This window comes from Bidens hawaiensis, unplaced genomic scaffold, assembly GCF_021521415.1.
Source record: "Bidens hawaiensis isolate Kalapana, Puna unplaced genomic scaffold, B.hawaiensis_p1.1 tig00012634_1, whole genome shotgun sequence".
Classification (NCBI taxonomy): domain Eukaryota; kingdom Viridiplantae; phylum Streptophyta; class Magnoliopsida; order Asterales; family Asteraceae; genus Bidens; species Bidens hawaiensis.
Genome location: NW_027492040.1, coordinates 386,563 through 458,651, shown reverse-complemented (window position 1 = coordinate 458,651; position 72,089 = coordinate 386,563). Strand labels below are relative to the sequence as shown.

General features: G+C 36.5%; 1 pseudogene across 1 annotated transcript; it reads right to left on the bottom strand.

Moving 5' to 3' along the window:
- Positions 1 to 43,038: 43,038 nt before the first annotated feature.
- On the bottom strand, positions 43,039 to 63,192 carry LOC143541666 (MAP3K epsilon protein kinase 1-like; annotated as a pseudogene). The gene is made up of 24 exons (XR_013136788.1): positions 62,997 to 63,192; positions 61,365 to 61,499; positions 60,980 to 61,000; positions 60,757 to 60,830; positions 60,587 to 60,677; positions 60,433 to 60,516; positions 59,879 to 59,980; positions 59,629 to 59,760; positions 59,476 to 59,546; positions 59,264 to 59,370; positions 59,039 to 59,129; positions 58,559 to 58,936; positions 58,144 to 58,473; positions 58,019 to 58,063; positions 57,761 to 57,940; positions 57,573 to 57,662; positions 57,379 to 57,470; positions 57,170 to 57,253; positions 44,930 to 45,699; positions 44,447 to 44,838; positions 44,241 to 44,375; positions 43,756 to 44,162; positions 43,558 to 43,672; positions 43,039 to 43,480 (listed from the first exon to the last, which is right to left on the bottom strand). The product of XR_013136788.1 is annotated as an MAP3K epsilon protein kinase 1-like (transcript).
- Positions 63,193 to 72,089: the final 8,897 nt, after the last annotated feature.

Genomic DNA, 72,089 nt, shown 5'->3' with positions numbered 1-72,089 from the left:
ACTGTCAGGTTAAAAATAAAGGTACGAATATTATATATCGAAGATGTATGAACATTACAAATGAATACTTGTCGGGGCGTGAACGATCTTCGGATATTGCACGTATCGACAAGGGGTATGGTTGTTAAATGAATGATGTAAAGAACGCCTAGAGTGTTTTTATGCTATAACGTAATTATTGTATATGTGAAGTATGTGTATACAGGTACACGAATGGTATGTGAGTTCTACGTTCGACATAGTAAGTTAGGATGGCAAATCCCTCTAACTTCTGTTGGACATAGACTTGGCAGGTGATGGCGTAGTTAAGGACTGCGAGCCTTATACGTGATGTAGATGATAGATGTAAACGTAGATATAGACGGTGGGCCTTATACGTGTTATAGGAGATAGACGCCAACGTAGATAAGGACTGCGGACCTTATACGTAACGTAGATAAGGACTGCAGACCTTATACGTAATGTAGATAGGCGTCAGCACAGGAAAAGACTGTGGACCTTATACGTGCTTTAGCATAGGGGAGGACTGCGGACCTCGTACGTGCTATGAATTAGGTTGCGACATAGGGAAGGACCGGGGACCTTTTACGTGTTGTGGATGTATGATGGTATAGGGAAGGACCGCGGACCTTGTACGTACCATGAATGGTGAACATAGGTAAGGACTGCGGACCTTTTACGTGTTCACGATCGTGAGTACAGGTATAGACGGCGGACTATGAACGTACTCTCGGTAGACTGAGGTTAGTGATTGTAGATATGTATGTATGTATGGTAGCAAGTATGTATGTAGAACAGAAGGGTAACTAGTGAAGTATGGATATGTATCTTCGGATATGTATGTATGTGTTGTATTGTATGGCGTAGGATTAACTAGAACTCACTCAGCGTAGCTGACTTTTAGTATGCACGCAGGTGAGTAGGATGAGGCAGCTCGCTTGAGGAGACACGTGGCACTGAATAAGAGGCTGGCATCGAAAGACTCAAGACGTTTAAGTTTAATGTTTCGTTTATTTTGAAAGACAAAATGATGTTTTAAGACAAGACGTGTTTTGTTATGAAATGTTTTATGAAAGTTTTTAAAATCCGCGAATGTTTTAATTAACTCTGATATTTAGAACTGCGTTTATGAGTAAATCCAACACGTAAGTAGGGTTACCGATGTCGGGGCCTTACATTCAACCATACCCATTGGCCTAAGTAACTGAAAACTATTTTTTATAAGTATTATAATTCATGACGTATGTTATGGATCTATACATATTTCTATATTTATTACGGACAATTGTCATTGTGTTTTATTATTAGTATTTAAAAATTGCTTAGAATGTATACGTGTTAAACTTATGATATTCATATTTATAAAATATTAATACGAGTAATAATATGTTATTCAGTAACATCATTAGGTCATTTAGTAATATAGGTGCTTGGTACGGATTGACAACAGAGGTATCACAAATTCTAAAACTATGTGTATCGAAGGTGCTACAAATTAGGGCGAATTGCGACACGTGTCGTCTAGTTAGCAAATGGTAGATTTTTGTTTTTAGGGTGTAATGGCGTTGTAGCCCCTCACTGTCACGTCACCATTTTTTATTATTTTCGTTTTATAACTAAACTAAACAAATAAAAACCCAGTAAATTAAATAATTAAATAAAAATACATTAAAATTAAAAAATAAATACAAAAAAAATACATAACAAAAAGGCTTAACTTGAATGAACTTTTGATGTATCACTTATGTCCAAAGGAGATGAGTTACATTTACCATATCATTCAAGTCTAACTGCAAGTTTTGTTAGTTTTTGCCTAACATGATACAAATGTCTCACTTCAGCCCAAAGGTGATGCGTTGCATTTTTATCTGTAACATCATGAATTTTCTAAAAAGTTTTTAATTCACTATGAAATTAGAACTGTGTTTATGACTAAATTCAACACTAAAGTAGGGCACCGAGAACGGGGCCTTACATTTATCAATGATGATGACAATGATGATGATGGTGGTGGTGGTGGTGGTGGTGGTGATGATGATGGTGGTGGTGGTGGTGACGGTGACGGTGACGATGACGATGACGATGACGATGATGATGACGATGACGATGACGATGACGATGACGATGATGATGATGATGATGATGATGATGATGGCTAGTCCATCAAAGCGATACGTCTTGAAACTTAATTTGTTTTGCTATGCATTTTTCTAATTATTGTAATGTGTAGACTATTAAGTATATATAAAGAATGTATTTAAAAGGCACTAACCAGCGTTCCTAATTAGTAACACGTCTTTATGTACTTTATGTGATAATGTGAATGACATGTTGGTAATTCTAAGAAAACATACTAGAAGCAAATCAATGGAACTTAGTGGAACTGGAGCATAAGTGTGGAATCCAATATTTAAATGAAAAGTGATAAAATGAAAGTAGAATAAAGCGAATTTTTCGCGAAAGGCAATAAAGAATGTGATTTTAAAGACTAGAAACTCTCCATCCAAATCTGTTTTAAGGTAAATAACACTCATCATCTTTTAACACGCAACCACCATCAAATCATTCACTCAGTTTTCCAAGAGAATCATTTTCAATAATATGGTTGTAACATGGAGTGTTTAAAGTCTAATTTCATGCTCAAAACTAAAAAAAATTAGGACTTAATAAACTTATACACAAATATAGAAAAATAAATAAATAAAACAAAATAACTAATTTTTCTTATGATGTTTTATATACTTGTTTTAAAAAACATTTATATGGTTCTTTTTCTATTTTATAAAAAAAAAAAACTGAAAAAGAAGCCTAAGGTAGTCTTCAGGTTTAACTGTTAGCGCGAGCCAAGCTTCAAATACTTTCCTCCAAAATATCGTGAAGGCTTGAGTTAGCTACAAATTAAGTTTTTTGTCAAAATTAAGATACATTTTTAATAAACACTAAATAAAGTTATATAAATAGTTAGTATTAAAAACTTACCAACATCGGGATCCTCCGAAACGAAGATCCAAGCCCTTGCGAGGGCTACTTCCTCCTTCTCGGTCCACTGCTTGTATGGATCACATTGCTCCATTGGATCCTCCGGTTGTTTTTTTTTTTTGTGTTTATGGCCCCAACTTTTGGCTTGAACCGAAGGCCCATGTCATTTGAGTCTCCGCCACCGTAACTGTCTCCGACTCCGGTTGGGTCAACTTTATGGCCCAACTTTTGCTTGGATCCTTTAAAAGAATGTCCTTTGTGTTATAATCATGTCTCATATTTGTCGTGTTGTTTTAATATCTTTAACGTTATTTGATTTGTTTATTTTATGCTTGAAACCAACCCAAACCTAAGTACAAGGACCATTTTTGCCAAAAACACCAAACTTTTTCCCAACCTTTAAATCAGATTTCATTTAATCAATTATATTTTACTTAATTAATTTATTTATTTAATTTATTTTAAAAACCAACCAATCACATTAAATGCAAAAATGGTTGTAAGATGGTTTAATGTCCAACCATCCATGCAAACTTCTCACATACTTCTTGCCTATAAATACCAACACTTCTCAACATTTCCAAGTGCTCTTCTCTTCCTTTCTCTCTAATTTTTGGATTTCTAAAAGCAAATTAAAGTGTTCTTGCCTAAGTTGACTTTGAAAGTCAACACAGAATAATTGTTTGTTTTTCAATCCGATTTGAGTAATGTTTTGGGATGTTTTCAGTTTGTATTAGTCTTATATATATGTTTCATTGTTTCTCTTCTTCAACCTTGGTTGATTAAGGTGTTTATGCCATATGAATGCACGCCTTTGCTTATTAAAAGCTAGTTTGGTTCGTTTTGTGATTTTGACTCGTTTAAAGTTTTGATTTTTATATTGATTTTTGTTGACTCTTGGACCATGAGAATTTGTGTAATAATGCGGTAAACATGCACTAACATCACACAATGAGTGGCATAATTATTTTTCATCAAAACCATTTCAAAACATCAAGAACATAGGTTCTAATGGTGTTTTATTTCTTGACAGAAATTTGGTTATCAAAAATTGGGCCATAACTTAGTCATAAAGAACTATAATGGTGCAATGTCAGATTCTATGATGAACTTCATTGAGTTTTGGTTTCAACGGTTATTTAATTTCATTTTAATTCATTTGTATAGCTTCACAATCACTGTTTTGGTATGTAGATCTGTACCAAATGAGAATAACAGCAGTTTATGCCTATCTTGAGTCATAATTTGGGGAAAGTTGCTAAATGAAAGATGTTCATAACACCCTAATTTAGTAGACTGGAGATTTTTATAGTTTTTAGAAATTTATTTTTATTTATAATTATTATTCTAATCAAGGACAAATTATGTCCAAACTAATTAAAGTCCTTTTGGTTGTTTTCACACCTTAGATGTGATATATTTTTGCTTGATCATTCTTGGCTAATGTTTTGTAGTTATTTTTCATGTTAAATGGAGATTGGTATTGGACGTCGTATCAAACCAAGCCCCGGATTAAATAAACCAAACAACTCACCTTAAACCGAATCACTCACTTAAAAAACACAAGTTGTGTTTCAAGCGGCCAATTCTTGTATTTTCTTTCAATATTCTGTGTTATTTTAGTTATTTGTTAGTTCTCATGTCTTGGATATGTGGCAACCAAACTCGGTCTCATACCGCGCCATGGCCCGAACCAAAACTAAACTTTCACTTAAACTCAAGATTTTAAAAATAAAACCCCAATTTGATTTCAAGTTTAGTTTATTTTACTTTTATTTTATATTTACTCCTAGACACTTCCCCAATCCTAAACTCACTTATTTCTCTGACTCACTTGTTAGAAACTGAACCTTCCGGTTTGCCCTCTTAAGGACCGGCTCGTTTATTCCATCAATCGCTTAATTTCCAAGTGAGTAATCACACTCCCCCTTTTTACGTTTTTATACTTTTTGGGGTGGCATGCATACCATATTCACACTTACATGTTTTAAGACCTCAATACTAAAGCCATAATTCTAAATTATGTGTTTATATGAATATTTGCACGATCAATTATTTATGCCTCATTATTTGTGTGCTTAAGTGTGTAATTATTGTGCATGGTTTGGCCTCATTCTCATCCTCATTAAGTATGATCATTCGGCCCCTAATTATTTTAGCTTTTTGCTAATAGATTAAGGCCTCATTATTTATCTGAGTACTTTGGTTGTTACCAATTAGAAAGGACCTCAGTTTTTTACTTTACATTTAAAATGGTTGTTTATCCATTCCATTTCCATCCATCTCTACACCATAGCCTACACCTTCAAAAACACACACTTCTCCAATTTCCGTATTTTGAGAAAATAGCCCACAAACACACGACGATTCCCAGAGATCTAACCGTCAGATCGGTCTCAAATTTTAACTGAGTGTTCATGGCATATATATGAAGATTTCCAATGATCAGATCTTCTATTAGAGGTCAGGAAGTACGGTTTTTATCATCAAAACCCTAACAGCTAAAAATGGAGTTTTTCCGGCCAATGTTCAGCTCTTCCGGCGACTGTAGCGGTGTTTTCCGACAAAGACGATCTGATTGGTTTGTAGATTGGGGCGAGACGGTTCTGTGGCCACTTGAATCACTCAATTCCGAGTTTATTTGATATGGTTTTGGTCTATTCGAGTGATTTCGATCATAAACCTCAAAGGTACATTTTTGTTAAAAAGGTTTAATTTTCGTTTACAGATTTGCATGAAAATTGGTAGGATGATAGAACGGACCATGATTATCGATAAAGTAATGAATTTGGTAATAAACGGGTTAGTCGGTTTGTTCTGGGTAAAACAAGTAGTGTTCGGTTCGTGAATAGGACGGGTAAACGAAGTTGGTTTTGCATGAAACTTGGTAGAAATCATTTATCTCAGCCGACCCAACATATTTGAACCCAACACCGCAGCCCCGTGATGCCGAATGAGCCATTTGAATCTAGATCTAGCCTTATTCGAGTGTTTAATCAACCAAAAACGAGCTTAAGGACCACCTTAGCTCGGATCTGTACGCCCCGAAGCTATCCAGGTCATAAACGATCAAACCCCAACCAACCATGGTGGTTAATGGCGGCTGACGGCGTCGGAATCGAAGAAAAACCTTAAAAACGTGAAATAGAAAGTTGAACCAGACGTTACGGCGTATAAGTATATTCGACGTATAAGTTGAGTAGCGTATATGTATATAGCGCATATGTGTATGGAGTATATGTATATGTAAGTCGTGTATTTAGGCAGCGTATATATATGTGGGTGTATATGTATGCATGTCTGCATATGTAATATAAAACGTATATATATGGACGTATATGTATGTGGGCGTATACGTATGCATGCCCGTATATGTATATATAAAACGTATATGTATGGACATTTATGTAAGGCTTACACACTAGTCGACTTATACGTTGGATGACTTACACGCCAATAATAACTTATACGCCATTAGGACTTATACGTTAAAATAATTGTATAAAATAAACGAAGGATAAGCAGCGTATACGTACATAAACGATAGACTTGGATGATATATGACCTAAAGATAAGTAATTAATTAATAATGAAGGGTAACGTTTATAACGGGTAATGACTTAGACATACGATATGATTAGGAATAGTTTAGTGATGCTTGTTAATTGATACACAGTTAGTTGTGCACAGCTCAAGAATGGCATTACCGTAAATTCAGAGAGGAATCATTTACTGGTGAGTTTCTAGCCCCATTTTCTTGTAATCTTTTCGGGGCTGTATGCATACTCGATGTGGTTAGTTAATACACTTACCTTTAGTGGTAAGTGTATGCCTTATATGATTTATGTGAAGTTATGAATGAATACTTGACGGTATGCGAACGATCTTTGGATATTACATGTACTGCCAGGTGATAGTTTGAAGATATGATTGTTTATATATGATATATGGATGATATATGTGTGATATGTATGAAACTTATAAATAAATACAAAAGAATGATAAGGTACATAAGAAGCGACCGGAACCTACGAATATTCGAGGCAAAAAGGGACCGAGGCCTAATAATACTCGAGGGAGAAAAGGGACCGGACTCTAATAATATCTGAGGCAGAAAAGGGACCGGACCCTAATAATATTCGACGCAGAAAGGGACCGAGCCTTAACAGTACTCGAGGCAGAAAAGGGACGGGACCCTAATAATATCCGAGGCAGAAAAGGGACTGAGCCCTAATGATACTCTAGGCAGTAGGGCGTAATGCTCTTTAAAACGTATAAGTATGTAAAGTATTAATAAACGTAAAGTATGAAAGAAAGAAAGAATGAAAGAAAAGAAAGAAGTTATATAATTATGTACGTATGGAAGAAAGATAAGCATGTTAAGTATATAATATGTATCTTCGGATGCGTATGTGAATGTATTCTATGTTGCCTGATTAACTAGAACCCACTCAGTGTAGCTGACTTTAAGTATGCACGCATGTGAAAAGACTAAAGCAGCTAGCTTGAGGGAGACACATGGAAGAAACTAAAGAAGTTGGCATCTGAAGATTTTTCATGGTGTTTAATTAAGATACCTTTATGTTATGTTTTTAAAAGACAAGTTTGAATGTTTTTGTAACGAATGATTGAAGTTTTATTATTCCGTGAATGTTTTAATTAACTCTGCTTTGTAGAACTATGTTTATGAGTAAATCCAACGCCAATGTATGGCACCGGGAATGGGGCCTTACAAGTTGGTATCAGAGCATAAGTTTGAGAGAATTAAGCATCCTACATGCTTAAACTCGAACAGAGAATGGAACTTAAGTAAGAAAAGAAAGAAGATGCGAGTTCAAGAAAGTCATTTGTCTCTCAAGCAAGCTCGAGAAAGATACGGTACGTGATTAAGTTCATGTAAAGATTTATAACTATATGTATATGCATCTTATATGAAAGTGAAACAGTGTATGAATGTTAGCTTAATTGATAAATAAAGAATTTGTGTATGCTAGCTTAATTTCTAGGGATAAGAATGTAGGTTATATGTATGTTTACATGATTTTATGAGAAGTAGGAATTAGCATAAGTGAAATCATAAAGGGAAGTATGTAGAACCTGAGGAGTAATGTAAAGAGTTAATTACACTTTACCACTGTCATTAACTACTTACCTTACGAATCATGTGCTAAATAATTCCTAGAGTGATAACGTTTGTGTTTCCTTAGAGATAAGATAGATGACCAATACAAAGGGAAGAGCACGAGAAGGTCGTACTAGACAATGTGGTAAGACACATGCCAACCAGACACCCTTTTTGAAGAAGGTGACAAAGCGATATACGAAAGCAGCAAGACTTCGACTTTAGGAAGTAATGAAGAAGGATCACACTTGGATCTTGTAGTCAAATATTAATGGAGTTACTAAATTTTATTGCACTACAATGCCAATAATGTTCGCTGAAGTATCAAAGGCAGCCAAACTGGGAAATCCAAGTGGAAGCAACATGAAAGAAATGGAGATAAGCCAACTAGAATAAGTCAAGTCATGTAGAATGCCTACAACAGTTAACTCCATAGGGGAACTTGTTGGGATTGTGAGTGATGAAGCTAATGTTTAGAAGGTAGAGATAATCAAGAAGTACGGGTGAGTATCAAGGTATCCTAATTTAAAAGGCATGAAAGGATAAGGCTACATAGTGTAGCGAATATGAAAGGAAGACGCTAAGAAGAATGTAGTTGTGGACCCGAGACTTTATGAAAGAGACAACTAGCGATACTTTCATTAAAGTATGAGAATGATTAAGAATTTTAAGGTAGAACTAGAGGGACATGAGTTCCTTGTTACTCTTATTGTTTGACCTTAAGAGACTTCGATGTCGGTTGGGAATAGAATTGTTGTTTGAGTTTAAGGCTCATATAGCATGTAAGAGTAAGTTGATAAGGTTGAAGTATTTGGATTGTGGTACGATTATGGCATATGGTATCAAGGAAAGTTCATGGCTTAACGTCATTTCGATGATAACAGCCGAAAGAGCAGTGCCTACCTGGTGTGTGTTGTCAAAGCTACGGCCGAGACGAAAAAAAAAAGTTAAAGATGTTCCTATAGTGTGTGACTATTCAGAAGTATTCCCAGAGGACCTTCCAGGGTTACCACTGGAACGAGGAGTATAATTCTAGATAAAAATAATACCAGAAGCATAACCCGTCGCGAAAACACATTACCGCCTGGCGCCGTCCAAGATGAAAGAGTTAATGTCCAGAATGCAAGAACTTCTAGACAAAGGTATTTTAATGCCGAGTGTTTCCCTGCAAGGAGTACCAGTGATGTACATGAAGAAGAAAGACGGAAGTATGAGAGTGTGCATAGATTACCGCGAGTTGTACGAGCTTATGGTAAAGAATAGATATTATTTTCCACGGATTGATGATTTGTTTGATTAATTGCAAGGTTCTAGTTGGTTCTCGCGAATAGACCTCAGAGCAGGCTATCATTATCTAAAAGTGAAGGAGGTAGGCAATCCCTAAGACAATGTTTTCGACACGATATGGACACTAAGAGTTTCTCGTGATATCGTTTGGATTGAAGAATGCTTCAACAGCATATATGGTTATGATGAATAGGGTATGTCATCCGATGTTGGACTAATCTGACATTGCTTTTGTTGATGATAATATTTAAATAATCAAGGAATAAGTCCAACCATGCTAAACACTTAAGAGAAGTCTTGGAGATGCTGAAGAAAGGTTAGTTGTATGCTAGGTTTTCAAGGTGTACCACTGATATAGGTCATGAGAATTTGGACATCTCTTAAAGTATAAAGAATGAAATATGACACAAAGATGATGGTTAAAGTTGATAAAGGATTATGATTGTTGAAATAAGTATTATCCTGGAGAGGCTAACGAGGTCGCTGACGCGCTTAGTCGTAAATTTGAAGAGGTTATCACGACAATTAAGTTGTATAAATTAGTTAGCCCTTCGGACTTCATAAGCGAGATCTACGAGGCGCAATAGAAGTTATAAAGGATGAGATCAAGATGAAAAAGTAATGAATTATTGGGTTACACCAAGATTTGTAAGAGGATACTTATGATGTGAAAATCATATTTGGTCGCCTGAGGATTCCACATCATGGAGATCTTCGAGACCAATTCCTAGATGATGCTCATAAGTCTAGATACTTAGTTTACATCGAGGTTTCAAAAGGAAAGAAGTTTTATTATAATGAAGGAAGATACTTATGAAAGTGAAACCATTGTATAAAAGTCATATGAAGATGAGTTCATGGTATTTGAAACTGTGGAAAGACATGATACTTTGCCTACACGGATATGAACAATCGTAAGTGTTACGAAGGAGAAATCGGTAGTAACGTAGCAAGAGGATGCAAGAAACCAAGGACAAAAGATAGAAAGACATGCAAGGAAGGTGTAGAGACAGATTAGACTTATGTTTACTTGAATTGAGCCTTGACATGAATGATTAGTGTGTAACTGATAATCATGTGATCATGGACAGGAAGTCCTCCAGAACGGTAAAGATAGAATGGTATTATAAATGTCTATATAAAGATCAAGACAAGCCCGAAAGAGAAATCGGTTAAAATAATGGTTATGATATATCACGGAGCCTGACGTGCTGTAGCAAACAACACTTGATTCATAGGACAAGGTGAAACTTGATTAGTCAAGAAAAGGAAGATGTATCATCATGGAATTCATGATAAAGCTACCTTATATAGCTATAAGTCATGAACCCTACGTGTTGATGCAGAGCTGAGAATGAAAGAAGGTTTAAGTGGTGACTTAAGGAGTTCTTCGACAAGTTATGCAATGGATGTGCTCAAGAATTTAAGGAAATGTTCTACCTTAAGGAATAGTGTGTAACGGATTAGACTTATGTTTACTTGAATTGAGCCTTGACATGAATGATTAGTGTGTAACTGATAATCATGTGATCATGGACAGGAAGTCCTCTAGAACGGTAAAGATAGAATGGTATTATTAATGTCTATATAAAGATCAAGACAAGCCCGAAAGAGAAATCGGTTAAGATAGTGGTAATGATATATCAGGAGCCTGACGTGCTGTAGCAAACAACACTTGATTCATAGGACAAGGTGAAACTTGATTAGTCAAGAAAAGGAAGATGTATCATCATGGAATTCATGATAAAGCTACCTTAGACAGCTATAAGTCATGAACCCTACGTGTTGATGCAGAGCTGAGAATGAAAGAAGGTTTAAGTGGTGACTTAAGGAGTTCTTCGACAAGTTATGCAATGGATGTGCTCAAGAATTTCAAGAAATGTTCTACCTTAAGGAATAGACGAAGGAATGTCAAGAAATAATACTTAAGGAGAAACTGGAAATGTCTCATTATGTTCTGAACGTATTGCAAATTAGTATATTGATAAAGGTTATAATTGGACAAAGGGTCATTCAATGCTAAGTGTCATGATTGTAAGTCCCGAATCTGGATCACTACAATATGATATCAACTAAACGAGTATTAGTGCGAAAACTAACACTTGGTGATTCAAGAACACGAATAATGATAAGTAAAGTAACACGGAACTGCTTCAAAACACACGTATATTATTGAATACGTCAGGTGCTTAAGCACTTACAAAACAATCAAACATCAACTGGAAGTGAACAACCTTTTCCCTATACAAGATGTAAACTATATATAGGATAACTAAACACCTAGGCCGGCCCAAACAACAACTAGCCCGCCGAGAACACATAAGTGTTCTCGGTTTACATGTGCACCCAAAATCCAAGCCCAACTAAATATAAACAAGCTCAAACCACAAAACTAGGCCCAACAATCTCCCCCTTGGTTTGTAGCTTTGTCTTTACTCTTCCTCCATGTAATCTAGATCCGCATCCTTCAACCCTCCAGCCCAAAATTTGTTATTGATGATAGATGCCACCATGCGTGTGTATTCTTTGGCGGCTGTTTCAAAAAGACCATCAGCAGCAATCTGATGCGTACTAAGTGTCTTGATATCCTTCTCATGAAATTTCAACAGATCCTTAGGGTTAACAAAGCGATATTGACCTTTCCCCTTTTGTAGCTTGACAACAGCTGTAAGCAGTAAAGGGATCAAAGAACCAGAATCTCATGTTATCCAACGTACCATCGGGAATGGCACCTGGCACAGGAATGTACGTAGCTTTCTTAGTGGGAGGCCACATCACATTCACCATGGTTTTCCCAGTTCGTGGATCCAAGACTCCTTTGGCTTTCTTCAGGAAAGATTCAGCAGATGGCATATTTGGAAAGCCTTTATCAACTTGACGCTTGAGAAAGTTCCAGAAATCTATGCCCCGTTTGTCGTGTGATGGATTTGAAAAAGGAGCATTTATTAAATCACTCAAATCAACTTTAGTCCAAGAACAAAAGTCCCTCATCTTTTTGTAGTATTCCATTGTCCCTGACTTTCTCTTGGCCCACCACATGCTCGTCTGCATCAAAACCCCAGGATAAAAATCCAGATCGGTCACCGTATTTTTCAGAGAACCCTTTCTGAAGTGTAACAACATATCTCTCTGGGTGATCTGAAGACACAACATTTTGATCTGAGTTCTTCATTACCAGCAGCTTCTTCTTTCCCTTCTCAAGTAATATCTTCTTAATTCTGTCAGACTTTTCTTTTGTAACAGATGGTGCATCCAGATAACGTTTCAGAGAATCTGATTCTTCTTGTCGACTGACACCAATGTTATCATCTGGATGAGCATCAGAATCTTTGTCTTGATCAGTAGTGGGAGTTTGATACACCATATCTTCACTACTTTTGAACTCATCTCCAAATTTCTGAAATAGCTTTTGCTGGAGATCGAGATACATAGCTGTTAGACCTCCCATTCCGGACTGCAATTCCTTAATCTTGGAGTCTTTAGCTGAATTGTTGGCCTCAAGCTCCTGAATGCGAACATCCTTGATTACCGAATCCTGCTCAAGTTCAAAAACTCGTCTTTGTAGAGCTTGGACGTCCACAGGAGTATTCTCGAAAACCACTCCCTTTCCTTTGTTCTGAAGATAACTTTCCTGCATAGCGAGGATTTGAGCAACCTTTTCGGAAACATCTGAACTAGACGGACCTTGATCAAATTGACCGGAGGACCCAGATGGAATATTTGCAGCATCGGAATGTGGAATATCTGTTTCAAAATCAAAATCATCACCAAAGTCACTTGACAGCAGCTCCATAAATGTTGGCTCAGTAGAAGGTGCAACTGTTTCAGTTTGTGATTCTGGGACATGTGGTTCTGGTTGATCGGTAACTTGTTGAGGGCTGGGGGTTGATTCTGGTGTTGGTGTGATTGTTGGTGTTGGTGAGGCTTTGGTTGTTTCAACTTCACTTGCCAACTTGCTTGATATCAAATCATCTCTTTTTCGTTTACGATGAATGAGATCAGCAATTGGCTCTTCAATATAGTCTTCCTCGGCATCTTCAGTAACTGTCGGACGAGGCTTCCGAGCAGTTGACTGAAATAGGACTTTAGCAGCTTCGAGGGCTTTTAATCTTTCATCATCCGTAAGAGTACTTGGCTGACGGAGCTCTTCATCATCATCATCATCGGAGATCTCAAACGTAGCAGCACGTGGTTGATCGGGTACCACGTGTTCGTCAGCAACCTGAGCTATGACAGGCTCAGCTTCTATCTCAGCAAAATGACCGAATTTTTCTAGGGGTCTCAATCCCCTGTAAACTATTTTGGCTCCTTTTCTCGACTGCTTCATTAACCCAAAGGAATTGGGTCCCATTGTCTTCATATCCAAGGTCTCAACAGTTTTAACCAAATCAGTGTAATGAGAGTCAAAGATCATCTACAATAACCTTGGGTACATCAAAAACATCTCCTTCTTCTTTGCCCTGAGATTGCTCATCATTTCATTTAAGACAAATTTGGAATAGTTGTAATTCCAACCCATGATCAGAGCAGCAACGGCAGACATTTGAGTGTGACTGATTTCATCTGAACCCCCCTTTCTTCCCGAGATGCATGTGAAGAATGTGTGCAATAGATATCTCCAGTAGGGGTGAAACAGCTTCTTGATTGCCGGTGGATAAGCGCCTTCATACCCATTCTAGTAATTACTTCAGTAACCTCGGCTGTAGAGTACTCTGTTGGGTAGTCGGGTTGATCCCCAAACAGAAGTACCTCTCTGATAATTGCTTCAGTAATGGTAACAGGCTTCATCTGTATCTTGGAGTCGATTGAAGTAACTCCATCTGCTCCTTGACAGTTGATCTTGGCATTCTTCCAGAAATCAATAACCATCTTCTTGCAAATGACAGGATTCTCACGAAGAGCATGAGAAATCCTGCAAGTATTTAGTCCGACGATCATCGATTTGAACTCCTTGTGAGCCAATGGCGAATCATATAGATGACCAGCTATATTATGAGTGTCTACAAACTTTAGCGGATTTTGATCAGCCATATCTGCACCAAACTTAACAAGTTAGATAGAAGTAATGGACGTTTGAGCTTTAAATTAAGATAAACTTGGACTATTAAGTATGGTGGGTTCAAATGAACTACAGTCGCAGTCCAGGTTACATTTGAGTGGCCCAAAGGTGTACCACAGTAAGGATCTGGGCCCAAACAATAGGAATTGGGCTCGACAGAGGGAATCTCGGTCAAGTAAGGAAGTTCTCGGTCAACAGAAATCAATGAAAAATAACCGAGAACAAGGGTTCTCGTTCAGCACAATCAACCGAGAACAGAACAGATGTTCTCGGTCACCACATTTGACCAAGAACGGAGGAGTTCTCGGTCAAAAGATGACCGAGAACAATATATGACAAGATATGGGAGTTCTCGGTCAACGGAAGTCAAACCGAGAACTCCTTGCCAGCTGGGGCAGAGAACCCCTTGGATTCCACCTTGGAATATGTGTCATCATCTTCAACCTACCGAGATCCACCAAAACCTTCATTAAACCTGAGAATAGTCTACAAGTAATCAACCGAAAACTCATGATCAACACTAAGAAATCCACCGAAGATCCTAAATAGTCAAGAATCCACTTTTGATTTATCAAATCGAATTACAGTAGCCTCATCCAACACCAAAGTAAACCTTAGTGACATTCAAATTTCATAGAGCCTGGTCCAGTACCTGGTAGTCACAAAACAAATCTTGGTACTTTGATTAGTAGAAAAGTTTCGATCTCGGCAAAGATTATTACAGAGGAGGATCTCGGCTGAAAAAGGGTTTGGGATGGGTAAAATAATAAAAATGAGAAAAAGAAACCCTTTGGATATTTATATCACACTCAGTAGGCCGAAAACTCCTTGTGGGCCGAAAAATCTTTGTGGGATCAAGGTAAGCTGAATACCAAACACCAGTCCAACTGGACTCATGGCCCATTACCAATTCTTTCAACACCAAGTTTTAAGAGAAACACCATTTACACAAACGTTTCGAGGAGAGTAATTTCGAGAAAGATGAAATTACCCAAGACAGGACAGAATAAAATAAACTAAAATAACAAAAATAAAAATATCTTTACCAAAAGAAACAACTCCCTTTTATATTTAACATCGGGATCAAATTTCAGTTCTTCGTGAAAATGCCGCCCCTTTTTTGAAAAGATCCAAACATGGAATCACATCGTTTAAGAGGCTGTCACAAGGATTCATGTTCAACATTATTATGACATCTAAGAGACAGATTGATAGTGTGTATCCCATACTTAGCATGATCTTTCATTGCATCAATGATATGATTAAGGTTTAGTTAGGCATAAAGCTTAGATGGACATCACTCATGGACCTGTGATACCTCCTATCTCTTCTCAAAGCGTATTTGGCTTTCCCCAGATCGCCCCAATTTGACTCCAGCCCCCTAGTGCTTGATCAAAATAATTTTTATACAATGCATGGCTTAGAATTAAGGTTGAACGTTGGACCTGGTGCCAGTAAACTGTCAAGCCTTTCATTCAAGACATGACAGGTCTTACTTGTGTGCCCCCATCACTGTAGTTCTAGTTTGAACCCTTGAAGCCTTGATAAAGAAATAAAATCAATAGACATAAATTACTTAAAAAAAATTAATAATAATAGTAGTAGCAATAGCTTGACTGTACAAGATTTTTGGTGATCAAGACACTAACGGGCTCGTGTATGACTGGGTAATTACTTTTCTGCCTATCATTCAGAGAGATGTATCTGGAGACCTGCACCTGTCTTCAAAATGACTCTCCACATTAAGTTTAGCAAAATTTATTTTATATCACTTTAACTTTTACACATCGTGGAAAGTACCATACACATCAATGACGGTTCTAGAGCCTTTTAAACTTAATAACTTCACTCGTTAGGCACACAGAGACAATTTATGTATCACTTTCCAAAGGTTTGATCAATTTCCATTTGAAAATTTTTGGAGCTTCTAAAAATCTATTAACTGAATAGTAATATCACTTCCCGGAGAGTTAAGTAAAACACACGTGTTAAGCATTCCGTCACCTCGGTCACTTTAAGCTTTCAGGTTAATGGCTATCCATTGTAACCACACGTGGTTAACCGGACCAAACATGCATGAAAACACATGTCCTTCCAACTCAGAGTTACCGACATAATTTTAAGTAAAAGAACACGAAACACAAACAACATATCATAATCGCCCCGGGTGCCTTCAGTCATCAGGTAAATGGCTATCCTGTGAAACTACAGATAGAACACCGGACCAACCATATACAAGTATATGTCCTTCAAACTTGAGCAACCGACATAATTTTAAGCAAAAATGAATGTTAATAATTTTTTTATTATATTTTTTTAAAAAAATAAAATAAAAGCAACGCACACACACTATTTTGTCTTTTTGATTTTTTCCCCTAAATTTGTGCAAAAGTTAAACAAAACAAGTACAAATTTACTCCCAAAAAGACTCAATCCTCGAAATGTAGCATTTTAAGAAAATTCACAAGCACGTTAAATTTTGCTGTTCCGACCGGTTTTGTAAATAGGTCCACCACATTTTATCTGTGTGGACCTGTTCAAGATGAATCAGTTTTCGATCGAAACAGTCACGAATAAAATGAATTTTAATCTCGATGTGCTTGGTTTTAGAATGTTGGACTGTGTTTTTCACAATAGCGATGGCAGCATCATTATCACAGAAAATAGGAGTGTCAAGAAATTCCAAACCGTAATCCAGCAACTGATTTTGCATCCAGATAACCTGAGCGCAGCAAGCGGATGCAGCAACATACTCTGCTTCGGCTGTCGAAGTAGACACTGTTTGTTGTTTCTTACACTGCCATGAAATGAGCCTATCTCCGAGAAACTGGCAGCCAGCTGACGTGGATTTCCTATCAGTGTCATCTCCACCATAATTGCTATCAGAAAAAGCATAAAGATCAAATTCTGATTGTTTGGGATACCAAAGACCTAACTTCGGTTGTCCCTTCAGATATCTAAAAATACGTTTAACAGCAATTAAATGAGAGAGTTTAAGATTAGCCTGAAAGCGAGCACATTGGCAGACAATGAACATTATGTCGGGACGACTGGCTGTGAGACACATCAGAGACCCGATCATCGATCAATAGTATGTTTGATCTACGGGACTCCCTTCAGGATCAGACGACAATAGTGGTCTTTCTGCCATAGGAGTGTTAGTACTCTTTGAATCTTGAAGTTCAAACTTAGCCAGCATATCTTCAACATATTTTCCTTGATGTAACAGAATTCCCGTTGGACTTTGCCAAACCTGTAACCCCAGAAATGTTGTCATTTCACCCAACGAGCTCATCTCAAATCTTTTCTTCATAACGCCTTCAAATTCTTTGCACAAGTCAGCACTGGTAGAATCGAAGATGATGTCATCAACATAAATCTGGACCAGAATCAAATCCTTTCCGACAGTTTTCCGAAACAAAGTTTGATCAATCATTCCCCGCTTGTAGCCGTGGTCAAGTAGGTGCGCGGTCAGTGTAGCATACCACGCCCGTGGAGCCTGATGTAACCCGTACAGAGCCTTGTCTAACTTGTAAACATGATTTGGCTTCTTAGAGTCAACGAAACCCGGTGGCTGATCAACATAAATTTCTTCTTTGACCTCCCCGTACAAAAACGCGGTTTTAACATCCATCTGATATACTGTGAAACCCATAATCGACGCATATGCCAGAAAAATTCTAATTGCCTCAAGTCTAGCCACTGGAGCATAGACTTATGTGAAATCTAATCCTTCTAACTGGCGAAACCCGCGAACTACCAGTCGAGCCTTATTACGAACAATAACCCCGGTTTCATCTTGTATCAAGAGCTTTCTTTCCTTCCGGCAGTTTAACCAATCTCCATACCTTCAACTTATCAAACTGATTCAGTTCTTCATGCATAGCATCAACCCAACTAGGTTCTTGAAGGGCCATCTCAACATTCTTTGGTTCAATCTGAGATATGAAACAGGAGAACATACAGCTGTTTATGTGTCCGGTCTGACTTCTGGTGGATACACCCGCTTCAATGGGGCCTATGATGTTCTCAATCGGGTGATTCTTTTGGATTCTTGAGGGAATCGAATGATCAGAAACATCACTGTTAGGTTGAAGATTAGTTACATTCTTCCCAGAATCAGTAAGAGGATTTTTCCATCCAGACGTTGCTGTACTTTGAGAGTACGAAGTGCCGGCAACGTATTCATCTAGAATGGCGTCGGGAAATAGTGTGCTCACGAATATCTGACGAACGGAACTCTCCCCCTCAACATTTGCAGTATTCTCAGACGAGATTGGTTGTGAGTGTTTTGTCTCTGAAGATTGGATGGGCTGATTATCGGTTGGGGTCGAAGCACTAGTCATCTCAATAACCTCATCATCCAGGGACGGAGAAATGTGGGACAGTGACTGAGAACTATCTTGAGTGATCTCCACTGAGGAACCACCTTGAGAGTCTGTGATGATGACTGGAAACACGTTAAACGGCTTGAAGAACTCATTGTAGTCGAATAACCAATCGGGACCGACACGGGCGTCAGTCTCATTTTCTTCTAGCTAACGAACTTCATAAGACTCTAGAATCTGCTTAGTTGACTTGCTGTAGACCCGATATGTTGTATTTCCCCCATATCCAACGAAGTAACACTCATCCGCTGCGGCCCCAAATTTAGGAGTGGTTTCTAGATTTAGTAATGTGCATGGACACCCGAAAGCTCTGAAATGCGCGACAGTGGGTTGATGACCATAAACGATCTCATATAGTCTTCATCTTGGACTTATTGATTATCACCCTGTTCTGAACATAACACGCTGTATTGATGGCTTTTGCCCAGAAAAACAGAGGCAGTTTAGAGTCGCATAACATCGTTCGTGCTGCCTCAATTGAAGTTCTATTTCTTTTTTCAGTGACACCATTTTGTTGCAGTGTCCTCGGAGCGCTAAATTGACAAAGCACCCCCTTTTCTGAACAAAAATGATTCAGAACTGCATTCTTGAATTCCGTACCATTATCACACCGGATACCTTTCAGCTTTAAATTCAGTTGATTCTCCATTAATACCACAAACTTCTTGATCAGATCTGCAGTTTCGCTCTTATTTGACAAGAAAAACACCCATGTAAAACGTGAGTAATCATCAGTAATAACTAGACAATAAGAATTACGAGACAAGCTTAACACATGAACCGGCCAAAATAGGTCCATATGAAGTAACTGAAAGACTGACGAGATGGTATTAATTAACATAGGCTTATGAGATTTTCGATGATGTTTTCCCAAAGCACAAGCCACACATTTTTCAATGGTCACAAAATCTTTGATTGGTAAACCACGCACCAAATTGTTTTTAGCAAGATGATTTAGATTTTTAATATTAGCATGACCAAGCCGACGATGCCAAAGCATCGCATTATGTTCTGACACTTTTGAAAACAAGCATGTTTTTTTGTCAGGAACATTTTGGTTCATGTCGATCACATAAGCATTATCTTTTCGTTGTGATCGAACAAGAATCCATTCTTCTGGTATGATTATACCAGGTTTCAGAATTAAGCACTCCTTTTTAGTAAAATGAGTTGAAAAATCTTTGTCACAGATTTGTGACACGCTTAAAAGACTGTGCTTCAATTCTGGAACAAAATTGACATTTTCAAACTTCAACACACCAATACTTACAGTACCCTTTTGAGTGATTTTTCCTTTCTCTCCTCCCGCAAAGGACACATACCCACCACTAAAGTATGAATGTCATGTAGCTGGGTGATTTCCCCTGTCATGTGCCTGGAACAGCTACTATCAACATACCAAGGTCTGATGATATTCCTCCATAGCTGTCCATGCACGAAGCGCGGGATTAATTATATTTTGGTACCCAATCCATGCCTCATTTCCTTCATAAACCTCTATCAGTGCGGCCCACAATTCCTTAGCTGTTTGGAGTTCTCTAAACTGAAGGGCAATCTCGGGTGAAAGTGTCATGGTTAGAGTTGAAAGAGCTTTCTCATCATCTTCAACCTTAGCAAAATCATCATCATCATAGTCAGCAACCGGTTTTATAAGAACCTCGTCTGAATTATCCTTTTTATAGGTAATCCTTTGAGGTCCCCTCACAATGCTTTTCCAGATTTTAGAGTCTTTCATCTTGGCATAGTGTTCGAAACAAAATTTCCATTCATTGAATCCCTCGTGGGACAGTAAACGGGGTATACGAGTAGCAGTGCCCATGATGGAATCAAGTTCTTGGTGAAGTGACGAGTTGATGGAGCTGCCATTGGTTAACTGGGCCATCGCAATTTGATTACAGATTGATTTAGATCCAATTAAAAGTTAAGTCTAATAAATTAATTGTCCAATAAAGCAAGCCCAAACCAACAGACTGGGCTGAGCACACTAAAACCCGTGACCGAAAACAAGTGTTGACCGAAAACACCAAAGTTGACCAGTTCTTTGACCGAAAACCACCTTTGGCCGAGAACTTAAAGTGTGGATAAGCTGTTTGACCGAAAACTAGGTATGTTGACCAAATCAATTGACCGAGAACACTCTTTGGCCGAAAACAAATACTAGCCGAAAACTGATCTTGACTGAACACTGTGCTAGCCGAGAACAAAGTGAAGCCGAGAACTAAGAGCAGCCGAAAACCAAACTTAGCCGAAAACTGCACTTAGCCAAGAGCTGATCTTGGCCGAAATCCCTAAACCTTCCAGATTATGCTGTAACAAACTTCCGAAAACTAAGGAATTTAACTTGTTTCCAAATTAAATCCAAGCCAGAGCCAAAAATAGGAATTCCTCTTCTCCGATTAACTACTCGTCGGAAAAATCACCAAACCTTGTAAATAATATCCTCGAATCGTTGATATCACAATAACGAGCCTGAATTCGTCAAAGGCTCTGATACCAATTGTAAGTCCCGAATCTGGATTACTACAATATGATATCAACTAAACGAGTATTAGTGCGGAAAACTAACACTTGGTGATTCAAGAACACGAATAATGACAAGTAAAGTAACACGGAACTGCTTCAAAACACACTTATATTATTGAATACGTCAGGTGCTTAAGCACTTACAAAACAATCAAACACCAACTGGAAGTGAACAACCTTTTCCCTATAAAAGATGTAAACTATATATAGGATAACCAAACACCTAGGCCGGCCCAAACAACAACTAGCCCACCGAGAACACATAAGTGTTCTCGGTTTACATGTGCACCCAAAATCCAAGCCCAACTAAATATAAACAAGCTCAAACCACAAAACTAGGCCCAACAATGATAGTAAGTGCAATGTTTCTATTTGAAGAACAAGAAAGAAAAGCATGCTTAAGGAAATGATGGGACTTGCTAAGTCTAGATAAGGAAGCGTATCATCAAGGACTTCATGGACAAGCAACCGTGGACGGCTAAAACTAATTTACATCACTCGATGATTGTAAGACACAAGACAAACCGGTAAGTTAGGAAGCTAAAGAAAGGATGTGAATACAAGAAGTATTCCTTTTACAATGACTAAGCAGTTTTCGAGGACGAAACCTCTTATAAGGTGGGTAGACTTTTAACATCCCGAAATTTCTAAAAATGATATTTAATATATTATTTATTTATGATGGAAAAATATACTTGAGTTAGTAGAGGAAATAATAAAATAATAAAGATGGAAGGTTAAGTAGGCTTTTAATATGGAATTAAATATAGACTAAAAAGGAAAGATGGGCCTAAGGTACACGGGCTTAAGGGATTATAAACATATACGCCATATACAATTGATATGTTTAAATCTACACCATACAATTGATATGTTTAATTAAACATATACGAATCAAGATTGATATGTTTAAATCTACACCATTGTGTTTAAATCAAGATTGATATGTTTGAACATATACAATTGATATGTTTAATTAAACATGTACGAATCAAGATTTGAAAAAATGACAGAAAGGTCCTTGGACTTATAAAGAATGGTTTAATTACATAGAAGCTCTTGGACTTTATTAATTGATGAAAGATACCTTAAAGGATTAATGAGTTAGCAATAAATAATAAATTAAGAATTCTAATGAAAATTGTGTTAAGACAGCTAATGGAAATAAATTTTTTCCAAGCTGACATGGCAGCTCGACCCCAGCCAGGGGTTCTGCCCCTTGGACCCTGCTAGGGGTTGCCGCCCCTAGAACCCCGCTGCCAGGGCGCTGCCCCCGGACCCCTGTTCATTGAGGGTTATAATTAAACTAGAAACACGATATGGGTTGTGATAGTTAATTGATACGTGTAATTGTTATACAGTTAGTTGCGCATAGCTAAAGAAAGGAATAACCATTAACGGTGAACGTAACCGAGTTCAGGTGAGTTTCTAGCCCCACTTCCTTGTTATGTTTTCGGGGTTGTGTGCATACTCGATGTGATTAGTTAATACACTTATCTTGAGTGGTAAGTGTATGCATGGATGATATATGTGATAGATATTATAATGTGAATATGAATGAAAGCTTGTAGGTACGTGAACGATATTCGGATATTGCATGTATCGACAAGGAAGGTAAGTGTGAATATATATAATTATGTATGCATGAACGATGAAGCAGTGTATGTGCAAACTTGTATGAATGTTAGTATGAAAGTATAGTAGAATGAAGGTAGGGAACAGACCCTAATAATATCTGCGAATGAAGGGAACAAACCCTAATAATATCTGCGAATGTAGGGAACAGACCCTAATAATATCTGCGAATGTAGGGAACAGCCCTAATAATATCTGCGAAGGTTATAGGATGAAGTGTATGTATATATGTATGTACGAAAGAAAGAATGAAAGTATGAAAGAACGAAGAAAGGTAAAAAAGCTAAGTATGTTATATGTATATTTGGATGCGTATATAAGTAAGTATATGGATGTATTATATGTTACATGTATTAACTAGAACTCACTCAGCGTAGCTGACTTTTAGTATGCACGCAGGTAAATAGATTGAAGCAGTTGGCTTGAGAGAAGGACACATGGTAGGATTGAAGGGACTGGCATCCAAAGAAGTTTTGTCATGATGTTTTAACTAAACTATCTATGTTCTGTTTTTAAGACAAGTATCGAATGATTGTAATGAATGTTTGAAGTTTTAATTAACTCGATATTTAGAACTATGTTTATGAGTAAATCCAAAACCAAAGTAAGGCACCAGGACTGGGGCCTTACAACTTTTCAAGGTCAAACTAATACTAATCTTTGTTTCTAACTAATTCTTGGTAATTAAAGCTTGATGTTACAACATATATATAATATACACCCCTTGTTTCCTTCGGCTTTCACTTTTCCGGTCACGGTCGGTTGAAGTGTCTTGCTACAAGGAAAGGCTTCATGGAGGACTATTATAGTCCTTGATAAACACTTTAATTTATGCTTTAATTTGTTTATACTTATTAATATTGTTTAGTCCTTACTTACTTAAAGTTTTCAAATCATTTTAATAGTTCAATGGTATTGGGTATCTGGCCACCATTCTAGGTTTCATCCCGAGTCAAGAGCCGAACCAAAACCGAACTTTTGTTTTAATACTTATTGTTAACATAATGTATGTAAGACTTGAGTATTATTATTTTTAAGTTTATTTTAATGAATTCTATGGTATTGGGTATGTGGCAACCATCATCGGTTTTATTCCGAGTCAAGGACCGAACCGAAACCGAACTCTTGTTCAAACACTTTATTTTAACATGTTGTATGTAAACTTGAGTATTATCATTTATAAGTTATTTTAATAAAGTTCTATGGTATTGGGTATGTGGCAACCATCCTCGGTCTTATTCCGAGTCAAGGACCGAACCAAGACCGAACTAAACCGAGTTCACTCGCCTAAGACACACTAGAGTATTTGGGCCACCGAATCTCATATTTTCTCTAAAATTATATTGTAAACTAATTTTAATTCCTTTCTCAAAACACTTAGTATGTTGGATCTAACTTGATCTTATAACAAGTTTGAACCGACAAAACCAAACACTCGCTTAACGGACGTCGAAGTTCTTCTTAATAGAACTACACACTTGGTTAAGCTTCTTTTGATTTCATTGAGTTATCTCATAACACTTTGGAATCTCGTCTTCGAGCTTGACCAATTATCAAGACTCGAACCGACAAATCCGAACACTTGCAAAATCTCGTTTTGGTATCTATTTAACTTTGCAATAATGAAATTATACCCAAATATTTACTTAACTAAGGTTAAGTAAAAACTAATGAATAGAATACCGAGACCTGACTTCGAGTAACTTACTTTTCTAAAACCATTACTTTAATACCGTATGTATTTACATTTTAGTCTTCCAACTTTAATTATTTATGTTACTTGTCAAGTTATTTTAAGCTTTCAAAACCATCTACTAACTCAAGACCCTTTTTAATCTAGGTCTTGCCCGTTGAACTTACCCTTCCCCCATTTTATCACAAACTATCCTTCAAGTTACTTATTTCACGTGAATACATTTCTTCCCCCGTTTTTATTTTCATACTTTGGGGGTAACATGCATACTTATTCAAAACAAGAATGATTTATAATACTCTATCGTCAAACCACAAACTCTAGGGTGTATGATGCTATAATACTTGCTCTATTGTGTGTTATATGTTTTATATGCTTTACGTGCACGAGTGTTTATTTTTATGTTGTTGTGGAGCCTCAATAAGTATGATCATACGCACCCATAACTACTTTAGCCTTGTGCTTGTAGAATAGGGTCTCATTATCCGAGTATGTAGGTTGTTACCAATTAGAAAGGATCCTCATTTACTTATGATTTATATACCGTAATTGTTGCTTTTATTTATAGTCTCATATGCGTTTGTGGATTTCGCTTCATATTATATGTACTCAAACTATGAAATTGCTCACCAACATACGTGTTGACAAATATTATTTTATGCATTATTACAGATTTGATTATTGGTTGATTGGAGTTCGAATATGCTATTTTATTTTGAGACCGTTTAAGTTATTAGAAGAATTAGCAATTAAATTCTTATATTTGGTGTTGTGTATGAACAAGATGTATTTCTTTTGTGATTGAATGAAATTAATGAGTTGTTTAAATATTGTCACTTTAATAGTGTCTTGTGTTCATGGGCAATCCGTTGCACCCCGGCATGTTCCGCCGTCTTTTGTCGGGGTGTGACAAGAACCTTCAAGAATCTCCTATCGGAGATGGTCTAATAATTTATATGATTATTCTTTTTTATAAACATGTATATAAGTGACCTATTATGAAAAAAATGCATACTAATAATTCAAAGTCACTAGTGAGTGGTGACTACCAAACCCTATCGCAGATGGGCATTCACAACTGTTTAAACAGTCGCTACTCGCTAGCTAATTATACATTTTTTTGCAGCATCGATCTTATGCAAATTTTGTCACAAGTACACACTCATCTTAGGTAGGCTTGTATGAGTTCATAATTATACTTTACAGATACACAGACCATATTTTGACTTTATATATGACATATCTACAAGCAGATAGTAACTGTTCCATATCAAAAAAAGTATAAGCAAAATAAGTGCTCATTCATTTTAGCTTTCATTTTTTACAAATGTATTAAGTTTTCATTCCAAAACACTGTTTAGTAACTTTTATCTACGTATCAACTACAACAGTTGTAAGACAATGTTTTCGACACGATATGGACACTAAGAGTTTCTCGTGATATCGTTTGGATTGAAGAATGCTTCAACAGCATATATGGTTATGATGAATAGGGTATGTCATCCGATGTTGGACTAATCTGACATTGCTTTTGTTGATGATAATATTTAAATAATCAAGGAATAAGTCCAACCATGCTAAACACTTAAGAGAAGTCTTGGAGATGCTGAAGAAAGGTTAGTTGTATGCTAGGTTTTCAAGGTGTACCACTGATATAGGTCATGAGAATTTGGACATCTCTTAAAGTATAAAGAATGAAATATGACACAAAGATGATGGTTAAAGTTGATAAAGGATTATGATTGTTGAAATAAGTATTATCCTGGAGAGGCTAACGAGGTCGCTGACGCGCTTAGTCGTAAATTTGAAGAGGTTATCACGACAATTAAGTTGTATAAATTAGTTAGCCCTTCGGACTTCATAAGCGAGATCTACGAGGCGCAATAGAAGTTATAAAGGATGAGATCAAGATGAAAAAGTAATGAATTATTGGGTTACACCAAGATTTGTAAGAGGATACTTATGATGTGAAAATCATATTTGGTCGCCTGAGGATTCCACATCATGGAGATCTTCGAGACCAATTCCTAGATGATGCTCATAAGTCTAGATACTTAGTTTACATCGAGGTTTCAAAAGGAAAGAAGTTTTATTATAATGAAGGAAGATACTTATGAAAGTGAAACCATTGTATAAAAGTCATATGAAGATGAGTTCATGGTATTTGAAACTGTGGAAAGACATGATACTTTGCCTACACGGATATGAACAATCGTAAGTGTTACGAAGGAGAAATCGGTAGTAACGTAGCAAGAGGATGCAAGAAACCAAGGACAAAAGATAGAAAGACATGCAAGGAAGGTGTAGAGACAGATTAGACTTATGTTTACTTGAATTGAGCCTTGACATGAATGATTAGTGTGTAACTGATAATCATGTGATCATGGACAGGAAGTCCTCCAGAACGGTAAAGATAGAATGGTATTATAAATGTCTATATAAAGATCAAGACAAGCCCGAAAGAGAAATCGGTTAAAATAATGGTTATGATATATCACGGAGCCTGACGTGCTGTAGCAAACAACACTTGATTCATAGGACAAGGTGAAACTTGATTAGTCAAGAAAAGGAAGATGTATCATCATGGAATTCATGATAAAGCTACCTTATATAGCTATAAGTCATGAACCCTACGTGTTGATGCAGAGCTGAGAATGAAAGAAGGTTTAAGTGGTGACTTAAGGAGTTCTTCGACAAGTTATGCAATGGATGTGCTCAAGAATTTAAGGAAATGTTCTACCTTAAGGAATAGTGTGTAACGGATTAGACTTATGTTTACTTGAATTGAGCCTTGACATGAATGATTAGTGTGTAACTGATAATCATGTGATCATGGACAGGAAGTCCTCTAGAACGGTAAAGATAGAATGGTATTATTAATGTCTATATAAAGATCAAGACAAGCCCGAAAGAGAAATCGGTTAAGATAGTGGTAATGATATATCAGGAGCCTGACGTGCTGTAGCAAACAACACTTGATTCATAGGACAAGGTGAAACTTGATTAGTCAAGAAAAGGAAGATGTATCATCATGGAATTCATGATAAAGCTACCTTAGACAGCTATAAGTCATGAACCCTACGTGTTGATGCAGAGCTGAGAATGAAAGAAGGTTTAAGTGGTGACTTAAGGAGTTCTTCGACAAGTTATGCAATGGATGTGCTCAAGAATTTCAAGAAATGTTCTACCTTAAGGAATATACGAAGGAATGTCAAGAAATAATACTTAAGGAGAAACTGGAAATGTCTCATTATGTTCTGAACGTATTGCAAATTAGTATATTGATAAAGGTTATAATTGGACAAAGGGTCATTCAATGCTAAGTGTCATGATTGTAAGTCCCGAATCTGGATCACTACAATATGATATCAACTAAACGAGTATTAGTGCGAAAACTAACACTTGGTGATTCAAGAACACGAATAATGATAAGTAAAGTAACACGGAACTGCTTCAAAACACACGTATATTATTGAATACGTCAGGTGCTTAAGCACTTACAAAACAATCAAACATCAACTGGAAGTGAACAACCTTTTCCCTATACAAGATGTAAACTATATATAGGATAACTAAACACCTAGGCCGGCCCAAACAACAACTAGCCCGCCGAGAACACATAAGTGTTCTCGGTTTACATGTGCACCCAAAATCCAAGCCCAACTAAATATAAACAAGCTCAAACCACAAAACTAGGCCCAACAATCTCCCCCTTGGTTTGTAGCTTTGTCTTTACTCTTCCTCCATGTAATCTAGATCCGCATCCTTCAACCCTCCAGCCCAAAATTTGTTATTGATGATAGATGCCACCATGCGTGTGTATTCTTTGGCGGCTGTTTCAAAAAGACCATCAGCAGCAATCTGATGCGTACTAAGTGTCTTGATATCCTTCTCATGAAATTTCAACAGATCCTTAGGGTTAACAAAGCGATATTGACCTTTCCCCTTTTGTAGCTTGACAACAGCTGTAAGCAGTAAAGGGATCAAAGAACCAGAATCTCATGTTATCCAACGTACCATCGGGAATGGCACCTGGCACAGGAATGTACGTAGCTTTCTTAGTGGGAGGCCACATCACATTCACCATGGTTTTCCCAGTTCGTGGATCCAAGACTCCTTTGGCTTTCTTCAGGAAAGATTCAGCAGATGGCATATTTGGAAAGCCTTTATCAACTTAACGCTTGAGAAAGTTCCAGAAATCTATGCCCCGTTTGTCGTGTGATGGATTTGAAAAATGAGCATTTATTAAATCACTCAAATCAACTTTAGTCCAAGAACAAAAGTCCCTCATCTTTTTGTAGTATTCCATTGTCCCTGACTTTCTCTTGGCCCACCACATGCTCGTCTGCATCAAAACCCCAGGATAAAAATCCAGATCGGTCACCGTATTTTTCAGAGAACCCTTTCTGAAGTGTAACAACATATCTCTCTGGGTGATCTGAAGACACAACATTTTGATCTGAGTTCTTCATTACCAGCAGCTTCTTCTTTCCCTTCTCAAGTAATATCTTCTTAATTCTGTCAGACTTTTCTTTTGTAACAGATGGTGCATCCAGATAACGTTTCAGAGAATCTGATTCTTCTTGTCGACTGACACCAATGTTATCATCTGGATGAGCATCAGAATCTTTGTCTTGATCAGTAGTGGGAGTTTGATACACCATATCTTCACTACTTTTGAACTCATCTCCAAATTTCTGAAATAGCTTTTGCTGGAGATCGAGATACATAGCTGTTAGACCTCCCATTCCGGACTGCAATTCCTTAATCTTGGAGTCTTTAGCTGAATTGTTGGCCTCAAGCTCCTGAATGCGAACATCCTTGATTACCGAATCCTGCTCAAGTTCAAAAACTCGTCTTTGTAGAGCTTGGACGTCCACAGGAGTATTCTCGAAAACCACTCCCTTTCCTTTGTTCTGAAGATAACTTTCCTGCATAGCGAGGATTTGAGCAACCTTTTCGGAAACATCTGAACTAGACGGACCTTGATCAAATTGACCGGAGGACCCAGATGGAATATTTGCAGCATCGGAATGTGGAATATCTGTTTCAAAATCAAAATCATCACCAAAGTCACTTGACAGCAGCTCCATAAATGTTGGCTCAGTAGAAGGTGCAACTGTTTCAGTTTGTGATTCTGGGACATGTGGTTCTGGTTGATCGGTAACTTGTTGAGGGCTGGGGGTTGATTCTGGTGTTGGTGTGATTGTTGGTGTTGGTGAGGCTTTGGTTGTTTCAACTTCACTTGCCAACTTGCTTGATATCAAATCATCTCTTTTTCGTTTACGATGAATGAGATCAGCAATTGGCTCTTCAATATAGTCTTCCTCGGCATCTTCAGTAACTGTCGGACGAGGCTTCCGAGCAGTTGACTGAAATAGGACTTTAGCAGCTTCGAGGGCTTTTAATCTTTCATCATCCGTAAGAGTACTTGGCTGACGGAGCTCTTCATCATCATCATCATCGGAGATCTCAAACGTAGCAGCACGTGGTTGATCGGGTACCACGTGTTCGTCAGCAACCTGAGCTATGACAGGCTCAGCTTCTATCTCAGCAAAATGACCGAATTTTTCTAGGGGTCTCAATCCCCTGTAAACTATTTTGGCTCCTTTTCTCGACTGCTTCATTAACCCAAAGGAATTGGGTCCCATTGTCTTCATATCCAAGGTCTCAACAGTTTTAACCAAATCAGTGTAATGAGAGTCAAAGATCATCTACAATAACCTTGGGTACATCAAAAACATCTCCTTCTTCTTTGCCCTGAGATTGCTCATCATTTCATTTAAGACAAATTTGGAATAGTTGTAATTCCAACCCATGATCAGAGCAGCAACGGCAGACATTTGAGTGTGACTGATTTCATCTGAACCCCCCTTTCTTCCCGAGATGCATGTGAAGAATGTGTGCAATAGATATCTCCAGTAGGGGTGAAACAGCTTCTTGATTGCCGGTGGATAAGCGCCTTCATACCCATTCTAGTAATTACTTCAGTAACCTCGGCTGTAGAGTACTCTGTTGGGTAGTCGGGTTGATCCCCAAACAGAAGTACCTCTCTGATAATTGCTTCAGTAATGGTAACAGGCTTCATCTGTATCTTGGAGTCGATTGAAGTAACTCCATCTGCTCCTTGACAGTTGATCTTGGCATTCTTCCAGAAATCAGTAACCATCTTCTTGCAAATGACAGGATTCTCACGAAGAGCATGAGAAATCCTGCAAGTATTTAGTCCGACGATCATCGATTTGAACTCCTTGTGAGCCAATGGCGAATCATATAGATGACCAGCTATATTATGAGTGTCTACAAACTTTAGCGGATTTTGATCAGCCATATCTGCACCAAACTTAACAAGTTAGATAGAAGTAATGGACGTTTGAGCTTTAAATTAAGATAAACTTGGACTATTAAGTATGGTGGGTTCAAATGAACTACAGTCGCAGTCCAGGTTACATTTGAGTGGCCCAAAGGTGTACCACAGTAAGGATCTGGGCCCAAACAATAGGAATTGGGCTCGACAGAGGGAATCTCGGTCAAGTAAGGAAGTTCTCGGTCAACAGAAATCAATGAAAAATAACCGAGAACAAGGGTTCTCGTTCAGCACAATCAACCGAGAACAGAACAGATGTTCTCGGTCACCACATTTGACCAAGAACGGAGGAGTTCTCGGTCAAAAGATGACCGAGAACAATATATGACAAGATATGGGAGTTCTCGGTCAACGGAAGTCAAACCGAGAACTCCTTGCCAGCTGGGGCAGAGAACCCCTTGGATTCCACCTTGGAATATGTGTCATCATCTTCAACCTACCGAGATCCACCAAAACCTTCATTAAACCTGAGAATAGTCTACAAGTAATCAACCGAAAACTCATGATCAACACTAAGAAATCCACCGAAGATCCTAAATAGTCAAGAATCCACTTTTGATTTATCAAATCGAATTACAGTAGCCTCATCCAACACCAAAGTAAACCTTAGTGACATTCAAATTTCATAGAGCCTGGTCCAGTACCTGGTAGTCACAAAACAAATCTTGGTACTTTGATTAGTAGAAAAGTTTCGATCTCGACAAAGATTATTACAGAGGAGGATCTCGGCTGAAAAAGGGTTTGGGATGGGTAAAATAATAAAAATGAGAAAAAGAAACCCTTTGGATATTTATATCACACTCAGTAGGCCGAAAACTCCTTGTGGGCCGAAAAATCTTTGTGGGATCAAGGTAAGCTGAATACCAAACACCAGTCCAACTGGACTCATGGCCCATTACCAATTCTTTCAACACCAAGTTTTAAGAGAAACACCATTTACACAAACGTTTCGAGGAGAGTAATTTCGAGAAAGATGAAATTACCCAAGACAGGACAGAATAAAATAAACTAAAATAACAAAAATAAAAATATCTTTACCAAAAGAAACAACTCCCTTTTATATTTAACATCGGGATCAAATTTCAGTTCTTCGTGAAAATGCCGCCCCTTTTTTGAAAAGATCCAAACATGGAATCACATCGTTTAAGAGGCTGTCACAAGGATTCATGTTCAACATTATTATGACATCTAAGAGACAGATTGATAGTGTGTATCCCATACTTAGCATGATCTTTCATTGCATCAATGATATGATTAAGGTTTAGTTAGGCATAAAGCTTAGATGGACATCACTCATGGACCTGTGATACCTCCTATCTCTTCTCAAAGCGTATTTGGCTTTCCCCAGATCGCCCCAATTTGACTCCAGCCCCCTAGTGCTTGATCAAAATAATTTTTATACAATGCATGGCTTAGAATTAAGGTTGAACGTTGGACCTGGTGCCAGTAAACTGTCAAGCCTTTCATTCAAGACATGACAGGTCTTACTTGTGTGCCCCCATCACTGTAGTTCTAGTTTGAACCCTTGAAGCCTTGATAAAGAAATAAAATCAATAGACATAAATTACTTAAAAAAAATTAATAATAATAGTAGTAGCAATAGCTTGACTGTACAAGATTTTTGGTGATCAAGACACTAACGGGCTCGTGTATGACTAGGTAATTACTTTTCTGCCTATCATTCAGAGAGATGTATCTGGAGACCTGCACCTGTCTTCAAAATGACTCTCCACATTAAGTTTAGCAAAATTTATTTTATATCACTTTAACTTTTACGCATCGTGGAAAGTACCATACACATCAATGACGGTTCTAGAGCCTTTTAAACTTAATAACTTCACTCGTTAGGCACACAGAGACAATTTATGTATCACTTTCCAAAGGTTTGATCAATTTCCATTTGAAAATTTTTGGAGCTTCTAAAAATCTATTAACTGAATAGTAATATCACTTCCCGGAGAGTTAAGTAAAACACACGTGTTAAGCATTCCGTCACCTCGGTCACTTTAAGCTTTCAGGTTAATGGCTATCCATTGTAACCACACGTGGTTAACCGGACCAAACATGCATGAAAACACATGTCCTTCCAACTCAGAGTTACCGACATAATTTTAAGTAAAAGAACACGAAACACAAACAACATATCATAATCGCCCCGGGTGCCTTCAGTCATCAGGTAAATGGCTATCCTGTGAAACTACAGATAGAACACCGGACCAACCATATACAAGTATATGTCCTTCAAACTTGAGCAACCGACATAATTTTAAGCAAAAATGAATGTTAATAATTTTTTTATTATATTTTTTTAAAAAAATAAAATAAAAGCAACGCACACACACTATTTTGTCTTTTTGATTTTTTCCCCTAAATTTGTGCAAAAGTTAAACAAAACAAGTACAAATTTACTCCCAAAAAGACTCAATCCTCGAAATGTAGCATTTTAAGAAAATTCACAAGCACGTTAAATTTTGCTGTTCCGACTGGTTTTGTAAATAGGTCCACCACATTTTATCTGTGTGGACCTGTTCAAGATGAATCAGTTTTCGATCGAAACAGTCACGAATAAAATGAATTTTAATCTCGATGTGCTTGGTTTTAGAATGTTGGACTGTGTTTTTCACAATAGCGATGGCAGCATCATTATCACAGAAAATAGGAGTGTCAAGAAATTCCAAACCGTAATCCAGCAACTGATTTTGCATCCAGATAACCTGAGCGCAGCAAGCGGATGCAGCAACATACTCTGCTTCGGCTGTCGAAGTAGACACTGTTTGTTGTTTCTTACACTGCCATGAAATGAGCCTATCTCCGAGAAACTGGCAGCCAGCTGACGTGGATTTCCTGTCAGTGTCATCTCCACCATAATTGCTATCAGAAAAAGCATAAAGATCAAATTCTGATTGTTTGGGATACCAAAGACCTAACTTCGGTTGTCCCTTCAGATATCTAAAAATACGTTTAACAGCAATTAAATGAGAGAGTTTAAGATTAGCCTGAAAGCGAGCACATTGGCAGACAATGAACATTATGTCGGGACGACTGGCTGTGAGACACATCAGAGACCCGATCATCGATTAATAGTATGTTTGATCTACGGGACTCCCTTCAGGATCAGACGACAATAGTGGTCTTTCTGCCATAGGAGTGTTAGTACTCTTTGAATCTTGAAGTTCAAACTTAGCCAGCATATCTTCAACATATTTTCCTTGATGTAACAGAATTCCCGTTGGACTTTGCCAAACCTGTAACCCCAGAAATGTTGTCATTTCACCCAACGAGCTCATCTCAAATCTTTTCTTCATAACGCCTTCAAATTCTTTGCACAAGTCAGCACTGGTAGAATCGAAGATGATGTCATCAACATAAATCTGGACCAGAATCAAATCCTTTCCGACAGTTTTCCGAAACAAAGTTTGATCAATCATTCCCCGCTTGTAGCCGTGGTCAAGTAGGTGCGCGGTCAGTGTAGCATACCACGCCCGTGGAGCCTGATGTAACCCGTACAGAGCCTTGTCTAACTTGTAAACATGATTTGGCTTCTTAGAGTCAACGAAACCCGGTGGCTGATCAACATAAATTTCTTCTTTGACCTCCCCGTACAAAAACGCGGTTTTAACATCCATCTGATATACTGTGAAACCCATAATCGACGCATATGCCAGAAAAATTCTAATTGCCTCAAGTCTAGCCACTGGAGCATAGACTTATGTGAAATCTAATCCTTCTAACTGGCGAAACCCGCGAACTACCAGTCGAGCCTTATTACGAACAATAACCCCGGTTTCATCTTGTATCAAGAGCTTTCTTTCCTTCCGGCAGTTTAACCAATCTCCATACCTTCAACTTATCAAACTGATTCAGTTCTTCATGCATAGCATCAACCCAACTAGGTTCTTGAAGGGCCATCTCAACATTCTTTGGTTCAATCTGAGATATGAAACAGGAGAACATACAGCTGTTTATGTGTCCGGTCTGACTTCTGGTGGATACACCCGCTTCAATGGGGCCTATGATGTTCTCAATCGGGTGATTCTTTTGGATTCTTGAGGGAATCGAATGATCAGAAACATCACTGTTAGGTTGAAGATTAGTTACATTCTTCCCAGAATCAGTAAGAGGATTTTTCCATCCAGACGTTGCTGTACTTTGAGAGTACGAAGTGCCGGCAACGTATTCATCTAGAATGGCGTCGGGAAATAGTGTGCTCACGAATATCTGACGAACGGAACTCTCCCCCTCAACATTTGCAGTATTCTCAGACGAGATTGGTTGTGAGTGTTTTGTCTCTGAAGATTGGATGGGCTGATTATCGGTTGGGGTCGAAGCACTAGTCATCTCAATAACCTCATCATCCAGGGATGGAGAAATGTGGGACAGTGACTGAGAACTATCTTGAGTGATCTCCACTGAGGAACCACCTTGAGAGTCTGTGATGATGACTGGAAACACGTTAAACGGCTTGAAGAACTCATTGTAGTCGAATAACCAATCGGGACCGACACGGGCGTCAGTCTCATTTTCTTCTAGCTAACGAACTTCATAAGACTCTAGAATCTGCTTAGTTGACTTGCTGTAGACCCGATATGTTGTATTTCCCCCATATCCAACGAAGTAACACTCATCCGCTGCGGCCCCAAATTTAGGAGTGGTTTCTAGATTTAGTAATGTGCATGGACACCCGAAAGCTCTGAAATGCGCGACAGTGGGTTGATGACCATAAACGATCTCATATAGTCTTCATCTTGGACTTATTGATTATCACCCTGTTCTGAACATAACACGCTGTATTGATGGCTTTTGCCCAGAAAAACAGAGGCAGTTTAGAGTCGCATAACATCGTTCGTGCTGCCTCAATTGAAGTTCTATTTCTTTTTTCAGTGACACCATTTTGTTGCAGTGTCCTCGGAGCGCTAAATTGACAAAGCACCCCCTTTTCTGAACAAAAATGATTCAGAACTGCATTCTTGAATTCCGTACCATTATCACACCGGATACCTTTCAGCTTTAAATTCAGTTGATTCTCCATTAATACCACAAACTTCTTGATCAGATCTGCAGTTTCGCTCTTATTTGACAAGAAAAACACCCATGTAAAACGTGAGTAATCATCAGTAATAACTAGACAATAAGAATTACGAGACAAGCTTAACACATGAACCGGCCAAAATAGGTCCATATGAAGTAACTGAAAGACTGACGAGATGGTATTAATTAACATAGGCTTATGAGATTTTCGATGATGTTTTCCCAAAGCACAAGCCACACATTTTTCAATGGTCACAAAATCTTTGATTGGTAAACCACGCACCAAATTGTTTTTAGCAAGATGATTTAGATTTTTAATATTAGCATGACCAAGCCGACGATGCCAAAGCATCGCATTATGTTCTGACACTTTTGAAAACAAGCATGTTTTTTTGTCAGGAACATTTTGGTTCATGTCGATCACATAAGCATTATCTTTTCGTTGTGATCGAACAAGAATCCATTCTTCTGGTATGATTATACCAGGTTTCAGAATTAAGCACTCCTTTTTAGTAAAATGAGTTGAAAAATCTTTGTCACAGATTTGTGACACGCTTAAAAGACTGTGCTTCAATTCTGGAACAAAATTGACATTTTCAAACTTCAACACACCAATACTTACAGTACCCTTTTGAGTGATTTTTCCTTTCTCTCCTCCCGCAAAGGACACATACCCACCACTAAAGTATGAATGTCATGTAGCTGGGTGATTTCCCCTGTCATGTGCCTGGAACAGCTACTATCAACATACCAAGGTCTGATGATATTCCTCCATAGCTGTCCATGCACGAAGCGCGGGATTAATTATATTTTGGTACCCAATCCATGCCTCATTTCCTTCATAAACCTCTATCAGTGCGGCCCACAATTCCTTAGCTGTTTGGAGTTCTCTAAACTGAAGGGCAATCTCGGGTGAAAGTGTCATGGTTAGAGTTGAAAGAGCTTTCTCATCATCTTCAACCTTAGCAAAATCATCATCATCATAGTCAGCAACCGGTTTTATAAGAACCTCGTCTGAATTATCCTTTTTATAGGTAATCCTTTGAGGTCCCCTCACAATGCTTTTCCAGATTTTAGAGTCTTTCATCTTGGCATAGTGTTCGAAACAAAATTTCCATTCATTGAATCCCTCGTGGGACAGTAAACGGGGTATACGAGTAGCAGTGCCCATGATGGAATCAAGTTCTTGGTGAAGTGACGAGTTGATGGAGCTGCCATTGGTTAACTGGGCCATCGCAATTTGATTACAGATTGATTTAGATCCAATTAAAAGTTAAGTCTAATAAATTAATTGTCCAATAAAGCAAGCCCAAACCAACAGACTGGGCTGAGCACACTAAAACCCGTGACCGAAAACAAGTGTTGACCGAAAACACCAAAGTTGACCAGTTCTTTGACCGAAAACCACCTTTGGCCGAGAACTTAAAGTGTGGATAAGCTGTTTGACCGAAAACTAGGTATGTTGACCAAATCAATTGACCGAGAACACTCTTTGGCCGAAAACAAATACTAGCCGAAAACTGATCTTGACTGAACACTGTGCTAGCCGAGAACAAAGTGAAGCCGAGAACTAAGAGCAGCCGAAAACCAAACTTAGCCGAAAACTGCACTTAGCCAAGAGCTGATCTTGGCCGAAATCCCTAAACCTTCCAGATTATGCTGTAACAAACTTCCGAAAACTAAGGAATTTAACTTGTTTCCAAATTAAATCCAAGCCAGAGCCAAAAATAGGAATTCCTCTTCTCCGATTAACTACTCGCCGGAAAAATCACCAAACCTTGTAAATAATATCCTCGAATCGTTGATATCACAATAACGAGCCTGAATTCGTCAAAGGCTCTGATACCAATTGTAAGTCCCGAATCTGGATTACTACAATATGATATCAACTAAACGAGTATTAGTGCGGAAAACTAACACTTGGTGATTCAAGAACACGAATAATGACAAGTAAAGTAACACGGAACTGCTTCAAAACACACGTATATTATTGAATACGTCAGGTGCTTAAGCACTTACAAAACAATCAAACACCAACTGGAAGTGAACAACCTTTTCCCTATAAAAGATGTAAACTATATATAGGATAACCAAACACCTAGGCCGGCCCAAACAACAACTAGCCCACCGAGAACACATAAGTGTTCTCGGTTTACATGTGCACCCAAAATCCAAGCCCAACTAAATATAAACAAGCTCAAACCACAAAACTAGGCCCAACAATGATAGTAAGTGCAATGTTTCTATTTGAAGAACAAGAAAGAAAAGCATGCTTAAGGAAATGATGGGACTTGCTAAGTCTAGATAAGGAAGCGTATCATCAAGGACTTCATGGACAAGCAACCGTGGACGGCTAAAACTAATTTACATCACTCGATGATTGTAAGACACAAGACAAACCGGTAAGTTAGGAAGCTAAAGAAAGGATGTGAATACAAGAAGTATTCCTTTTACAATGACTAAGCAGGTTTCGAGGACGAAACCTCTTATAAGGTGGGTAGACTTTTAACATCCCGAAATTTCTAAAAATGATATTTAATATATTATTTATTTATGATGGAAAAATATACTTGAGTTAGTAGAGGAAATAATAAAATAATAAAGATGGAAGGTTAAGTAGGCTTTTAATATGGAATTAAATATAGACTAAAAAGGAAAGATGGGCCTAAGGTACACGGGCTTAAGGGATTATAAACATATACGCCATATACAATTGATATGTTTAAATCTACACCATACAATTGATATGTTTAATTAAACATATACGAATCAAGATTGATATGTTTAAATCTACACCATTGTGTTTAAATCAAGATTGATATGTTTGAACATATACAATTGATATGTTTAATTAAACATGTACGAATCAAGATTTGAAAAAATGACAGAAAGGTCCTTGGACTTATAAAGAATGGTTTAATTACATAGAAGCTCTTGGACTTTATTAATTGATGAAAGATACCTTAAAGGATTAATGAGTTAGCAATAAATAATAAATTAAGAATTCTAATGAAAATTGTGTTAAGACAGCTAATGGAAATAAATTTTTTCCAAGCTGACATGGCAGCTCGACCCCAGCCAGGGGTTCTGCCCCTTGGACCCTGCTAGGGGTTGCCGCCCCTAGAACCCCGCTGCCAGGGCGCTGCCCCCGGACCCCTGTTCATTGAGGGTTATAATTAAACTAGAAACACGATATGGGTTGTGATAGTTAATTGATACGTGTAATTGTTATACAGTTAGTTGCGCATAGCTAAAGAAAGGAATAACCATTAACGGTGAACGTAACCGAGTTCAGGTGAGTTTCTAGCCCCACTTCCTTGTTATGTTTTCGGGGTTGTGTGCATACTCGATGTGATTGTTAATACACTTATCTTGAGTGGTAAGTGTATGCATGGATGATATATGTGATAGATATTATAATGTGAATATGAATGAAAGCTTGTAGGTACGTGAACGATATTCGGATATTGCATGTATCGACAAGGAAGGTAAGTGTGAATATATATAATTATGTATGCATGAACGATGAAGCAGTGTATGTGCAAACTTGTATGAATGTTAGTATGAAAGTATAGTAGAATGAAGGTAGGGAACAGACCCTAATAATATCTGCGAATGAAGGGAACAAACCCTAATAATATCTGCGAATGTAGGGAACAGACCCTAATAATATCTGCGAATGTAGGGAACAGCCCTAATAATATCTGCGAAGGTTATAGGATGAAGTGTATGTATATATGTATGTACGAAAGAAAGAATGAAAGTATGAAAGAACGAAGAAAGGTAAAAAAGCTAAGTATGTTATATGTATATTTGGATGCGTATATAAGTAAGTATATGGATGTATTATATGTTACATGTATTAACTAGAACTCACTCAGCGTAGCTGACTTTTAGTATGCACGCAGGTAAATAGATTGAAGCAGTTGGCTTGAGAGAAGGACACATGGTAGGATTGAAGGGACTGGCATCCAAAGAAGTTTTGTCATGATGTTTTAACTAAACTATCTATGTTCTGTTTTTAAGACAAGTATCGAATGATTGTAATGAATGTTTGAAGTTTTAATTAACTCGATATTTAGAACTATGTTTATGAGTAAATCCAAAACCAAAGTAAGGCACCAGGACTGGGGCCTTACAACTTTTCAAGGTCAAACTAATACTAATCTTTGTTTCTAACTAATTCTTGGTAATTAAAGCTTGATGTTACAACATATATATAATATACACCCCTTGTTTCCTTCGGCTTTCACTTTTCCGGTCACGGTCGGTTGAAGTGTCTTGCTACAAGGAAAGGCTTCATGGAGGACTATTATAGTCCTTGATAAACACTTTAATTTATGCTTTAATTTGTTTATGCTTATTAATATTGTTTAGTCCTTACTTACTTAAAGTTTTCAAATCATTTTAATAGTTCAATGGTATTGGGTATGTGGCCACCATTCTAGGTTTCATCCCGAGTCAAGAGCCGAACCAAAACCGAACTTTTGTTTTAATACTTATTGTTAACATAATGTATGTAAGACTTGAGTATTATTATTTTTAAGTTTATTTTAATGAATTCTATGGTATTGGGTATGTGGCAACCATCCTCGGTCTTATTCCGAGTCAAGGACCGAACCGAAACCGAACTCTTGTTCAAACACTTTATTTTAACATGTTGTATGTAAACTTGAGTATTATCATTTATAAGTTATTTTAATAAAGTTCTATGGTATTGGGTATGTGGCAACCATCCTCGGTCTTATTCCGAGTCAAGGACCGAACCAAGACCGAACTAAACCGAGTTCACTAGCCTAAGACACACTAGAGTATTTGGGCCACCGAATCTCATATTTTCTCTAAAATTATATTGTAAACTAATTTTAATTCCTTTCTCAAAACACTTAGTATGTTGGATCTAACTTGATCTTATAACAAGTTTGAACCGACAAAACCAAACACTCGCTTAACGGACGTCGAAGTTCTTCTTAATAGAACTACACACTTGGTTAAGCTTCTTTTGATTTCATTGAGTTATCTCATAACACTTTGGAATCTCGTCTTCGAGCTTGACCAATTATCAAGACTCGAACCGACAAATCCGAACACTTGCAAAATCTCGTTTTGGTATCTATTTAACTTTGCAATAATGAAATTATACCCAAATATTTACTTAACTAAGGTTAAGTAAAAACTAATGAATAGAATACCGAGACCTGACTTCGAGTAACTTACTTTTCTAAAACCATTACTTTAATACCGTATGTATTTACATTTTAGTCTTCCAACTTTAATTATTTATGTTACTTGTCAAGTTATTTTAAGCTTTCAAAACCATCTACTAACTCAAGACCCTTTTTAATCTAGGTCTTGCCCGTTGAACTTACCCTTCCCCCATTTTATCACAAACTATCCTTCAAGTTACTTATTTCACGTGAATACATTTCTTCCCCCGTTTTTATTTTTATACTTTGGGGGTAACATGCATACTTATTCAAAACAAGAATGATTTATAATACTCTATCGTCAAACCACAAACTCTAGGGTGTATGATGCTATAATACTTGCTCTATTGTGTGTTATATGTTTTATATGCTTTACGTGCACGAGTGTTTATTTTTATGTTGTTGTGGAGCCTCAATAAGTATGATCATACGCACCCATAACTACTTTAGCCTTGTGCTTGTAGAATAGGGTCTCATTATCCGAGTATGTCGGTTGTTACCAATTAGAAAGGATCCTCATTTACTTATGATTTATATACCGTAATTGTTGCTTTTATTTATAGTCTCATATGCGTTTGTGGATTTCGCTTCATATTATATGTACTCAAACTATGAAATTGCTCACCAACATACGTGTTGACAAATATTATTTTATGCATTATTACAGATTTGATTATTGGTTGATTGGAGTTCGAATATGCTATTTTATTTTGAGACCGTTTAAGTTATTAGAAGAATTAGCAATTAAATTCTTATATTTGGTGTTGTGTATGAACAAGATGTATTTCTTTTGTGATTGAATGAAATTAATGAGTTGTTTAAATATTGTCACTTTAATAGTGTCTTGTGTTCATGGGCAATCCGTTGCACCCCGGCATGTTCCGCCGTCTTTTGTCGGGGTGTGACAAGAACCTTCAAGAATCTCCTATCGGAGATGGTCTAATAATTTATATGATTATTCTTTTTTATAAACATGTATATAAGTGACCTATTATGAAAAAAATGCATACTAATAATTCAAAGTCACTAGTGAGTGGTGACTACCAAACCCTATCGCAGATGGGCATTCACAACTGTTTAAACAGTCGCTACTCGCTAGCTAATTATACATTTTTTTGCAGCATCGATCTTATGCAAATTTTGTCACAAGTACACACTCATCTTAGGTAGGCTTGTATGAGTTCATAATTATACTTTACAGATACACAGACCATATTTTGACTTTATATATGACATATCTACAAGCAGATAGTAACTGTTCCATATCAAAAAAAGTATAAGCAAAATAAGTGCTCATTCATTTTAGCTTTCATTTTTTACAAATGTATTAAGTTTTCATTCCAAAACACTGTTTAGTAACTTTTATCTACGTATCAACTACAACAGTTGTAAGTAAATTCTTTGCTAAATCGACTGTGAAAATATATCTCAAAACTTTAATGAAGAAAAATCTCTCAACATCATTGCTAATGGTTAACCAATGATAGATTAATTACAAATTACCAAGGAGAAGATACTTCTTTGTTTCATCATCAATCGTAAGTAGTCAAATTTTATCTTCTTTTCGTTTAGATTGTTATTAGGTTTCATCTGAAAATATACGTCACTTGAATGTCCAAATGAGCATATAGCCCACTAAAAATTTTACAAAGGACAAATCCGCCCCAACACACATACATACATACATACATACATCATGCATGTGCATGTATATCAATACATGTATATGTATATAGTGATGTAGATACATGCACTTAACTTTAACAGAAGCAGAAGAATAAGGGAAGCTGATTATACCAATGGTAGTAGCAATACAACTTTAGTGTTCTTTAGCACTATAAATGTATGCACCTTTGTTATGCATGGTAGATAATTTATTGGAACACAAAAAAGCCAAAATAACACACTCAACAAGGTTATATCATTTAATAAAAAGAAAATTAATTACATCACACACACCAAAAATTATATTTACATGTGCAATGAAAAAAAAAAAAGAAAGGCCAACGAATGAATCACAGAACGGTGTTGATATGGAGCGCTTTTAGCAGTGAAGTTGCCATCTGTTTCACCAGAACTTGACCTCCAGAACTTTGACCATCTCTTCGTTCTTCAATTAAATTTTGAAGTTTTTGAGGCAAGTTGTTTTCCACGATAAGTTGCTTTGGACGCGGGTGGTGTTCATACACAGCCTGTCACAATTTTATGATATACATTATTAAGTGATTTTACTGTATCTATGCTTTAATAAACATATTATGTTTCAGACCTTTATTAGTTTGAGCAGATTGAGACGAGCTATGGCATCCTGGTGATCAAGTCTTGATATGAGCAATGGCGTCAGCCCATTGACAGCCAATGTAGTATTTATTCGAGATGATTTCCTGCAAATTAAAAACAAAAAATTGTGTAAATTCCAATTATTAAAGACACATATAAGCAATAAAAAACAGTTAAGAAATCATACGTGATGATCTTCAAAAAGGGTTCTAGAATGTGCAAGAAAAACTGTTCGGGTCAGCACTGGAAGAATTTGACCAGTTTTTGAATAGAATCTTTTTTAAGTAAAGCTTGTTCCACTTTCTTGTTGTCATTATCATGTGCCAAACAAACAGCAATTGAATCTAATGCTGTTACAGACCAAAGTTGGTCTTCCAGTAAATTCAAGTAAACATCCATCCCATCATGAGCTCTTAATTGCTCCCTTGAATTACGGGATGCATGGGCCATATCACATAATAAAGGTAATGCGTATTGTCTTAGTGGCGAATCCGACATTATGAAGCGCATCAAGTGTGGAATAATTCCATTTTCAGCTGCTTGTTCTTGTCTCCTTTTGTTTATCTTGCACAGGTTGAATAGTGCATTGAGGACCTTCATAAAAAAGAAATTAACGAGAAATCATATATTTATATGTATGCAATATAAGATAATCATATTCTAACAACTAACCTCGTGATGAATTTGAGAAATGAGAGGACCGTCTTTGAGGTCAAGGTTAGGAATAAGATGTTTGATGGCATCAGCTCTTTGCAGATGTTCCAGGCAGTGTGGATCCGTTGACAAATGATTGATGCATTTTAGCAACTGAAATTCAAGTTACAAACAGGATAACATAAAGTCAAACCTTAAAAAAACGTCAAACAAACTTGACTCACCTTTAACAAGATAGGCGGTTCTATTCTGTTGAACATCTGAAAGAGTCGGTTAAGCAAACTTTGGCTACATATGTAGGACTTCACGGTTGAGTCAGCGCCAGCAAACTCAAGTAGAAGATCTGCAACTTTTTCAAGATACTCGCGAGCCACGTCAGCATTCCATGGTGGGACCATGTGGGACAGGAGTCCTGATGATGTGGCACTCCCTGGTCTAGCATTAAGAACTCCAGAACCAGATAGTACAGCTGATGCTGTGTGAGATGCAACTCCTGATGTGGAGGCCCCATTCTCATTCGATCCCACCACCCCAGTTTTCTTATAAGCTAACTTATGTGGCGTTCTAGCCAGTACGTCAGTGTTAGCAGTCTCTCTTCCACGACTAGAAGCCTCTGTACAGCCACCAAAAAATATATTAAAGAATCAGAACAAGAAAAGAACCATCAGCAGCAGGGTTACGTTTGAAATAAAAAAAAAAATTATCAGCAAATTCAGCCATCAGGAAATCCAGCCCATTAGTTTTCTTCTCATTAGAAGAATGCAAAAGAGGAAGTATAGTTTCATGTTTCTCCAATCCCGTAAGATGGCGAACATACTCAAGCTGACCCGAAAAATGTCGTGAGGGTGGTTCCTTATCCAACAAACTTAAAAGCGGTCTAACATTTTCTTGCTGACCTGTCGAAGAATACCCGTTCGATGCTACATCCATAGATTTTCTATGTCTATCAGTAGATAACCTTCCAAAATTAGAAAGTATTTGTTTAGGTTCAGCATCATGTGAAGGATCAAAATCTTGTGATTTTGATGTAGATGTAAATGGAGGTTCAACACTAGTGTTGCTTGATTGATGTTTATCTGTTTCTAGTGTAAAGAATCTTAAATCAGGTGAATGAGAAGATGAAAGTCTAGAAGATTCTTGTGGGCCAGGTGTAAAAGGATGATCGGTTACAGAATGTTTGACTTTATGGTGGTCAGAATAATCCAAACCGTTGGTTGAACTCTCGCTTTGGATGAAAGTATGATTATTAGGGTCCAGTGGGCCAGAGCAAGACCGTGTGGCTAAACCATCCATTGAAAACCCACCTACGCCAGATATTAAAGCTAGCCTTGCTGCCTCATTTAAGCTATAAAGGGTATTTGTAAGCCTGAGTAATATTCCGTTTTTTGCAGCTATTCGACAAAAATCGTTCCTTAGGGTTGATCTATGAAGCTTAAATACTTGCCACATGCCATCAATAGCTAGGTGGACCATGTCCCTGAAATTCAACAGATAATCAGTTGTTATAAAACAGGATATAGAAAGATACTGTATAAAAATATATCAGATGATCAAGCGTTTGACAAATTTTAGTTATCTAATCAAATATACATAAAATGACCAAAAATAAATAAAAATTGAGAAAGAAAAAACAGTTCACAAATGTAAAAGTACAAAGGTTTAAACACGGGTAAGTAGGTCATTTACCCTTTACTAATAAGTTTCACCACCCGTGATATAAAGCTGATTATTTGACACAAATAATTAGAAGCAGAATCTGCTTAATATAAACATTAAAACTGATAATTTACGACTATAAGTCACAGTAATCATGTATTTAGTTTCATAGCACAAATCCAAACACCCCATACTCATGCAAGGTCTCTTCATGTATAAAAGGATTCACCACAGTGGCACACTTACATAAATGACTAAAACCATAGGTTTGGATCAAATACAAATGAAATTAACGTGCTAAACAATGTTTTAAAAACCGGTATTTTACTTGTACCGGATTGGGTCAAAAAATGGTACAACCGGTTGAACCAGGTTATACCAGAAGGTTCAACCGGTTGAATAGTTTACCAGGTAAACTATTCAAAAATTATAAGTTAATCCATATTAAAAAAATAATGCAAAAATAACCCAAAAGTAAATTATTTCATAACAAAAACTAATCCAAAAGTTAATCCATATTAAAAAAAATAATGCAAAAGCACTCAATTTAAAAAAAAAAAATAGTCCTAAAGTTTACACGTTTGAATGTTAATTGTTGGGTTAAAAGTAATTTTGAAAAAGAAAAAATATAGACCGCAAATATCAAAAAAATCTCGGACATAAAACCGGTTTACCAGTAAAAACCAGTATTTTAGTCAAAAACCGCCGGTACGATGTTCTAGCAAACCGGTCAAAAATATCGGACTCAAAATATCGGCATGCTGTGCGAAATCCGGTTTCTAATACACTGGTGCTAAACGTGATAATCAAGTAGGGTAATTATATATACAATAGGGTAATTATATAATTGCATCATGGAGTAATACATAATTACTACATGATGTAATTACATAATTACTCTACTTGTATATATAATTACCCTACTTGATTCCCACGTTTAGCACGTTAATTTCATTTGTACGTTAACTAATATATATATATATATATAGGATTAGGTTCATTTCAAATGTGTTTCTTGTTGCGAGAAGTGCGAGAAGTCACTACAACCAATCATAATTTTTCTTTTATTTATGAATTTTATTAATAAAAGGTGGTAGTTTAGTACATCGCAAGTAACAAATAATTGGGATAAGTTAACACGTTTTTTATTTATATTTTTTTTATAATATAACCCGTTCCACTTACCATGAAATAATCAATCTATTTATAATACCAGTTTATCAACAAAAGTAACTATCCCCCACCTGTGGCTTAGTGGTAGGAGGCTTGGGTTCTCCATTGGAGACTCAAGTTCGAATCCCACTTATGTCACTTTTGGGTGGATATAAGCAATAAAGGATTTGAGCAAGGCCTTGTGCAAAGGTTGTCAGTTCAAAACCTTGAGTTCAAAACCCTGAGCCCACCCGAGTGTTCGTCCCACCGTGTGCTACGCTTGAGAGTGTTGCTCTTGTGGTGGCACATAGACTATCAAGTGGCGGTCGGCGGTATGGTTTCCCAGGGGAAACCGCCCAAGCAAAACTTTGAAGCCAGCGTGGGCCCGGTTAAGACAACATTGTCTGACCAGAGTATGGCATCTGGCATCGGGGTTTTCCAAATTTGGAGTGCGGTAGCGTAATTACAAGAAAGTCGTCGTTCTAAATTATCACACCTGATACATATATGAACCTACCGAATTCATAAAACCACCGACATAGTGCATAAATGATCACACACACGATAAAATTTACACGTATACAATTCGAGATACGAGATACCTGGTACATATATGAACCTACACACGCTAAAATTTACACACACAATTCAAAATACCACTTACACAGTACATATATGATCCTAGTCTCCTACAGGCGATAAAATTTACGCATGCACAATTCGAAATGCCATCTACACATACATATATGAACCTACACAATACATAAATGATCCTACATATTATAAAATAAGTACATACATGAACCTACACGCGATAAAGCTTACACATACACAATTCGAAAACCACCTACACAGAACAAAATAACCTTTTTTTTACATTAAACTGCATATAATAAATAACGTATCATGCTAATAGCCTACAATTATATAATTTTCACATGCATATTCGTGACACCACCTACACAGTACATATATGAACCTACGCAAGTACGCAGTACAAAATATAATTTACACAAGTCACATACTATAGTGTAGAACGTTCTTTTCGGTGTTGGCAACTTCCATGGGAAACAAATATAAAGCGACACAAATCCTACACGGTATTTAAACTATTCCCAATGTTTAAACTAAAAAATAATGTTAAAGCATAAAGAAACATGAATAAAACGGAAATCACACACACAATACACTATTAGACATTCGTTTATTTCGTCAACACATCAACAACCACCATACCCATAGCAAAGCTACTAGTAGGGTCTGGGGAGGGTGGGATGTAGGCAAACCTTACCTCTATCTTTAAGGATAGAAAGGCTGCTTTCAGAGAGACCCTCGGCTCAACGTTAAACAATGCAAAAAAACAAAAACAAAAAATAACAAAACTATATATATATATATATATAGGGAGAGGATCATGAGAGAACTCCATTTTATGGAGAGAACTAATAATGAAGTATTTTTAATTTAATTAAAAAAAATATTTTTAAAATTTTTTTTCTTTCATCCTTCTTATATGTTGTTATTCTTCACCACAAAAAAATATAAAAATGAAAAAAATAAAAAAAATTAACATTGCAATGCATATATGCAAATACATCGACTTTTTTTATAATGCATATGTGCAATATTGTGCTTTTGTTATTTGAAATAGTGTTGAATAGCATATATATAGTTGTTTGTATTGTATATTTGCAATAGTGTTATATTATATAAAAAAATTAAAAAAAAATCAATATAGCGCATATGTGCATTAGTGTTGTATTACATATATGCAATAATGTGTTTTGCACATGATTATTAGTGTCGTGTTTGCATATATTCAATAGTGTGTATTAGATAATGTATTTGTGTTGTATTATATGCAATAAAACATTATTTTATATATACAATACACATTAATGCACATACGCATTACATCAACCGTTTTTTTTAGGAACAATATCATCTTATTAGATGGAGGAAAGAAAAAAAATCACAAAATAATTTTTTAAAAATAGTTAAAAATAATTATTTACTAGTTCTCTCTTTAAATGGAGTTCTCTCTAGATCCCACCTTATATATATATATAGGATCAGGATCAGGATCAGGATCAGGATCATGAGAGAACTTTTTTGAAATTGAGAACTATGAGAACCATTTTGGACCACCAAAAACCTAAAAATAAAAAAAAATCATAAAATAAAAAAAAAACACAAAAATCAAAAAAGTAAAAAAACAAAATTCTTATTTTATCATCCCAGTTTCATAAAAAAAAACTTGGTTTAGTTAAATTATATACACATGTATAATATATACATATATGTACATTTTCATGTTTTTTTTGTACACGTGTATAATTTAAGATAAATGATACTGTACATATGTGTATATTACATAATTAAAGATTATATAAAATTATACATATGTGTATAATACTACGTTTTTTTTTTGTTTTTTTTATTTTTTTTTTGTTTTTTTTTTAATTTTTTTAATGAAACCGGAATGAAATATAAGAATTTTGGTTTTTTTACTTTTTAAAAATTTTTATTATTTTTTGTTTTATGATTTTTTTAAATATTTTTTAAAGGTGTTTTTAGTGGTCTAAAATGGTTCTCAAAGTTCTCAATTTGCAAAGGGTTCTCTTAGGATCCTTACCTATATATATATATATATATATATATATATATATATATATATATATATATATATGAAGCTGCAACTAATCGAAGAAAAATAGAAAGGATAAAGTAAAACCTATGTAACATATATTACATGAAACGAGATGAGCAATAACGCATGCAGTAACCTACGCTATATTAAGATCTAGACCCCTAGACAAAGTTAAGACCACCAAATACCCTCCTAAAAGTACATAACCTTAATTCTGCGTCTCCATGAACTCCTATATGGACCATGTCCTCAAAGAGGTTTAATTCCATCAAATCATGCCTAATACGCTCATTCCAAGTCGGTTTGGGTATACCTCTACTCCTCTTTCCCTCTACACCAAGGGTTTCTACCACCCACCGATGCAGACTCTTGTCTCCTCTTCACATGCCCAAACCACCTCAGCCAACCTTCCCTAGTTTTATTTGAAATACTAGTTACCCCTAATCTTTCCCTAAAGACCTCGTTTCTAATCCGATCCAACCTAGTGTGCCCACACATCCATCTCAAAATCCTCATCTTTGCTACCTCCAACTTACATGACTGTGTTTTCTTGATTGCCCAACAATCAGTTCCGTATAACATTGCAGATCTAATGGCAACCCTTTAAAATTTCCGTTTTAGTTTAACTGGGAATTTCTTGTCGCACAATACCCCCGTTACCGCTCTCCATCTACACCAACCTGCTTGAACACGGTGGGCTACATCTTTGTCTATCTCTCCATTGCTTTGTACGAAAGATCCTAGATACTTGAAATTGGTTGCCTGCGAAACTATTTGACCCTCAATGGTGATGTGAGTGTCTTCCTCACCACCTGTATCACTAAAGTCACTAATAAAGATACTCTGTCTTATATCGACTAATCCTTAAACCTTTACCTTCGAGAGCTGCACGCCACTCCTCTAGCCTCACATTTAGGCTGTGTTTCCTCTGTGCAATTAACACAATATCATCTGCAAAAAGTAGGCACCACGGGACTGCCTCCTGAATCGATTTTGACAACTCATCCCAGACCACAGCAAAGAGAAATGGGATCCATGCACATCCTTGATGTAGTCCTATCTCCCTAGGGAAAAAAACAGTATCCCCCACGAGTGCACGAACACTCGTTGTGGTCTTGGAATACATATCCCTAATTAAGTCTATATACTTCCCCGGGATACCTTGACCCTCCAGACTATCCCAAATCAGTCAACGCGGAACACTATCATACGCCTTCTCTAGATCAATGAATACCATATGCAGGTCTCTCTTGTTCTCTATACTTCTCAATCAGTTTAGTCTCCTCAGAATATGTATCGCTTCAGTAGTTGACCTCCCTTGCATGAAACCAAATTGGTTTGTCGTAACTTGTGTCTCTCCTAAGTCTAGTGTCAATTATTCTCTCCCATAACTTCATAGTATGTCCAAGGAGCTTAATCCCTCTATAGTTACAAGATTGGGTGTCACCCTTGATATTGTAAAGCGGTATGACCCTACACCTCCACTTCCACTGATCTGGCATTTTTCAAGGTTGAACAAAGTAGTTAACCATTGGTAGGGGTGTGCGTGGTGCGGTTCGGTGCGGTTTTTGACTAAAACCGAACCAAAAACCAAACTTTCGATTTTATGATTTTTTTAAACCATTCGGTTTCGGTTTTTTCAGTTTTTGGTTTTTGGGTTCGGTTCAGCTTTGGATGCGGTTTTTTTGGTATTGCTAATCGATCCACAACTTTTTGGGCCAAAAACCCAAGATATTGAAATTGGGCATGATATTTAAAAAAAAAACCTAATTATTAATAGAATATTGAATGCTTGGACTTCAAATATTAAAAAGCTAATAAAAGATACATTTGAAATCAAAAATCAAAATCAAAATCAAAATCTAGTACTATTAGTTATTAACCATATCTAGAAACCAAATATATTTGTTATTAACCATATGTTAAAACTAAACAAATAGTCATCGGTAGATTTTGCTTTAATGGTTACGGACTTACGATTAAGATATTATGGTTATTTCAATTTTTAGTTATTCGGTTCGATTCGTTTTTCTCGGTTTTTAACAAAATACAAAACCGAACCACAACCAATATTTCGGTTTTTGGTAAAGTTCAAAACCAAACCACCGGAATCTAGTACGGTTTGGTTTTTTTGGTTCGGTTTTTTTGGTTTTTTCGGTTTTTTGCACACCCCTAACCATTGGACTCCTTGTTATCCCAAACATATCCACACCTCAATCAACATGTTATCTAAACCAACTGCCTTAGCCTTTCCCATCCTCCTAAGTGCCATCTTCATCACTTCATGTGTAATGCGCCAACAATAGCAGCTATTCCGTTGCCGCCTTAGAGTAATGAGGTTGTCGCTTTCTTCTTGATAATCCCACTCGATGTTAAAGAGATTGTGGAAATGCGTTTGCCACCTTAACTTAATGTCCTTCTCGTCGACCAAGACACGCCAACACATACGTTTGCCAACATAATGTTATAGAGATTATGGAAATACGTTTGCCACCTTATTTCGTCAACACATATGAATTTGAATTCAACATGTAACTACACTTTCACAAAATCGCCTACACAGACTTGTATGTTTCTAATTTAGATGTGTAGGTAGGTAGTATATGAAGAAAACCATAATATACAACATAATGTTGTAGAATTTATTGTTATGTTGTGGTCTCCGATCCATCATGGGTCGGGTCCGGTTTAGACGAATAGACAGAATTAGGAGATTAAGCTGTTTGAGTTTTGGCCAAGCCCAAAAGCTCTAATCAGGCCCAGTTTAGTTAAAGGGTTAAACCCTAATTGTCTAGTCTATATATTCTCTCCTGTACTTGTAAGTTGGTATCACTCAATAATAAGAAAACCCTAGTTATCGACAGTGGACGTAGGTCATACACCGTGACCGAACCACTTAAATCCTTGTGTCTCTTTCGTTTATTCTTTCGGTTTTACTATTGTATTCGTGTTTGTGTGTGACTCCGAACCTAACATTTATGTGCTTTATTTACAAATCCTAAAACCAAATAAACAACTTATACAACCATAAACTCCCAAAGAGTTAAGTGTTATTTTAATACCTGTGGTTTGTTCAATTACGCAACTTTAGTACCGTTTTTAAATTTTTTGCAACTGGCTACCTCACGTTTCTAAAACTTGACATTTTAGTACCTTTTTCTAACACCGTTTATTTTTGTTTGTTAAGTCGAGGGTAAACTAGTAATTTCATTTCTTTTATTTACAAAAATCAAAAGGTTGAAGAATTGAATTAAAAGCTAAACTCTTTGAAAGTAGAAGGACCTTTGTGCAACTTTCAAAAAAATAAATCCCAACCCTGTTCCCTTCCCGTTTTTCCGATCACAGCCATCTCGCGCCACCGGCTAGCTTGGTTGACTTTTCCGGCGAACTCCAAACGGTTAGCAAGACCGCTTCAAAACATCAATTATTTTCTATTTCGAAATCATAACGTATAAAAACTATCTTCTAATCTTTGGCTCGAGTTAATTCGGTTTTAAAAACCAATAATCTTTATTATTCATGAACTTGAAATCGACTTTAAAACCATAATAATCATATTAGACACGCTAGCTGTTGTTGATTTAGCTTAAATACAAACACCCATACTTACTCATTCGATGATTGCGAACACACTCATACGCTTAATTCTCTCAAACATCAACTCTGTGATCATCTTGAAACTCGCCACCGACCGGAAACTTGAACTAGTCAACTAACATCAATTCGTCCACTTATCAGGTAATTGATTCGTGCTTCATGCACGTCCTTATGTAGAGAACAAAATCCCTCTCTCAAATTACATTAACAGAAAACAATTATCGATCAATTTGGGGATTTCATTTCTAAGGTTTATGAGGATTCATTAAAACTTCTATATAAAAACATTCAGAACCAACTCATATACAACTAAATTACTTGCTGGAGTGGTTTGTGCATCCCAGGTCAAACTTTGGTTCCCCTATAGACTCGGGTTCGAGTCCCGGTCATCTCTCGAAATTTTTTAATTTATGATAAAAACCTGAAATTACTAGTTTACCCTTGACTTAACGAACAAAAACAAACGGAGTTAGAAAAAGGTACTTAAATGGCAAGTTTTAGAAACATGAGGTAGCCATTTGCAAGAAATTTAAAAATGGTACTAAAGTTGCGTAATTGAACAAACCACAGGTACTAAAATGGCACTTAACTCATTCCCAAAAGTATCAGAATTTTATTTTCAAAATTTTAATGAAAGAATAAAATAGTAAAATCATATATGACTCTATGACCATTAATTAAGCATAAAAAAAATGAAACCGCTAAATGCATTAATATCTAGCTTAATGAGGGCTACATCGAAAAGGCATATGCACCCTTTTTAATTAAAAAAAAATATGTCATAAACATGTGTTTGTATTAGTTAATTAGAGGGAATAATAATTGTTATTGTAAATGATAATAAGGAGATTACAAGATATATATAAACTTGAGTAATACAAACTAGACCCTATACAATTAGACATTATTTAAATATGGAATAATACCTTGTCTAACATCCCCCCGCAAGCTAAGGCCGGGAAGCGACTCTTAGCTTGGATCGAAGAAAGAGAAAACGCTGAGTAGACAGAGGCTTTGTAAGAGAGGGTGAAGGGGAGTGAAGATTGTTAAGTTGAGAAGATTTGAATGAAAAATAGAGTTCATTGAAACGAACATGCCGGGCAATGTATGTCCGCTCGGTTTCGGGGTCAAAGCACCGATAACCATGATGATGGGAGCTATATCCGAGAAAGACATATGGAGTGGAGCGGAAGTCAATTTTGTGTCTGTTGTAAGGACGTAGGTGGGGAAAACATTGTGAACCAAAGACTTTTAAAAAGGAATAATCGGGTGGATGACGAAAAAGATGTTAAAAGGGAGAGAGAGAAGAATTGGAGCGTGAAGGCATGCGGTTAATAAGGTAGACAGCGGTTTCAAAGGCAAAATGCCAGAAACTATGTGGCACATGAGATTGAGCAAGTAAAGTGAGACCTGTTTCAACCACGTGTCGGTGTCGACGTTCCACAACACCATTTTGTTCGCTGGTGTGTGGACATGAAAGGCGATGAAGAATGCCTAATGATTGAAAGAAGGTGGATAGAGACCGAAATTCTCCACCCCCATCAGTTTGGACCTGTTTAAGTTTGGTGTGAAATTGTCGTTCAACCATAACCATAAATTGTTTAAAAATATTATAGACATCAGATTTATGTTTAAATGGAAAAATCCACATGAATTTGGAAAAGTGATCTACACACAAAAGAAAATAATTGTGACCCTCACTAGATGGAATCGAGGCGGGTCCCCAGACGTCACAAATAAGCAAATCTAAAATATGTGTACTTTTAAAAGTAGAAGATAACAAATGTAATTTTGATGATTTTCCAATAGAACAAGGTTCACAAAAAGAAACAGAACAATTATTGTTATTCAAAGGTAAATGATAAAAAGACAACATTGACTTCAAAAGCTGAGGATGAGGATGTCCCAATCTTTGATGCCAAATGTTGGAGGAAGCACGATGAGTTGAAAAGGCAGTTTTAGAGATAGCTTGTTGTCTTGGAAGCTGAAGTGAGTAGAGCCATGGACCCGTGAGGAGGGTAGTGTGTGTAGACTTGTCCTTCACAGAAAAGAAAGAATCATGAAATTCAAAATAAACATAATTATCACGACAAAAAATTTTGAACAGAAAGGAGGTTTTGTTTAATTTCAGGAACATGTAGGATATTGGTAAGATTAAAGGTACGGTTTGGGGAATTAAATTTGGATGAGCCAATATGTAAAATTGGTAGACCCTTACCATTGCCAACATGAAGGTTGTCAACGCCATGATATGCATCGGAATGCTCGAAACTAGAGAGATCTGGGGCAACATGATGACTAGAGCCCGTGTCCGGGAGCCAAGAAGAAGAAGCATATGACCTGGAATCTGCAAAATTAGCCGATGGCTGCTGTCTTGAGCGAACAGTACCTGGGTCCCGATTAGGACAGTGAGTGGGGAGATGCCCTATGCCACACCTATGACAGGATCCATAAACTACGTTCTGATTTGATGCCCAACTGAATTGACTGCGATTTCCACCACTAGGGCCACCCGAGCGATTAGAGCTACCACGTCCACGATTGTTACCCTGCCGATTGTTGAAGCGATTGTTGTCGGATCGATTAGTGTAGAAGGCTTGGGGCTGACATGGCAACTGAAGTTGCACACCAAGTTGGGCGGCCAATTGTTGAACCGCCTGAACAGCCGCATCTAATGGCGGTGTAGGGCTGCCTCCGGTGGGTTTAGCCGAAGATGGAGCCATGGCTAAGAATGCTTGAGTAGGTGGAACAACGGGCAGAACGTTTAAGCATATAGTCGTGATCAGCAATCACGGCATGAAGTTCGTTGTAAGCAAATTGACGAGCAAGGGCCGTGGTCTTAACGCCATGGTATTCGTCACGTAGGCCAGAAATAACCATCATAACAAGGTCTTTTTCTTTCAAGGGTTCGCCAATATTAGCTAGGGCAGAGGCATATTCTTGTGCACGCTGGAGGTATGCTGTAGGGGTTTCATCGGCCTTCATCTCAATCCTTAAAAGTTGTGTTTTTAAGGTATATTCTCGGGAGGAAGTATGAGGTGCAAAGGCCCGCTCTAGGGCAAGCCAAAGGTCACGGGCAGTAAGAATGCCTCTGGCATGATGTAAAGCGCCCTCAGAGATAGTGGAGATAAGGAGCATCCGAACGTGTGCATCGTTGGAAAGCCAGATTAGGTACTGTGGATTGGGTTGGGATTCGGGTGGTGGTGCAGGTGCATTATCTTTGGGAGGGTCAGCAGGAACATTAACAATTATGGTGGTTGGAGGGCAGGGTATGGTTCCGTCAATATAACCAAAAAGATTATTGGTGACTAAGAACGGGTGAATAACCAATAACCAGGAACTGTAGTTATCGGAGTTGAGGGTAAATCCAAACTTGTGGGAGTTGTGGACTGCTTTTTCTTTTTGATCAAAAGCAGTGAGGGTGGCCATAGGTAATTGGTTTTAGAAAAAGAAAGAAAGAGGAAGATTGGAGGGGTGGTACAGGGGAGGAAGACAGCAGCAAGGCTGCTGATCTGTGATCAGGAAAAAAAAATAGAGGTAGGGCCGGCAGGTTTGTGCTGCAGAAATTAGGGTTAGGAATAACCTGGCTCTGATACAAAGTTAATTAGAGGGAATAATAATTGTTATTGTAAATGATAATAAGAAGATTACAAGATATATATAGACTTGAATAATACAAACTAGATCCTATACAATTAGACATTATTTAAATATGGAATAATATCTTGTCTAACAGTATTTACGAATTTACCATTTCTTTTGTAAACCATTGATCAAACACAATCAATGGTTAAGATTCACTTCTCGTTATAATATCACTTCTCGCATGAATCATCCCCCATACACACACACAATATGCTTTAGTATGAAACTTTGTATACAAGTCACATACCTGTATTTTGCATAATCAGCCTCAAGAAATCCCACAAGAATAGGTATTCCACGGCATGCGATAAACATTTGCAATGTCAATGAGCTGTAACAAAAAAACCACCACCTCAATCCATAACTATTGTATAGTAAAGCACAACAAAATATGAAGTTTTTTAAAGATAAAAGAACAATTTATTCAAGTTAGCAAGACATGAGATAATTAAATACCTTGACTGACAAAGTTGCTGCAAAAAGTAAGCAGCTTCCATACGAACTTCTCGTGTTCTATATGGCACTGCAAAGCCCATCACAACAGGGACCTAGAGACATTGATAATTGGAATAAATTGAAGTCATATCTTACAATTAAATTACGTATACATAAATAATCTACAACTGTAACCTACAGTACACAGTACTTACAAGGCCAACAAGACAAGCATTTTCCTGGAAGTCAGTGTTATCCTTGATAATTTGATTTAAAACCTGCAGCACAGAGCATATAACCTGCACCTAGAAAATAGCAGTAAAATACATTACTAAATATCTACTATTATAAGTTTATAACTTAAAGAAGAATACAAATAGCAAGCTTTGTTTAATTGGCATACCCGTGTCCTAGGAAGCTCAAGCAATTCCAAAAGAGGAAGCAACCCATGTTGGGTCATAAAGACATGTTTCTGCTCAGGGCGACGTTGGAAAAACATAGTTAACTTGTGACAGGATGACATAATCACATCTTCTGATTCTTCTGGCCTCAATTGTGAAACTAGTTTGCCAAATTCAACAGCCTACATATTTTGTGCAGAATATAGCGTAATTCAACAACTACTAAGTGATAAATTAATAACAGAATAGATAGTGCGCACCTGAAGGTGGCTAAGATTGTCCGCAGGTCGTTTATCATCAAAGCCCTAATAAGCAAAAAAATTAGAGAAGTCAAGACCGATCGTGAAGAAGTCAACACTCAACAGCATAAAGTCACAAAACTTACCAGACCATCAATACCGATTATATCCTCCTTTACAACACCCATCATTAAATGAAGTATATCTCCCCCATTAGACTGGCCTGGTTCATTCTCCATTTGTTTTTGAGCAATTGTAGCTCTTAATTGTGTAGCCAGATCAGGTTTTCCACTATCGGTAGCAAATGTGTTACCTTGAGTCACATGTGATGATGCAGATGTTGAAGCTTCAGCTGACCGATCGTCCAGATGGTTTTTATCTATTGGTTGAAATAAATCTTCCAATGAAGCATCACCAGGTGTATCACTAAACTTACTGAGCTCAATTCCTTCAGTTATTCTTCCAGCCTTCAGATTCTACATCAAAAATTGGAAAAAAAATGCATATGAACATATGGCCCTGAATTTAGACTTTTCCATGAAAGAATATAATGTAATGTACCTTTTGAGAACTGTTGTCATGTGCTTTACGCCCAGAATTATGTGCACTGCTATAAGTAGCAACAGAACTTCCAGTCTCTTTTACTTTTTCATCTACTGTGGTTTTAGACTTTGACTTTGGAGATCCAGATTCACCATTTGTTAGCATTACCTCAGTAGGATTCAATTCTGATGACTCATTGACATCTGTTTGATAAGCTGATTCAGCATTAGCAGAAGATGCTAGTGGTGGCTTTTCATGAATCGCTAAGGTGGCAACTTGATCTGCTGACACATCAGCTTCAGATGCATCTGGTTTTTCTTTGACAGTTGAGTTATTTCCCTCATAAGAATTACCAGCAAGAGAAACCTCAGCTATTAGCAACTCTGTTTTACTTTCCTGAAATTGAAATTTCAATTATTAGTAAAAAAGAAACCCTATATTGCCAGCAATAAAAGCCTCTAAATTTGGTATTTATTAGTTCAGATTACAAGGGGATACTTTAACATTCTCTGCAGATAGATTCTCAACAGTGCTTAAGTCATCTGCATTTTAACTTTTGACACCCACTGAACCATCATCATCTATATTTCTGCAAAATAGATACAAAAGCGTGTGATTAAAAGATCAGAAGTCATGCATACATAAGATTCATATCCTGGTTACCAAATGATTCACGCAGTCATGTAATTGTTTGCTTCGGTTAATAGTTAATCATATAATTACCTTAAAGTGCCACTATGCCGGAGCGAAGACTGCAATACAACACGCCTAGAATTTTGTATCCAAGGGTGGGAAAGTAGTGTCTTTGCATCAGGTCTCAGCCTTGCATCCTGAAAAACATGAAGTTAAATTTTATATGGAACACACATCACAGGCTAATTATGCTAATATGCAAGCACAAAGCCAAATTAAAATAAAATATAATTAAACCTTACCTTTTTAAAGCACTGGCGGAAAAATCCGTTAGGCCAGGTGACAAGTTATCTGGTATTGGAGGATGCTCGTCCTGAAGTAAAATTGAAAAATTCAGTTATGGTAATTTGACCATCAACAAAAGTTCTGTAACTGGGTCAGGTAATTAAATCGACCTGAACGATCCTAAAGAGAGCGGGCATGGGTTGAAGATCATAGTAAGGAGGAACACAAGTAAGTAGCTCAATCACAGTACAACCCACACTCCATATATCAGATGCAGCACAAACTCCTGACATTTCAATGACCTGAAAATAAAATTAAATAAAGACCTGAATGTAAACTTTGCTATATGATCTCAATATCCATATACTACCTAGTAAATATGAAGTTCTCATTTAAAGTTGCACATATAGAAGCGAATACCTCGGGAGCCATCCAGTAAGGCGTGCCAACAACTGAATGTGTATTAAGATCAGCCTCAGTTAACTTTGTGGCTACCCCAAAATCTGCTAATTTAACAAGACCCTGAAAAGGATAGTTGACAGATGTAAAAAGGTAAGATCAATTTTAGAACTAGAAAAACAAAGACAATGAAATGAAGTGTAATGTGATTGGTGATATGAGCATATCTGTCTCTCACATTAATAAGCCCCAAAACAACTATTTTTGCATGATAACTAAATAACTAGGTCAGCATACTCAAACATGAAACATTATGTCCACACCAGCAAATATTGCCTGTTTGGAGTCCACGCCAGTATGTAACCAGTTTCAAGAGTAAAATACACACTTTTGGTCAAATTCAACAAGTTCTAAAAAAGAGTTTATGAACTTATCTGCAAAAACTGAAAGAAGTGTTTTTAAACCACCCTAAATATCTACAGGATTATACAGTGCATTAAGTCCCAAACTAAACTTAAAGTGACCCAGAGCAATGATTTAAACATATTAATTGTACACTATAAACATTTACATACCTCTTTAGTAGTCAGAATATTAGCACCCTTAATATCCCGATGAATAACCCCTTGTTCATGTAAATATACCAAGCCTTCCAAAACCTGCCAGCATGATAAAATCATAAATACCAAATTTTAGTTCAAACAGAGATATTGGAGGCAAGTAACAAACCTGAGCTATATAAACAACCACCAGTGATTCAGGAAATGGTCCAAACTTGTTCGGTTTGATGATATTTGCAAGTGAGCCATTCTCCACATATCTAAGGTTGAAAAAAAGAGCCATCTTTCAAACGAGGTCATTGATAAACATATAAAACCTAAATAAACTACAATACTAACTCAAGAATTATATGAAGATGTGTCTTTGTCTTTAAGGATCCAAGATATTTGACTATATTTTTGTGGTTTAAATTCTGCATCATAAACATAGAAGTATCATCAATCTGATAACTTAGACAGTCATAAATTATCATGAACCAGAAGCACTATCCAAGTGATTCAAATATTCATCTACTGTTTGTGAAAATATAAACAATTTACAAAGTCAAAACAAGAGAATTACCTTAAGCAAGTCAATCTCTTGCTGAGAAATTACCATAGATCCAGAATTTGTACACACAGAAAGCAAAAAAAAAAGTTAATATATTATAAAATAAGGTAGTTATGCAACAACATGTTAATTGACTAATAGAATATTTTTATGATAAACCAATAGACACACAAGAGGGATAATAAAATGCATCACATAACATATTTGAAACAATTAATATTCACTGTACTAAAACAGATTAGATAGAAAAACCTATAACATATACAAGGAAACAAAGACACCATAGCTGTGTAAGAGAAATAGTGTTACTATGCTTTACCAAAAACCTAAAGACCCCGCTACCAGACAATTTTAATACACTTGCATAGGCAAAAGAACAAAAACAGTTAAATCATACCATGATAATGTTAAGATCCTCCTGTGCAATATTCTCTAAGGAAACTTGTTTTATTGCAACAAAATCTCCATTTTCCAAGTCCAGACCCTTGTATACTCGACCATATGCTCCTTTCCCAATCTCATCTCCAAGCATCTTCAAAATTCCAAAAACATAACACATATAGATTCAATATGTAAGATAAACTCATTAAACTCATAGATCATGCCAAAAATAGACCAATTAAAAATAGACAAACTTTCCATCAGAACAAAACATGAAATTAAAACCAAACCCAATGCACAATGACAGAATTGGTGTTATTACACAATATCTCCCTTGGATCGCGTATCCGCATAAAAAAAATGCTTTCATAACTCCAAACCGCTGCCTTCCGATCACAAGAGAGTATTTTGTTGACCTAGGTATCCCCTATCTACTGTAGAAATGTTTATTTAATGGCAATTATAGTAGATACCTAATAAGGATATCTTCTAGACTTCTATTTATACAAAATCACTCACTCAGTTTAAAAAAGAAATAAATTCACAGCCTACGGGTCGTAAAAACTCGGTTTTACAGTTAAACTTACCCAAGGCAAAACAAACTTACTGATTCGCTGTACTTTACAAATAAAAAGTCAAATTAGATCTGCTCACAACTTAAACTTCCATAGCGTATTTTCGCGTAGCTTTCGTCATAAAGTCGATTCACTCGTCTAATTATTCTCATAACTTATATAACTTTGGAAGTACATAAGTCCAGAGCCGGCCCAAAGGGGAGTCGAGGAGGTCGACGGACCCAGGCCCATTCCCCATAGAGGCCCATAAATGTTAAAAAAGTTTATATATATTTTATATATAAATTTTTAAAAAACATAAGTATACAAAATGACTCCTTGGTGCAATGGAAACTGGAAAGAGTGGTGGTCTATGGAATCCAAAGTCATGGGTTCAATTCCCATTGGTGTTGCTTTTAATTTTATAGAAAAAAAATTTCTTTGTGTTTTATATGTGCTCTTTTAGTAACTTTTTATTATCTCTTTTCAGTTTTGGTCCGTATTGGGCTTTGGAAATGCAACTCAATTAGTAAAACTGTAAACATATTTATCACATAATAAAAAATGTGATTCCAGAGTCCCTTTTAGTACCCAAAATTTTAAGAGATTCTCGGAGACGGTCCTGTACATAACAGATGGCGAGTAACCTATTGAATCAGGAGTGTATATCATTTATGATTGTGAAATTGAAAACCTTACAGTCTAGCATTTAAAAAATCCAAAGCCCTAACGCTACAAAAAGTCACGACATCCGACCGAGTTCTAACTCCTAACATTTAACCTTTTCGGTTTTTCACACTTCACATTCAATATTCCCGCGCTAGATTACTTAAACTACTCCTGGTTTAGAGCAGATTAAACTTCCTTTACATTCCAAAACAAAATTACAATACCACAAAACTCAGCAATGAGATCTCAAGCTACATCTGCTTACCTAACTTGCAGCCCTAAATTGCCAAATTACAAACAAAACCAACAGTTTTCAATCAAATTCTATCTATACAGTATAAATTAATCATCCAAAGTCAAAATCACGCGTCAATTTTGACCTAAACACGGTAAAAAATTTGGCCGAAACAATAGACATTACTCACATATTTATTATCCAACGTCTTGGACTTGTGTAAGGCGGTGGTGGCCGGTTGCCGAGACATATCGCACTATTTGAATTTGAGTAACTGAGGGTTTTCACTATTCAGTAACCCTAGAACAATGATTCCGCCATTAATTGTGAATTGAAGTGGTTTAAAGCGTCAAGGCAGTTTAGGTTTATGTAATTTAGGGCTAAAGACGATGAAGTGTAAAGAAGATACTTATGTGTTGTAACTTGTATGTAGCGCGTTGGATCACACTTCTGGTAGCTAATGAGAGTTAGAAGTTCGTTGCTCAGTAGTTAAGAATAGTTAATGGCTCAGGGGTATAATGGTCTTTTGAGTTTTGACAGGTTTGGTTAAACGAAGGTTTAAGTTGTTTCTTTACAAGTTTAGAAAGTTGAGGGGTGCATATGAAACTTTGGGTAACCAGTTAGTCAGCATTTGAGGATTGGTTATAAGCTTGTAAATTATTAGATCATTCAACGCCTAATTTAGTTCTCTTGATTCTCTCACGTATTTCGCTTAATACTTGGTCTGCGGATGTTTACATGAGTTATACTTGATCATTGAAAGTTTATATGTATTATACTTAACCCGTGAATAAAGTATATATCCATGTACACTATTTTATTTAAAATCAATACAAGCATTTAGTTTATGATAGAAGTTGTTGTTGATGATTTATTAGTGTACATGTCTATAGATAATTGTTCAGATAGAGCTAGATACTTCCCGAGTATAGTTGGTGGTTGTTCAAGGAAAGTATGGGTACATATACTAAAGTGTAAAGATGAAACTTTTAATAAATTCAAGTAGTGGAAAGTTTTAGTTACAAAGTGAACGGGAAAGAAGACTAAAAAGCTTAGAACATATAATGGTTTGGAGTTATGTAGTGGGTGTTTTAACAAGGTTTGCATATAGTAGGGGAATTTTAAGCATTTAACTATGCCTGACACCCCTCAACAAAATGGTTCGGTTGAAATAATGAAAAAACCTTTTTTTGAACAATGTTAGGTGTTTGTTGTCTAAGTTTGGTCTGCCTAAAAGTTTGTGGATTGAAGTGGTGTCAGATTCTACATATTTAGTCAACACATAAGCTTCAACTTCTATTGATATGAAGACTCCTATGGAGATGTGGTCCGGGAAGTTAACCAATTATAGCATATTTAAAGCAAGTTGGAATCATTAGCGGCGACATAAAGAAGATGCTTAATGATTTCTTTATGTGTCAAAGCAAACCAATAATTACCAATATAAGTCAACATTTCAAGATATCAAGACAATATTTTTCTATGATTGATAAGGATTTGGTCAAGATGGAGAATATTCCATACGTCGATCCAGTTGGAAGCCTTAGTAACTCATAGTATGTACAAGACCGGATATTGGTTATGTGTGAGTGTGGTTAGCATGTTTTTAGCTAATCCATGATTGGTGTATTGGGAGGCTATTAAGTCGATTTTGAGATACCTAAATGGAACAAAGAAAATTAATATAGTCTTTTGGAAGTCAAATGATGAAGAAAGTACACTTCTTGGTTTTTGCAAAAGATCCCGACAAGGTATGCTCATCATTAATTATGTTTTCAACATGCAGGATAGTGTTGTGAGTTGGAAAGCTAATGGCTTTGTCCACCACCAAAGTTGAGTGTATCGCTCATAGGGAAACAGTTAAAAAAGCTATATGGTTTAAGGGGTTTGTGTATGATCTTAGAGTGAAGGTTATTAATGCAACAATCTTATGTGACAATTAAGGTGCTATTAAGTTATCCAAGAATCAAGTTTTCCATGAGATGACAAAACACATTAATGTCGAACTACATTTTGTTAGGGAATTTATTAAGTCCAAAGAATTCAAAGTTGAAGTTGTGGACACCCTTGAGAATGTTGAGAACATGTTGACTAAGGTGTTTGTGGGGTCAAAGTTCTTTATGTGTTTAGATTTGCTAGAAATTGGGTGATCATGCACTAAGGTTGAGATTATTGTATGTAGTCCATTAGGATCACATTTCAAGTAGCTAAGACCACCCCCATTTACAAACCAATCAAATCCATTCTTAATTAAAGAAAACTAAGTTATCTCTCTTCTATCTACCCAACGCAACCAAACCAAACTTTCCACACTCATTAGCAACCCAACATTTATTATTTTTATTAAATAAATAAAATTTATAATTGTTGTTTCTTTTATTAAAAGTGACTAGAAATATAAAAAATAACTTCTTATGTAAAATAAACAATTTATATTTAATTTTAAATTATTAAAAATAAAAAAGTTCAGTAATTATTAATATTTATTTTATATTAAAAAGTATATTTTTTAAAAACTCTGTTTTTAATAAAATGTTTACCAGTGTGTTCATAAAAAAAAGCTGAACAAGACTATGTTTTTTGATTTTTTTTAAAAACTCAACCATAAAAAGTTATTATAGAATGTCAATATTAGAGCTAAAACAAATCTGTGTGAAAAGAAAAGGGAAAAAAACTAAAAACATGTCCATTAAGATAGTGACATGTGGCAAACCAAAAGATTGCAAGCTAGTTTGGTGCAAAAACCTCTTTGCCATGTATTCTTGTTTTTTTTTCGTATTTTTTAATTCAATTAGTGAAACAACCCATGTTGGGTTTGCCAATAGAGTGGTCTAAATAGGGGTGTTTTCGGATTCGTTTTTCAGGTTTTAGGTTTTTCGGGTCGGGTTCTTCGAGTTTCAAAGTTTTAAATATTAACCTGAAACCCAAACCAAATCTCTCATGGGTTTTTCGGGTTCGGGTAATTCGGGTTTGTTTTTTTTCGGGTTGGGTTAATAGGGTTTCAAGTATCCTAGAAAATAAAACAAAAATAAAAATAAAACTAAAAAAATTCAATGCTAAAATTAAAACAACATATTCTTCTTTGCTCGTAACGCAAATAATCAAATAATAAACCGACATAACTTGATTGCACTAGTTTTGACGTTATTTTACTAATCTCATAAAAATAACGTTAAAAGTGGCGGAAGATTAATCAGGCATCATGTGGTGGCGTTGATAGCCGAAAGACAAGGGTCATGCACCAATTGTCGGTGTCTTGATGGTTGGTGTTATGTGTTTTATGTCCAAGGCTTGATGCAAAACTACTATCGAGTCGGAGGTCTCATCGAAAGCAGCCTCTCTATTCCTAAAGGGTAGTGGTAAGGCTGTCTACATCTTACCCTCCTCAGACCCTACCATAACTTTGTAATTGGTGGGATATGATGATGATGATGATGATGATGATGATGATGATGAACTTGATAAAGCAATTCAAAAGAAGAACAAAATTAAGTAACTAACTCGAACCATAATCTTCTTCACTCAGACGTGATTTGATTGTTCGATTATGGTTGTTATCAGTAATAACCATAAAACATAAATTAACAATAAATAATCGATCCATAACAGTTGGAATGACAACAATTGATTATGTTAGATTCTGATAACTTAGTGGCTAAAACTAAGCCTATTATACCCTCTGAAGCACGGAAACAACATGGTAGGTTGAGTCCCCGTCCCGTGGACGGCATGGGGACGGAAACGACGGAGAAACGCCGAGAAACGTTTCAGCGGTCGCTTCAGCAAATCGGGGACGGTTTAATCGAGGTTTCCGATACGTTTATGGCCAGATTTAGGGTTTTATTATTTATTTCTTCAAATTCCAAAAATAGTTTTATTAATATAAAACAACGTGGGCCTGATGGAGGGACGACAATAATTTGAAACAAACTTTTTATTCCCTGTTTATAAACACGATCAGCCTATTCCTCCTGTTTATTATCAATCTTCTCAATTCTCAGTTTTTATCACTTTATCGCTTCTTCATAATTAATTATTGATGGCTTCCCAAGTCACAACACAAGGAGCATCATCTACTAATGTTCCAGTAGATGAACCATCATTGTGGGATTACATAACTAAAATTGAAAAGCAAGGTACGGCAGAAGGAACATGAAAATTTAAGTGCAAACTTTGCGGTGAAACAAGACAAGGATCTTATTCGAGGGTTAGAGCACATGTTCTTGGTATAACAGGTAATCATTGTGGTGTTTTTGTAACATCCCCAAAATTTTGATCCAAATTTGACTTAGTAAAGTTGAAGGATCAATATTATTCTCTAAGTAATGAGAAAATTTATATAAAGAAAATAAAAACATTTAATAAGGAAATAAAAATATTCTATAAAGAAAGTCATGGAATAAGGAAATTTCATCCCACATGGAAAGATGGAAGACATTGAAACCATTCCACTTGGGTATAAATAAGAAAAATGGAATCCATCCCACATGGAAAGTTGTAAAGATTTGGAAGCTCTTCATAAAGAGATAAATTTTCATAGTGATATTCGTTTATACCTGGCATGCACCCAGTGGTCCTAGCGGAGGGTACGAAGCACCCGACGTGCACGAGCTCGGGCGAAGGGCGCTTTGATGGCGCACTTCGCATCGTCGCGAGCCGCTTGAGAGTCGCCTTATTTTTTTGAAAAATGAAAATAAGACCCGGACATGACAAGTTACCAAGAACAAAGGACTAAAAGTAAAAAACTTGAGTTCAGCGTGCTATCGCGATACGCGATGAGCCCAGAACAAAGGTACGCGATGGACCTTGATGACTCAGAAGGACACGTGTCAGCTTGTAGCATGGCGGCGGAGAAAATACGGCACCGCGATACGCGACGGGATTACCAAGACCTATCGCGTATCGCGATGGGTTGCGAAATTAGCCTATAAATAGGAGGTTCACGGCTCATTCATCTCTCACACCAAAATTCTCTCTCTCTAGAATTACTCTCTCTACCTCGGTTTTCGTGCCCCGACCTGGTAATTATATTTTCGTAAAACCGACTTGCCTCAAAGTACGTGCCGACGAGTCTCGACGAATGACGCACCTCGTTTTGCGTGCCAAGCATTGTATTGTGTGCCGGGTATCGTAGTACGTGTCAATCTCTGAGGTTACGACAGTTTAAGCTCTAGTACACGATATAGAGTAGAAGTGTTGCTCGATCAGTCTTAGTAGTTAACCTCCGAATACCCGTGTAAGGTAGGGATTCTGCCTTAGTCATTATTTTATTATTATATGGTTTAGACAATAGTCAGGGGTATAGCCCAAACCTTGATCATAATTATGTTTACATAAGCTTTAATCATACAAAGGAATATAGTAATGTTTCTTTACAATTAAGAAACACATACTTTCTCATTCATGAGGATATAGTCAAAATATAGTTTCTTCACGATTAAGAAACATAGGATTTTATATTCATGGAATATAGTTAAAACATTGTTTCTTTATGATTAAGAAACATAATATTTTACATACAAAGAAGACAGTCAATGTTTCTTCTTGAAAAAAAAGAAACAGATTATAGATGTTTCTTCATGAAGAAGAAACTCAGTATATGATTAGTAAATAAACAGAAAGACTACAAGTCTCAATATTTTATTCAAACAAATGATCAATCAAGGTTTAAAGTTATCAAAACCAGACTAAGGGTCTATAGCCGGATTAAGAAACGATCCGGATATTTATATAAACCTATTTCTATATAGGTCAATCATCAATCAGTCATTCATTCACAGTTAAGGTTTCAAACGCACACCGACGGTACAGGTGAATACGTTAACCTTTACAATCAGTCAAAACATATTTATGCTCGATAAGATGAACGGGTGTTTGTCTTAACGAGTCAGTCAATGTTTACATGAGATTACGTGATCTCTAAAACGTTATAATACAAAGTAGAAAATAAAATCAACTAAGACTGAATAAGCATGTGTCTGGATCCAAAATAACTGTTCAGCCTAATTAGTCAAAGGCTACGTGGCCGCGGGCTAACGGTCATGACTAGTTCTCGGTTCAGGGCTACGTGGCTCGGAGAACATAATTGTGTGTGTTGGGCGGTGGTACATATACCGGAAGTAGAAATACTTCCGTTGAGCTTGTCAAAAAAACTATATTTGTATTGTAACGGTAATTTAAATATTTTTAGAGTCAACGATTCACCAACATATCACTGACGTATTTTTCCCCACATTGTAGGGAAACATATTAGTACAGTTAGCAAGGATTATAGCCATTCATGGAGTTAGACGCTCGCAAGGTAGAGATGGCTCAGTTTCAAATTATTAAAAATTTTATAAACAAGATTTAAGCATGATTTATAAATCAAATACTCGGATATTTATTAACCGAGAAATTTTCAAATAAATTAATATTTTATTATAACTAAAGTCTTGCCCTAAAATAAACCGCAACTCTGATGTATTTACAAAACAGGTACCAACTATTGGTCATACGCCCAAGCCCTAAGCCGGGGTATGACAGTTTTATACTTTTATAGGATGATAATTATTGTAGATTGATTGTTGTGGTTTAGAGTTATTGTGTTCTAGATTCGATTCATTATGTAGGTTTGCTTATTGTAGATTTAGAATTATTGTGGTTAATTTTATACATAAAACATAATTGTAGTAATCGGTTAGTACCGCTTATTGACAAACTATAATCTGTCAGTGTTATTATTTGCAAGTATATACATAAAACTTCTACAAAGATAAACTTCTTTAGTCAGTGAACAATTTTGTTTTTCTATTTATACAGGTATTGGGATTAGTATTTGCAAGAAATCAACAACGAGTGACAAACTTGAGATGAAACGATTATTAGAAGAAGCTTATGAAGAGAAGAAAGCCCAATCAAAAGCGAAAGAAGTCAGGTTGCCATGTGAAGGTGGTGTTGGATTAAAGAAAAGAAAAGGTATTTCATTACCTATTGATAGACTTTTTGGTATTGAAATAAATGACCAATTGGATCAAGAAATAACAAGGATGTTTTATACAGGAGGTTTACCTTTTAATCTTGCAAGAAATCCACACTATCTTAAGGCTTTTCGGTTTGCTGTTGAAAATAAAATTGTTGGTTATGTACCTCTTAGTTATAATAAGCTCAAAACAACGTCACTACAAAAAGAAAAGGAGAATGTTCACCGACTATTAGAACCAATTAGGTTTTCATGGAAAGAAAAAGGTGTGACTATTGTGAGTGATGGTTGGAGTGACCCTACAAGAAAGCCTCTAATCAATTTCATGGCTACCTCAGGCAGTGGTCCTATGTTTCTAAAGGCAATGAATTGTTTTGGGGAAGTAAAGGATCGATTTTTATTGCTGATTTGATGAAAGAAGTCATCAATGAATTTGGTCACCAAAATGTTATGCAAATCAATACTGCCAATGCAACAAATTGTAAGGCAGCATGAGAGATTATAGAGAGTCAGTTTCCTCACATATGTTGGACACCATGTGCTGTTCATACGCTTAATCTTGCTTTGAAGAACATTTGTTCACCAAGGTATGTGGAAACAAATACAACACCATATGACGAGTGCAAATAGATAAAAGAAGTTCACATAGATGCGCTTGCAATAAAAAATTTCATCATGAACCATAACATGAGACTCTTGATTCTCAACAAGTTTTCTCTTATTAGACTGCTTTCGGTTGCCGATACTCGCTTTGCCTCCATCATTGTGATGCTAAAGATATTGAAACTTATCAAAATGGGTCTTCAAGCTTTGGTTATAAGCAAAGAATGGTCTTGTTATAGAGAAGATGACAGTGTGAAAGCAAACTTTGTTAAGGAAAAGATTGTGTATGATGAATGGTGGGAAAAAAGTATCATATATTCTTAGTTTCACTAGACCTATGTATGAGATTATTAGAGTTTGTGACACCGACAAACCATGTTTACATTTGGTGTATGAGATGTGGTATTCGTTGATTGAGAAAGTGAAGATTGAAATCTACAAGAAAGAAAAACGTCGGATGTCTGAATTAAGTCCCTTTTATGATGTGTGCATGATATTTTACAGGCTCGATGGGCGAAGAATAACACTCCCCTATATTTTTTAACTCACTCCTTAAATCCAATGTATATGATTTTAAACTATATGCTTTATTTCTACTATGTACTTATGATTTGACTATTGAATGTTGTAGATATTGTAGTGATACATGGCTAATTGAGGATTTCTAAAAGAATTGCTCCACATAAGGACATAGAAATTTCACAAGAAAGGATGAAATGTTTTCGAATGTTATTTCCTAATGATGACGAGTATAACAAAGTTCTTGATGAGTATGCAAAGTTTTCAATGAAGAGTGGTCCTCTTGAGGATTTACATGCATTACACAGATGGGTATTATGGAACCCAATAATTGGTGGGTTAACTTTGGTGCTCAAACTCCTTTTCTCCATACTATGGCTTTTTAAATTACTTGGACAACCTTGTTATTTTTCTTGTGCTAAGCGTAATTGGAGTAATTATGCATTCATTCACTTGCTTAGGAGGAACAAATTGACTACAAGTCATGCCGAAGACTTGGTTTATGTCCACAATAATCTTCGTCTTTTGTCAAGGAACCCAAATGATGATGTAAAGATGTGGGATGTGGGTGGAGATGTTTTTGATTCAATGAAAGATGTTGGGTTTTTGGAGGTTGCCAATCTCTCGCTAGATGAACCGGAGCTTGAAAATGATTTGATTATTGATGAATGATAATTAATATAATATGGTTGATATAGTTTTTTTTGAGTTTGAACTTTATATCAATATATATATATATATATATATATATATATATATCTATTTTGGATTTTGTTTAATATTTTTGTGTTTATATATATATATATATTTTTGCCATACCCGTACTCGTATCTTGGATTTTTAATTTTTGTTGTTTCCCGTACCCGTAACGTCCCTGTATCCTAGTCACGTACCTGTTCCCGTGCTACTTAGATTATACCTAATTATATATTTAATTTCAAAACTAAAAGTTTATTCGGGTTGACCCGAAACTTATAAATCAAACCCGAAACCAACCCGAATTACTTTGGTTCGGGTTCAGACTAGTCTTTAATCGGGTTCGGGTTAGTTCGGGTTCAGGTACGGGTTTTTCGGGTTAGGTTTCGGGTAAAAGTGACAGCCCTAAGTCTAATCAAAATCATAAGTTTATTAATTAGCAGTTAAAGATAATTAATAGCTCAAAGGGTATAATGGTCTTTTGATAGTTGTTGTTACAAAAAG